Genomic DNA, 67,816 nt, shown 5'->3' with positions numbered 1-67,816 from the left:
CTCTGCCTCTCTCTGTGTGTCTCTCATGAATAAATAAATAAAATCTTTAAAAAATAATAATAAACCTGGAAAAGATGAAGAGACAGAGGGACATCTCCAAAGGCTGAGGCTGAGAAAAAGCAGAGCTGTGCCTGGAAGCTAAGGAGCTTAGCTGAGGACCCAAGGGCCCAGCCCCTGTGAGGCTGAACAGAGGGAGTGAGAGAGGACCCCACACCCTTGAGATCTGGCCCAGACATTCCCCAGAGGGAGGGGTAGGACCAGAGCAGAGCTCTGTGATGGGGACCTGTGGAGACCCAGTTGTGCTCTTCAGCCACACTCATAGACCTCCTCCCCTTCTCTCCTCAACCCTCTCCTAGGGACCCTCTCTCCAACCACCAGTTGGGGCCAGGGTTGGGGGAGAGGAGCATGCTGGAAGGTCAGACTGCAGAGGGAAGGCAAGAACTTCAGAGCAGCTGGGAAGGGCTGATCCCCCTCACCACCACCACCACCAGATGCACTACTTCTCCCTAATCCCACATCACAGAGTCCAGACTGGGAGCTTGGGGTGCTCCCGAGGAAAGGGGGACCTGGGGGTCACAGGCCTGCTTCCTCTCTCACGGGAGGAGGGCACTTGGGGAAATTTGGAGAGGGAGAGAACTCAGAGCTCAGCACTTTCCTCTTTCTGTTTTTCTTCTTGAGGAATTTTTTTTCTCCTAAGTGCTGATGACTTTACCATTACTTGGGGGTGTGTGTGGGGGGAGATTTTGGCTTTTGTTCCCCCCCAACTCCAAATGCCGGACTAAGTCTCACATTCCACAAGAAGCCAGAGCTTCAGAGTTTCCTAAAGATGAGGTGGCGTCTCCTCCCCTCGCCCAGCGCCCTCCCTCATCCCTCCCCGCCCCCCTTCCCCAAGTCTCAAGCCCAAGGAGGCCCAGCCAGGCTGGGAGGAGACCCCAAGCACATTCTTCCTCTCACTGTCATGCTGCAGAAATTAAAGACACATCTTCGGGCTGGGCGCCCGCCAAGCGTTTCAAGTCGAAAGTGGCAGAGGAGGCCCAGGGCCTCAGCTCAATGCCACGTGTAAAGAATGCTTGGAAAGCCTCTGCCCACAATTCCTGGGGCAGAGGTCTGACACTGGATGTTGGGGCACTGACTGTCACACAACACACACACACACACAAAGCCCACCCCCAGCCCCAGGGGTCCCCAGACATCCTTCAGAACCCCAGGCCCAAGATGTACAACTCCTCCTTGTCATCTGAGGCTTAATCTCTCCTTTAAGGCAGGCTTGAGACAGCCTGGACCAGGAGCACCCAGGGAGGGGATTGGAGGCTGGAGTCCTGGCTTCGAGAACTCAGCCAGGGAGGTGGGCAGGTCACACCAACTCTCATCCTGAGCCGGTGACCGCCCCAGACAGCCATGGCAGAGGAACAGAATCCTTCTCCCCTGTTGGGGAGGGGTGCTCCTTATCTCTGACCCACAAGGTGGGGGGGACAGGAACTGCCATCTCAACAGCCCAGTGCTGTTGTGCCCTGTAGTCGCTGGCACTAGGCGGGGGCAGGTCCTGGGCCGCAAGTTGCTGCCACATGGTGGGGATAATTGATGAAGGCCCATCCCTCCATTGCTGTCTGCAGCCCTGCCTCTCGGAAACTCTATATTTTCCCTTTAATTATAGCCCCTGTGCTCTCCCCCCTGCTGCCCCACCCGCACCGCTCATCCTGGCTGCCCACGGCCAACGTGGCTCCCTCCCCTTCTGTTCCCTTGGTCTTTTTTTTTTTTCCTTTGCCTTCGTTGCACAAAACCAGCTGGGGGAGGGCGTGGAGAGGGGCGGGGGGGGGGGAGGCAACGGAATTTTGGATGGTTTGGGGGAGGCGGGACTCCCCGCTTCCACGTTTGCAGCTCTGGAGTGATGGGGGTGGGGGACCCAGGCAAAGGGGATTGGAGTTGATGGGCACTGCAAAGGGACCCCAACTGCCTTCTCTTGGGCCCACAGATTTCCAGAGGGCCAAGAGTAGAGCGTTGTTGGGAGGTTAGGATGTGGGCAAGGCAGGACACTGGCCCCTGGGACATCCCCCTAAATACCATCTGTTGTTCTTGGGGTCTCTATGCCCCTTCGGGGTACAGATTATTCTCTCCCAGTTCCAGGGGCAGAGAGCAATGCCCGGGGTTTTCAGGAAAGAGGTGGGGCAGTGGGGAACATCCTCTAAAATAAGGTCACTTAACTTTCCCTGGAATTCCATCCCAAATGCCCAAAGGCAAGTTTCCCCCAGACACCCAAATTTTCCCGTTCTCAACCTTAAGTCTAGGTACAACCAGGGAAGGGCTTTCTGCAGCTCCCAGAAGGAGCACCCTTTCTCTGGTCTAATGTCTTCTACCCAAGTGCTCCCTGGTTTGACTCAGCAGGGGGTAGGTGGGTCTCTAACCAGGCCCTGGCCACCACCTGGGCTGACCCTCACCCAAGACCCTTTTCTAGGTCACTAGCAATCACAGTGCTCCTGTGCAACCTCACTGCACAGCAACTTCCCACCACCACTCTGTTGCCCTATCACTTAACCCCCAGAGCTTCCTTCTGGACAGATCACACAATCAAATTTCTCACCCAGTGTGTCAGCGTCCCTACTGCATCCCTCTCAGTCATGTCCTGGGTCTGGGGGAGAGCACTGAAGTCCACTGTGGGGCCTCAAGCATGGCAGACTTGACATCCTCATTATAAACCCCTTCTTGCCAACCACTCCCACCCAAGCATCTCATTCCTCATATATGCAAAGGAATCTCTAGCTTGTTTCTGAAATATGCCTAAGCTCCATATCCCCACTGTACAAGAAGACACCCCTAAACAGGCACATCTTTTAAATTCTCTGATTCCCCCATTTTAGAGGAGATCCCTGCCTCTTCATACCCATCCCTTAACTCTTGCCAAGGATGTCAGTAGAGTGAATGAGGCATGGCCAGGACTACCCTCTCCCGGATCACCCCCATTCCTTCTACCGCTGGAAGGTTCCCTTCCCAGCTCCCCAGTTCCAGTTCCTCCAGATGGGGGAGTCCCCGGAAGAAAGCCCCTTGCACCACCACCCACTCTGTAGCCCACACTATACGGAGGACCTAGCCGCACCTCAGCAGTAGCATCTCTGGCCCAGGCTGGGCTGGGGGGCTGGGGAGGCAGACCTGCTAAGGGGGGAGATGTGCGGTGGACTCCCTTCCCTTCCCTCCTCCTCCCCCTCTCCCTTCCAACTCCCAAATTGGGGGCCGGGCCAGGCAGCTCTGATTGGCTGGGGGACGGGCCGCCGGCTCCCCCTCTCCCCTGGGCAGAGTTCCTCCCAGCTCTCCACCAGGATGGTATAAAAGGGGCCCGGGCCAGTCGTCGGAGCAGACGGGAGTTTCTCCTCGGGGTCGGAGCAGGAGGCACGCGGAGTGTGAGGCCACGCATGAGCCGACGCTAACCCCCACCCCAGCCGCAAAGAGTCTACATGTCTAGGATCTAGACATGTTCAGCTTTGTGGACCTCCGGCTCCTGCTCCTCTTAGCGGCCACCGCCCTCCTGACGCACGGCCAAGAGGAGGGCCAAGAAGAAGACAGTAAGTCACAAACTTTTGGGGAGTCCAGGGCTACTTGATACCTTGCCCTGCGCTCAGTCCCGGGGGTCCGCGACTTAAACTGAGACTCGGGATGCTCCGGAGACTCCGGGATGGAAGGGAGATGGTGAGGGCTCTTCCTCGCGCCGCGCGGTGGGAGAGAAGGCAGTGCGCCCCGGGTGGAGGATGAACTTCAACGCCCTGGGTAGTGGGAGGGGAGGATGGAGCGCCCCAGGAGTCGGCACAGGAGGGAGTCCCGAGCGCTCAGGGTGGAGTGCTACGTGGGACATGGGGGTCTGGGCGTCGGGGGACGGGAAATTACGTCGAAGATGGGATGGGGGCGCCGTGCTGGGAGTTCGAGGTCCAAGATGTAAAAGCCATCGAGAAGGCTGGGGGATGATTCATAAGGAAAGATTGTTTGCCCTCTCTGCAGGCTAGACAGTGTTCCTGGGGCCGCGGGGGTGCGGGGCTGAGGGGGGAGGGGGCGCGGAGAGTGGGCGGATTGGAGGATGAGAAACTTTGGCGCGGGCTAGGCAGGGCGGGGTCCTTGCGCCCTCTGCTGATCCACACCGAGCCCCGCGCCTGCCCGTCCAGCGCTTCCCAGCGCAGCAGCTGCGCGGGGTGGCCCGGCGTTATTGCGGGTCGGGGACCCCATCTCTAGACCTAGAAAATAAAGCTGGGGACTGGGCAGCCTCAAGTCTCTAAAGGAACTGGTCAGTCCCAGGAAATTGCTTAGTGTTGCCCGCCACCTAGTGGCCGTCTGTGTAGACGCCCGCGCGGTGGGCGTGGTTAGCTAACTACTATTTGCGGACTTTTTGGTTCTTTGGCTAAGGAGCGACCCAGAGGTCCTGACTAGCTTTAGGAAAGAGGGGGTTGTCCCGAGAGAAGGCTTTTAAGATGTCTGGGCGCTGGAGGTTAGGGTGTATCCTATTTTGGGGGGTACGATTCAAGTCTCTGGGCGGGACCTCAGGCCAGTCGGCCCCGCCCCATCCCCCTAGCCCCGCCCACGCTATCCCACCTGCCCTGGGATGGGGCGGAATGGGGGCTGGACCTCCCTCTCTCCTCCTACCCGCCCCCCCAGCCCCCGCCCCCGCCCCCCACCCCCGTCTCCATCCAAACCACTCCCCCCGAGCCTGCCGGCCTGGTGGGGCCCCTCCTGCTCTCTCTCCACCCCACTCCCCTCTCTCCCCTCCCCCACCCAGCGGCTTTTTATTTCACTTGGCTTCAGCGCCGATGGGCTGGGGTTGGAGTTGGAAGCAACTCCGGCCTAAAGCTTTGTTTAAATTCCTGAGAACTGGAAAGAGTTATAGCCGCCCTGGCCAGGCGCCTCGGCGCTGTCACTGGCTCTGATGAGGAGCAGATGAGCTTCTAAGGATTTGGGAAAACGGGGAGGGGGGAGAAGGAGGCGGCGGGAAATGGAAAATCCGTGTCCTTACGACGGACGCGAAAGGCGGGTAGAGCTGGGGTCCCTGGAGCCCCGGGGCGGGGGGCCTCGGGCGCCGCCGACAGCCCCTCCTTTCCCCTCTCGCCCCAGTCCCACCAGTCACCTGCGTACAGAACGGCCTCAGGTACTATGACCGAGACGTATGGAAACCCGAGGCCTGCCGGATCTGTGTCTGCGACAACGGCAACGTGTTGTGCGATGACGTGATCTGCGACGAAACCAAGAACTGCCCCGGCGCCCAAGTCCCCCCGGGCGAGTGCTGCCCGGTCTGCCCCGACGGCGAGGGTACGGCTCGGGGCCTGGGGCGGGGGGGGGGGGTGCGGGGCCGCCGGGAGCGCCCAGTGCGACCCGCGGCTCACGCGCGTCTCTTCTCCCCTAGCGTCACCTACCGACCAAGAAACCACAGGAGTCGAGGTAATCTGCCCTCGACTTTTACCAACCCCCCCCCAAGGGTCCTTAAGCGTCTCCCGTCTCTAACCCGGCTTCTCTGGTTTCTTCTCCCCGCCAACCCCATAGGGACCCAAAGGAGACACTGGCCCCCGAGGTCCAAGGGTAAGCGCGGCCCGTGCTGGGTGGTCCGGGTTGGAGGTGGGCGTGGCTCAGGGCCTGCGCTCACCGCCGCCTGCCCCCTGCCCTCTCCCCTCCGCTGCAGGGACCTGCCGGCCCCCCTGGCCGAGATGGCATCCCCGGACAGCCTGGACTTCCCGGACCCCCTGGACCTCCCGGACCCCCTGGACCCCCTGGCCTCGGAGGAGTAAGTGAAGACTTAAAAAACAGTCCTGGCAGGCCCTGTGTGCTCCCCTTCAACTCCTGTTCTGGGTTTTTTGGTGTGTTTTTTGGCAGATGGCATACTTTATATTTTGAAATGATTTCAGACTTACAGAAAAGTTTCAAGACTAGTGCCAAGAACTCTCATATACACCTCAGAGTTTGTCACATTTGCTTTATCAGTCTCTGTGTATGCATATGATTGTTGCTATAATTCTTTCTGAACCATTGGTCCCAGATGAGTTGCTGTCGTTATGTCCTTTTGCTCCTAAACACTTTAGTGTGTGCTTCCTGCAAACAAGGGCTTTCTCTTACATGACCACTGCACAATGATTACATTTCAAAATTCTAACATTGATACATAACTATTATCTAATATACAGTCCCTGTCCAAATTTAAACAATATCCCAATAATGCCCTTCCTGGCATCTTTTCTCCTGATCCAGGATCATGAATTGCATTTCATTGCCAAGTGTCTTCAGTTTCCTTTACTCTGGAACATTCCTCAGACTTTTTTTTTTTTTTTTCTCACGACACTGAAATTGTTTAAAGAAGTCAGTTGCTTTGGAGAGGCCAATTGTTTTTGTACACTGTCTCTCAATTTGGGTTGGCCAGATGTGTCCCCATAATTAGAGTTGGGCCATGCATTTTTGGCAGGAATAGCTCACAAGTGATGTTGTTGTACTTCTTAGCGCATCACATCAGGAGGCATATGTCAACATCCCATTGTCGCTGGCATCTTCCACCTTTGAACTCACTGATACCTCATGCTCTCTTCTCTCTCTTGTTTTTTCTAGAACTTTGCTCCCCAAATGTCTTATGGCTATGATGAGAAATCAACTGGAGGAATCTCCGTGCCTGGCCCCATGGTGAGTCAGCAGGGGCAGAGATTACAGAAGAGCCGGCAGGGATCCAGACAGGATAGGCCAGTGATGGTGAATGGGGGTGGTTTAGATAATTCTAGAGGTCGAGATGACCTTTGGAACCTGAAATCTAGAGAGGATGCAAGGCAACTGGGTGTTCCCAATAGGAACCACTGAGAGATAGCAAGACCATACACACATTGCACTTTTCCACAGAGGTATCACTGTGGCCTCTCTCTCTCTCTCTCTCTCTTTTTTTTCCTTCTGTAGGGTCCTTCTGGTCCTCGTGGTCTCCCTGGCCCCCCTGGCGCACCTGTGAGTATCCAGGATGTCATCATGTACCACCCTGGGCTTTGGTCTTTAGGAGGGAGGATTGGGAAGAGGGCAGGGTAGGTGCTCCAAGAGAGCTCTTGGTGATCTGGGGAAAGACTGGCAAGAACCTGTCCTTATAACCAAATTCTTCTTTCCTTGTCTTCCAGGGTCCTCAAGGTTTCCAAGGCCCCCCTGGTGAACCTGGCGAGCCTGGAGCCTCAGTAAGTGCCCCCCCTCAACTTGTGTTCTATACAAATACACACCTCCTCTACATATTTGTGGATTCTCCTATTAAAGGACCTCTCCACCCCCAGCGTCTGGGGTCTTCCCTACCTCCTCCTTCCAATCCCAGCCTTCCTCTTCTTTTTTTCCCTTTATCTTGGTCTTCTAATCTTCTTTCTTCCTGTTTCTTCTAGGGTCCCATGGGTCCCCGTGGTCCCCCTGGCCCCCCTGGCAAGAACGGAGATGACGTAAGTAGCCCAGGCGGGAAGATCCCATCTAGCCCCCCCACACCTCCGTGGGCTAGGTCCCTGTAATCTCCACGCCAATGTCTCACCACCTTTGGGAGTGATGCCCAGAGAAAGAAGGCTGAGTTCTCCCTAATACATGGGACTGCCCTTGAACAATGATCTTTACCCTTTGTGGGATGTTTCCCCATCTCCCCAGTGGAAGTGATTGGCCCTCTCCTCATCCCAGCCACCTTAAAGCATTCTCCAACCACCTCCCTCGGGGTGAATGACTTCCTTAGGCTTAACGGCTCTGGGTACCTCAGATTTGCCCTTCATATACCGAAACAAACAGAAATACCTTTGGAGAGAGTCAAAAGTCACCAAACAGAGATTTCACAGTAGATTTAAGTTGAGTTCTAAATTCAAAGATAAGATTCTGAGCTCCTAAACCTGATCTTCAACAATATCAAGAAAACCCAGACAGACCTTCCACACTTTCCCAGCCAGGGGGCATGACCATGATAGCCTTTTCTCTCCCTTTCAGGGTGAAGCTGGAAAGCCTGGTCGTCCTGGTGAGCGTGGGCCTCCTGGACCTCAGGTGAGCAGGAATGCAGGGCCCGCCGGGACCTTTCCTGCAGGTGGGCTTCACTTGGGAGCTGTGTCCTCAGTTGCTTCTTCTAATGGCCCTGCTTTTCTCCTCTTTTTCTTTTCTCTCCAGGGTGCTCGGGGATTGCCTGGAACAGCTGGCCTTCCTGGAATGAAGGGACACAGAGTAAGTCCCTTCTGAGCCATCTAAGCTTCCAAAGTCCCAGTATCCTACCATTTGGGCCCCTTTCCCCAAGGGATCCTGTGTGCATTGTGGTGGGTGGCAGCTACAGAAGTCCCAAGGAATAGAGAGTAGACATCTAAAAGAACTTCCCTCCATTGGGAAAGAAATCTGAATAAAGGGATTGGGTGAGATCTTGGCCCAGTTGGGGTTTTGTCTACTTGCAGAGACAGAGGCTATCCTGACCCTCTGAGTCACCTTCTCAGGTCCGAGTGGGGACTGAGGTGGTCCATCCCTTCCGTAGGCACTCACCTTGGTCCTTCTTCCTGTCTTAGGGTTTCAGTGGTTTGGATGGTGCCAAGGGAGATGCTGGTCCTGCTGGTCCCAAGGTAAGAGGTTGTCCGAATGTCATGGGCCTTGTCCTCACGCCCTCCTAACCTCCCAAGTCCCACTACACCAATGAATTGCTACCTTTATTTTTTGTTCTCTAGGGTGAGCCCGGTAGCCCCGGTGAAAATGGAGCTCCTGGCCAGATGGTGAGTGTGTTCAGTTCTAGAAGGAAGAGGGGGGACAGGGTATAGGGGCAAGGTGAGGTTTGGGGGAAAGTATGTGTCTCCCATCTCACTTGGCTTTTTTGGCTTTTGTTGTCAGGGCCCCCGTGGTCTGCCCGGTGAAAGAGGTCGCCCTGGAGCCCCTGGCCCTGCCGTAAGTCCTCCTGGTCCCTTTTGGCGGGGGGATGCCTGGGTTCTGGAAGGGGTTTCTGGGGAGTTAACAGGGCCTGGCCAGTGCTCAGTGAATGTAACCCGGACTTGTCCTCTCTCTCTCTGAAAGGGTGCTCGTGGAAACGATGGTGCTACTGGTGCTGCTGGGCCCCCTGTGAGTACGGCCTCTCGACCTCAGTACCTGGGACTGGGGAGGGCTCTCAGTGTCAGCTCTTGGGGTGGGCCCCGTTGCTCAGAGTCCCAGGACCTCTGCTGTCCCAGGGTGTGACTTGCAGCTGCCACCTGCCTTCTTGCTTACACTTCCATGCTGTTCACAGGGTCCCACTGGCCCCGCTGGTCCTCCTGGCTTCCCCGGTGCTGTTGGTGCTAAGGTGAGCACCCTACCCACGCCTGCCCCCACCACCCTCCTCTGAGCGCAACACTCACAGGCTGAGGGAGGGGTATCTCCCTACTCTCCAAACCAGAGGGACCCAGAGAAGCCTGTTTCCCCAACACCTTCGTCCTGGAATCCCCTTCTCTGACCTGGGAGTCCTGATCCTTGGTCTCCCATCCTTGCCCTCCACACACCCCACAACCCCGACATCCAAATGTGAGATTGGGCTCCTGACATGTCTTTTTTCCCATCCAGGGTGAAGCTGGTCCCCAAGGAGCCCGTGGCTCTGAAGGTCCCCAGGGCGTGCGTGGTGAGCCCGGCCCCCCTGGCCCTGCTGGTGCTGCCGGCCCTGCCGTGAGTGTCACTTCCTCCTTCCCCCGGGGCTGCTCTCCAGTTCTTGCCTGTCCAGTTCTCTCCAGTCCTTGCCTGTCACTCATCCATCTCTCTATCTGTGCCACAGGGAAACCCCGGTGCTGATGGACAGCCTGGTGCTAAAGGTGCTAACGTAAGTACCCTGCAGGTTTCAGAGCTGCCCCCCGGAGGTCCCCTTCCACGTGCCCTCCACCCCCTGGGCTCAACTGTTCTGCCTCCCACAGGGCGCTCCTGGCATTGCTGGTGCTCCCGGCTTCCCCGGTGCCCGAGGCCCCTCTGGACCCCAGGGCCCCAGCGGTCCTCCTGGTCCCAAGGGTAACAGCGTAAGTATCACTGTATCACCTGTGCCCTGCCCCACATGCCGCTCCAGTGTGGCCCTCACCTGAGCAGCAGGAGGATCCAGACCAGCTGAGTACCCTCCAACCCACTCATCCTCTCTTGCTCCATCTTGCAGGGTGAACCTGGTGCTCCCGGAAACAAAGGAGACACTGGTGCCAAGGGAGAGCCCGTAAGTCCTCCTGCGGCTCAGCCTATCTGCCCTGGGGACCCCTTGAGGGAGATCCTGGGAGGATGGGAGCCTGGGTGCCCTGTCAGCCTCTCACTGCAGGCCGCCCCCCGGCTCTCTGCCCTCTCTAGGGCCCCACTGGTATTCAAGGTCCCCCTGGCCCTGCTGGGGAAGAAGGAAAGCGAGGAGCCCGAGGTGAACCTGGACCCACTGGCCTGCCCGGACCCCCTGGCGAGCGTGTAAGTGCCACATCTTTTTGCCCCCAGCGCCAGCCTGGTGCCCCCGTGTCAGGGCTCACTGGCCTCCTCTCCTCCTGCAGGGTGGACCTGGTAGCCGTGGTTTCCCTGGTGCAGATGGTGTCGCTGGTCCCAAGGTAACTTCTCTTCACCTGCTGGGATGCTGACCCTGTTGCTCTGCGGGCATTACCTTCCTTTCCCCACGCAGTCACCTCCCGCCTCCACCCCTAGTCATCAGCACTCCATGCTCTTCACACCGGGCTTCACCTTGACCTCCCCACTGCCACCAGTGCCCCTCAGAGCACTCCCCACCCTGCCCTCACCAGGAGGACTAAGACACTGGTCCATGGTGAAGAAGCCCAGCCTTGAGACCCTAATTGTCCCTGTGACTCCCCCAACCAGGGTCCCGCTGGTGAACGTGGTTCTCCTGGTCCTGCTGGGCCCAAAGGTTCTCCTGGTGAAGCTGGTCGCCCTGGTGAAGCTGGTCTGCCTGGTGCCAAGGTGAGCCATGGCCCCTCTCTGCTCAGCTTGTCCCCAGACCCTGCCCATCCTGTGTGGGCTCTGGAACAAGGTGCCCTGGAGCAGGACCGTAGGTCTGCCCTCCGAGGTGCCCTGTCACTTCCTATGTCTCCCCCCTTCCCCCCACCTGCCTCACGCCTCTCTGCCTCCCCCTAGGGTCTGACTGGAAGTCCTGGCAGCCCCGGTCCAGATGGCAAAACTGGCCCCCCTGTAAGTATGACTCCCTCTGGGCCCCTACCACTCTGCTGGCCAACTGCCCTCTTCTTACCTCTCACTCCCAATCTTGTGCCTTCCGTCTTTAGGGTCCCGCTGGTCAGGATGGTCGCCCCGGACCCCCAGGCCCCCCTGGTGCCCGTGGTCAAGCTGGTGTGATGGGATTCCCTGGGCCTAAAGGTGCCGCTGTGAGTATCCATTGAGGAACATTGCAGAGCCAGGGACGGGCACTCCTAGGAGAGGAGTGTCCCGGGCTCCAGCTCCAGCTTTGCCCCTGGCCTGCTGTGTGGCCTGAGGCCACTCACTGCCCCTCTCTGGGCCTTAGTCTCCCCATCCATAAAATGGGAGACTTCTCCTGGCTCTATTCCCATTGCTCTATCCTGGGATATAAGTTTTGTTGGAGCCCCACCACCACCACCACACACACACACACACACACACACACACACACACACGGGTAGACTGGGCCTTTTATACTCACCCTGAAATCTTTCTGGGTTCTTTGAGGTTGAAAAAGAGGTGTCAGAGGAGATGGAAGCCCTTTGCAGTTCAGGTCACCATAGATATATGGTGGCAAGAAGGATGGGAGAGGATAGGGGACAGCAGTCCGAAGGAGAGAGGTCTCAGGGGAGAGGGCTCAGGGAGACACCAAGGGACCAGCAATAAAAGCCAGCAAAGCACTTTCCCAGGACCAGAGCTGGGAGAAAAGAAAACCATTTAAAATTTTTTTGCTCAGGGTAAACAGGAAGAACCCAGGAGGCCTGGTTTCCCACTTAAGCCCCTTTAACTATGATTCTTCCCCCACAGGGAGAGCCTGGCAAGGCTGGAGAGCGTGGTGTCCCTGGCCCCCCTGGTGCTGTTGTAAGTATCTCCCCAGGCTCCCTGTCCCCTCACTGCCCCAGCTCATGACACAACCCCCTCCTGCAGGGAGGGGGACAGAGGCCACAGCCCCTCACCAGGTCACCTGCCCAGGCACCCCATCCACCTGTCTGCCCCTAGTGGCTGCCCTCCTCACCTCTGCTCTCTCTGCACAGGGTCCTGCTGGCAAAGATGGAGAAGCAGGAGCTCAGGGGCCCCCTGGCCCTGCTGTAAGTGTCCCCGACAGACAGCCTGGGGTGGGGGCACCGTGGAGACACCCCTCCCCCTCTGCTCCAGGGCCTTCCAGTGACCACAACGTTCTCTCTGTGACAGGGCCCCGCTGGCGAGAGAGGTGAACAAGGTCCTGCTGGCTCCCCCGGATTCCAGGTGAGGCCTCATGGGTGGCGGAGGGCAGATGGGGCAGTTAAGGTATGGGGTCCCCTTTGTCCTTTTTCTGATTCTAATCCTGCTCTCTTCCTCCCTCCCCCATTTCCCACCTACAGGGTCTCCCTGGCCCTGCTGGTCCTCCCGGCGAAGCAGGCAAACCCGGTGAACAGGTAAGAGACAGCATTGGGCCAGAGAGGTGGGGAATGCAGGGCGAGAGGCCAGCCCTCCCTAGCTAAGCAGATAACCCTTAGCTAGAGGGATCAAGGTTAGATGCCCCAAAGGACTTCCGGTCCTGAAGGGAACCACACAGAGGGAAGCATGATAGGATCTGGAAGTCTCTCTGTGGCTGCTGGTTCTGAGGATTTTTTTTTTTTTTTTAGAGTTGCGGGGATAACTGACTGTCCCTTGGCCCAGAGTTTGGAGAGGAGGCTGTCTTTGACACATCCCTAGGAGGAGGAGAGGGATAGCCCCAGTTCAGTGACGAGAAGGGGTTGATGTCTAATGACAGACCCCAAGGGCCAGCCCCCAGGAAGAGAACAAGAATGCTTTCTAGTGGAGGGGTAAGGTGGCATTGGCTCACTCTCTGTCCTTTCCTCCCCCTCAGGGTGTTCCTGGCGACCTTGGTGCCCCCGGCCCCTCTGGAGCAAGAGTAAGTAGAGCCTCTTGCTGTTCCTGCCAAGATGCCCTGCCTTTAGCCCTGTCCCTGGAACAGCCATCACCTGCTCCATCCTTCCCTTCCAGGGCGAGAGAGGCTTCCCTGGTGAACGTGGTGTGCAAGGTCCCCCCGGTCCTGCAGGTCCCCGAGGAGCCAACGGTGCCCCTGGCAATGATGGTGCTAAGGTGAGGGCAGCATGGGGACTGGGTCCAGCCCCTCTGGAGTCAGGGGTGCCTGGTTATGGCCAAAGCTGCCCAGGTGTGGCTGAGGGATGGGAGGGGGACAGGACTGGGTGGGGGCCACGTGAGTCCTCAGGTTCTGGGCTAGGAACCTTTCCTCTTAGCTGGTGCTGATCTTATCCTGGGCACCGAGACTGGGAGATACCAAGAGGGGGCTCAGGGCTGTGACCCACTACTGGGACACCAGGCCTCATGCCAATCCTCTTGGTTGTCACCTAGGGTGATGCTGGTGCCCCTGGAGCCCCAGGTAGCCAGGGCGCTCCTGGCCTTCAGGGAATGCCTGGTGAACGAGGTGCAGCTGGTCTTCCTGGCCCTAAGGGTGACAGAGTAAGTTCAACAACCCCCACCTCGAGCTGTGTAGGGTTCCCATCTCTTTCTCCCTCTGCTTTAGATGCTCCAGCCTCTCTCTTTATCCTCCCTGGGGTCTTTCCCTCTTCTCCTTAATCCTCCCTTCTTCCCTTCTGGCCTCTTTGCGGGTAAATCTGCTTCCCTCCCCATGAATTACCATGGTATCGAGAGGAAGAGTGACCTCCTAGATGAGGGATCCCTTATTCATCCCTCTACACAAGGCACGGACCTCTTAACCTAAGTTCCACCAGCCCCCAGGCAGGCACCTTTGCCTCTGGAAGGTCTTGAGTCCTGAGCACAGGTCGAGACAGGGGCAGAGCTGGAGAGGAGTCCCAGACACGAGCAGGATGCTCTGGGTCACCTCTCTGCCCCCCACTGGAAGTCTCAGGCTTTCGTGTGTCTTTAGGGTGATGCCGGTCCCAAAGGTGCTGATGGTTCTCCTGGCAAAGATGGTGTCCGTGGTCTGACTGGCCCCATTGGTCCTCCTGGCCCTGCTGGTGCCCCTGGTGACAAGGTGAGGTGGCCCCACCATCTTCCCAAACACAGCTTCCCCAGCAGGCCTGAGCATGTCTGCCATGCTCCTGGCATTCTGAGCTGGTCACCTGAAGTGGGAGGACCAGGAGGGAGGGGAGGCTGTCTGGGATCATCCGCCGGGAGTACTCAGGGTATGCCCCCGACCTGAGCCTCTTGTCCCTCCCTCTCAGGGTGAAGCTGGTCCTAGCGGCCCTGCTGGTCCCACTGGAGCTCGTGGTGCCCCCGTAAGTACAGAAGACCCACACTCTGCCCTACTTTCTGGCCCTCTGTCTAGGCCTCCTCTCCCTCCACTCTCACCTGCTCTGTGCCCTCGGGAAGGCTCCTCAGGGCCCATCTTCCCCTCCACCCTGCCCTGCCCTCCCCGACCCAGGGCCACTCTCCAACCTGCCTCCTTGTCTTCTAGGGAGACCGTGGTGAGCCTGGTCCCCCTGGTCCTGCTGGCTTCGCTGGGCCCCCCGTGAGTACCAAGACCCCTATCATTTTCCATCACCAACTGGGACCCAGGACCTTGGGTGACTGCATGAGGACAGTGGCATCGGCCGGAGTCAGGGGATGAGGGTGGAGAGGGGATTGTGTCCCACTCTAGCATCTTTCTGCCTGGTGTCATTGTCCTTCCCCAGCCCTGTGGAGGCACCTGATTCCCCACACCATGTCCCCCTCCTGCACTCACCACACTCCCCAACCCCTCAGGGTGCTGACGGCCAACCCGGTGCTAAAGGTGAACCCGGTGATGCTGGTGCTAAAGGCGACGCTGGTCCCCCTGGCCCTGCTGGACCCACTGGACCCCCCGGCCCCATTGTGAGTATCTCACCCTCCGGGTCCCGAGTGGCAGACGGGCAGGCCTGGGCTGGCCTGTTCTTCACGGCTCTGTGCTCTCCTACAGGGTAACGTTGGTGCTCCTGGACCCAAAGGTGCTCGTGGCAGCGCCGGTCCCCCTGTGAGTAACTCAGTCTGTTTTTCTACTGGGGCTCATTGCAACCTGCGTGGGGAGGTAGGGGTGGCCGGGCCAGCTGAGGGGCCTGTTCTCCTTCTGATCTCTCTGTCTCCTCCTGCCAGGGTGCTACTGGTTTCCCTGGTGCTGCTGGCCGCGTCGGTCCCCCCGGCCCCTCTGTAAGTACCTGTGGTGGGGATTCCACAGCTCTGGAGTGGGGGGGTGAGGGGCACAGGTGAGGGGAGGGTGGCGAGTCCATCTGAGTCCCTCAGTGGTACCACGGAATCCTGTGGAATCTGACAGCACCTCTTCTCCCTGTTCAGGGAAATGCTGGACCCCCTGGCCCTCCTGGCCCTGCTGGCAAAGAAGGCGGCAAAGGCCCCCGTGGTGAGACTGGCCCTGCTGGACGTCCCGGTGAAGTCGGTCCCCCTGGTCCCCCCGGCCCTGCTGGCGAGAAAGGATCCCCTGGTGCTGATGGACCCGCTGTAAGCTCGAGCTCTGGGCAGGGGGTGGGGGGTCCAGAGCGGGGGCGTGAAGGGTCCCCGGCCACTGCAAGGTGCCTCACCTTCATCTCCCTCCCACAGGGTGCTCCCGGCACTCCCGGACCTCAAGGCATTGCTGGACAGCGTGGTGTGGTCGGTCTGCCTGGTCAACGAGGAGAAAGAGGCTTCCCTGGTCTTCCCGGCCCCTCTGTGAGTGCCCCCCTCACCTTGGGGAACCCTAAGAAGAACCATCCCAGGACTTGGAGGCCACAGGATGGGGGCGTTGGGTCCAGAAAGGCCAGATATGGTAGATGAACCTGGGGCCCTAGGGCCTTCCCCCACTGCCCCCCTCTGGTCTGACTCTTTCTTCCCCCTCAGGGCGAACCTGGCAAACAAGGTCCTTCTGGAGCAAGTGGTGAACGTGGTCCCCCTGGTCCCATGGGCCCCCCTGGATTAGCTGGACCCCCTGGCGAGTCTGGACGGGAGGTGAGCAGTCGTCGGCCCCATGCCAGTGCCCTCAGCAAGGCTATTTTGGCCTTTGCCTGAGCCTCCCTCCCCCTGCCTAATACTCACCTGTTGGCCCCTCTCTGCAGGGATCTCCTGGTGCTGAAGGCTCCCCTGGACGAGATGGTTCTCCTGGCCCCAAGGTAAGATGGCAGCACCCTAGGGCTGTAGCCCCAGCTGCCACCTCCCTGCCCCCACCTGTTCCCTTTAGACCAACTCATTCTCCCCTCCTCTACCCCCCCACCCCAGGGTGACCGTGGTGAGACCGGCCCTGCTGGACCCCCTGGTGCTCCCGGTGCCCCTGGTGCTCCTGGCCCCGTCGGCCCTGCCGGCAAGAACGGTGACCGCGGTGAGACTGTAAGTAGCCGGACTCTAGCTCGAAGTCCGGGGGGGGCAGGGACTCTCCGGGCCTGCCTACTGGCCTGCAGATGGACATCTGACCTTGCCTGGGCTAGAGGAGAAAAGGGTGTCCTGCAGGATGTCTGGGCCCCTGGCCTTCCTGAAAACCTGGGCCACAGCTCAACCTTGAGGCCCCTCTCCTAGATAGGACCTCGCCTCCCCTGAGGGTTGGGGTTTGTCCCAGGTGCCCCAGCTCACATGAGGCCTGAATTCACCTGAAGGCTCATCTGGGGCTCGGGAGGGACGGACATGGTGGGAAAGGACATGAGGAAGGATGGATGTGGCCGAGGGGTGGTTTCATCCTGCAGCTCAGGCTGTACCAGAATCTAACAGGCTCTTTGCTCCCTCTCCCCTCCAGGGTCCTGCTGGTCCTGCTGGCCCGATCGGCCCTGTTGGTGCTCGTGGTCCTGCTGTAAGTACCCTGCTCGGGCCCTCATGTCCTCAGTACCTGGCCCTGGTGTGGACTGCACCCCACTCAGTGCTAATGGAACTTCCGTCTGACAGCCTGTTCTCTCTCCTCTTCTAGGGACCCCAAGGCCCCCGTGGTGACAAGGGTGAGACAGGTGAACAGGGTGACAGAGGCATAAAGGGTCACCGTGGCTTCTCTGGTCTTCAGGGTCCTCCTGGCCCTCCCGTGAGTATGCCTAGCACCTCCAGCTACCATTGAGCCCTGTTATACAATGAGGGGGGATTTTTGCCTCAGTATCCCCTCTAGACAGCCATTCTCACTCTTCCCTAGTGGGCACTGGAGTGTGAAGATTTATGGGCATTTCCAAAAGGCTTCTGGGAGGATGAGGGACACAAAGAGGGGTTGGGGTGTACCCGTTGGGACTAGATGTCCAGAATAGCAGGGCAGAGGGTAGGTTGCTGGCCACGTGCCACCCATGCGGAGTCTACACTGACTTTGCATCTGTCCTTCAGGGCTCTCCTGGTGAACAAGGTCCTTCTGGAGCTTCTGGTCCTGCTGGTCCCCGAGTAAGTCATGCCTCTATCTATCTTCTCTTGCTGGGGCCCAAGTCCATGCTCACATCAGAGCCCTCTGCCTGGGACACAGCTGTCCCCACATGTCTGTACAAGGGTCTGGGGGCAAGGGTTGGGAGAAAGGAAGAAGGCAGCTGGACAACCTTGCCTGACTGTAGGAATGAACACTCATGAGGCCATGGAGCCCAAGACAGGCAGGGAGGGTGGTGGGCCTCTCCACAGAGTTGGGCTGGTGGAAATTTGCTTTCTAGCGGGCTTTCTCTAACCATCTTCCCCTTCGGCAGGGTCCCCCTGGCTCTGCTGGTTCTCCTGGCAAAGACGGACTCAACGGTCTCCCAGGCCCCATTGGCCCCCCCGGTCCTCGTGGTCGCACTGGTGATGCCGGTCCTGTTGTACGTAGCCCCCTACCCTATCTGCCCGTGGCCCTCAGCCCCAAGGGCGCTTGGACCCTGGTAATCCCGGCTCTTCTCCCTCTCTGTGCAGGGTCCCCCCGGCCCTCCTGGACCCCCTGGTCCCCCCGGTCCTCCCAGCGGCGGTTTCGACTTCAGCTTCCTGCCCCAGCCACCTCAGGAGAAGGCTCACGATGGCGGCCGCTACTACCGGGCCGATGATGCCAACGTGGTCCGTGACCGTGACCTCGAGGTAGACACCACCCTCAAGAGCCTGAGCCAGCAGATCGAGAACATCCGGAGCCCTGAAGGAAGCCGCAAGAACCCTGCCCGCACCTGCCGAGACCTCAAGATGTGCCACTCCAACTGGAAGAGCGGTGAGGGCATGCCCCAGCAGTGCCTTTCCTCCTCCTCCTCCTCCTCCTCCTCCTCCTCCTTCTCCTCCTCCTCCTCATTCCAGGACAGCGCTGAGCCCTGAGGGGTGTGCCCCACCTCCCATAGCTCCCTTGACTCTGTCTTGCTCCGTCCCACTGCAGGAGAATACTGGATTGACCCCAACCAAGGATGCAACCTGGATGCCATCAAGGTTTTCTGCAACATGGAGACAGGTGAGACCTGCGTATACCCCACTCAGCCCCAGGTGGCCCAGAAGAACTGGTACATCAGCAAGAATCCCAAGGAGAAGAGACACGTCTGGTACGGCGAGAGCATGACCGACGGATTCCAGGTGCGTGAAGCCAGACCTACAGTCACTCTCCCAAGATAGGCTGGTGCAGAGCTCAGAAGGGGCAAGAGGGGAGGTCCTGGGTAGCGGGAGTTCTGGGTCTTTGATACTGGCTTAGACATTGGATGCCCATGGATGAGCAAGGGGTCCTCCTTCTGGATGGGAGAAGGGTTCACTGGGATGCTCTCAGAGAGGACCCCAGGGAGGGAGGCCAGCACCAGAGGCTCCAGCATAGTCACTCACTCGCTTCTCCCTCCACCCCCCTACCCCACAGTTCGAGTATGGTGGCCAGGGCTCCGATCCTGCCGATGTGGCCATCCAGCTGACCTTCCTGCGCCTGATGTCCACCGAGGCCTCCCAGAACATCACCTACCACTGCAAGAACAGCGTGGCCTACATGGACCAGCAGACCGGCAACCTCAAGAAGGCCCTGCTCCTCCAGGGTTCCAACGAGATCGAGATCCGGGCCGAGGGCAACAGCCGCTTCACCTACAGTGTCACCTACGACGGCTGCACGGTGAGTCCCGGGCCGGGCCCCAGTCTGGGCTCCGGCTCTCTCCATAGGCCATGCTTGCCCTCACCCTGCCACTCCCACCCGGTGACACCCTTCTCCGCTTGTCTCCCCTTCACCCCAGAGTCACACTGGAGCCTGGGGCAAGACAGTGATCGAATACAAAACCACCAAGACCTCCCGTTTGCCCATCATCGATGTGGCACCATTGGACGTTGGCGCCCCAGACCAGGAATTCGGCATGGATATTGGCCCTGTCTGCTTCCTGTAAACTCCCTCCCACCCAACCTGGCTCCCTCCCACCCAACCCCCTCACCCCTGACCCTGGAAACAGACAAACAACCCAAACTGAACCCCCCAAAAAGCCAAAAAATGGGAGACAATTTCACATGGACTTTGGAAAATATTTTTTTCCTTTGCATTCATCTCTCAAACTTAGTTTTTATCTTTGACCAACTGAACATGACCAAAAACCAAAAGCACATTCAACCTTACCAAAAAAAAAAAAAAAAAAAAAGAATAAATAAATAACTTTTTAAAAAAGGAAGCTTGGTCCACTTGCTTGAAGACCCATATGGGGGTAAGTCCTCTTCTGCCCGTTGGGCTTATGATGCCCCAACACTGCCCTTTCTGCTCCTTTCTCCATCCCTCCTTTGGGTCTCCCCTCCACTGCTCCCCATATTGAAGTCTCCCCAAAAGACACAGGAAACAATGCATTGTCTGCCCAGCAACCAAAGGCAATGCGAAAACACCAAAGTGACCCCTATGCTCCCAGCCCACTCCCCTCACCCAGCACCCCCAAACCCTGGGGGGACCTGAGTTTCTCCGACTGCCAAGGACACCTCACCATCTGGCATTCCCGTGGCTCCTGCAACAATCCCCTCTTCGTTTTCAAGGGGGCATGCTGGGGGGACCACTGGCCCCTCGCTGCCTGCCGGGTTTGGAGGAAAGTCAGGAGGGGCTGCGACAGCGCGCGGAAGGAAACATCGGATTCATTTGGGGACACGTGTCAATCCCCCGTGCGACAGGGCTGGGTGGGAGAGACTGCTCTGTTCCTTGTGTAATTGTGTTGCTGAAGGACTACCTCTTCTTGTCTTCATGTGTCACCGGGGCAACTGCGTGGGGGTGGGGGTGGGGGCAGGGCAGAAGGGGATCCCCATTTTATATCAAAGGTGCTACATCTCTGTGATGGGGTGGGGTGGAGAAGGAATCACTGGTGCTATAGAAGTCAAGGCGCCCCACCCCCAGGCCAGCAAATGTTCCTTTTGTTCAAAGTCTTTTTTTATTCTTTGGTTGTTGTTTTTTTTTTTTTTTTCCTTGCGGATGGGGACTCGTGAATTTTCTAAAGGTGCTACTTAACTTGGGGGGAGAGAGTGTCGCAGCTCGGTGCTCCCTTCCACCCCCTCTCCGCCCCCCTGGCCGCTTCTCTCTCCCTCTCTCTCTCTCTCTCTCTGAAACCCGCTCCTCAGCTGCACCCCATCCTCACGGCCTCTCTGTGTCCTCTCTCTGGGTTTCAGAGCACAACTTCCCAAAGCACAAAGCAGTTTTTCCCCCTAGGGGTGGGAGGAAGCAAGACTCTGTACCTATTTTGTATGTGTATAATAATTTGAGATGTTTTTAATTATTTTGATTGCTGGAATAAAGCATGTGGAAATGACCCAAACATATCTGCAGTGGCCTCCTGATTTCTCGCCTTGGAGTCTGGGGGTGGGAGTTGGGGGGGAAAGCCTGGTGAGGGCGTTTTGGTGGAGGGGGGGTGGGCTCTCCTGTTTCTTGCCCCTTCCCCCACCCACCCACTCCTCACCTAGCATCTTCCACAGTGGCTCCCCTCTTCCTCTTGCCTTTTTTTTTTTCTTAAGATTTTATTTATTTATTCATGATAGACACAGAGAGAGGCAGAGACATAAGCAGAGGGAGAAGCAGGCTCCCCACCGGGAGCCCAATACGGGACTCGATCCCAGGACCCCAGGATCACACCCTGAGCTGAAGGCAGATGCTCAACCACTGAGCCACCCAGGTGCCCCCTTTTGCCATTCTTATGCCTTGACCCTTTCCCCCTCCCTCATGCAGCCTTCCTGGTGAGTCTCCCAAATGCCTTCTTCCCTACAATGCCACACAGGCCACTCCCATGTGCAGCAACACACACCTGTGCACATGCCTCCCTTCAGATCCTTGGCTGCCCAAACCTCAGGCCTACTCTCCATTAACGTCACTGACACTGCTCTTGCTCTGTGCAGCTGTGGGTACCCTGCAGGGTTGGGGGTAGGGTGGAAAGCACCGCCCAGCGGGCACTGGGAGTCCCACGCATGGCTGACCGGGGGTGGGGGTGGGGGGGCTGGTGAGGAGTACCTGGAAGCCTCTCAGCAGGGCCTCTCCCTGGGCAAACATAGAGGGTCATCTGGCCTCTCCTCCCTCCTCAGAGCTCACTCTGAGCTCCCCCAAAAGAGCAAGAAGCAGGACAGTTCAAGAAGGGTCTCTGAGCCTGCCCTGAGGGCCTGAGAGAGGAGAGGAAGGGCTCTGGCCTTTCTGTCCCCGGGAAAGGGGGAGGCAGCAGACCTGCCCTCAGAAGAGCTTCCCCAGGGCCCTCGGAGAGCTGCAGTCAGGCACTTACAGGGTGTTGTCATGCAGGCAACAGACCCTGACCCTGACCCTGACCCTGTGGGGTATGTACCAGGTCGCTCTTGGCCTTCCAAGTCCTCATAATCCCTCCGTGCAGAGTGGCCTGGCAGGTGACTCTTCCCATTCCCTGCATCCTGCCCATTCCTTATCCCTTTAAAAAATTTTTACTTCCTCTGCCTCATTATCTCCCTCCCTTCCCTTCTGCCTCCCCTTCTGCCTGCCCTTCCCTCCTGCCTGCCTGAGAACCTGAGCACCCCCAGCTGACTGGTCAGCTCCCCAGGCTCAGGGAAGGGGGACAGCAGTGAGCAGTCACTGGGGACACAGAGGTCTCCAGAGAGTTGGAAGTCTGGAGTAGACCAGGTACCCGGAGACCTGGAGACAGGGAGAAGTTGAAGCTGTGCCACTCACCCACCCACCCAAGGTCTCGGGGCCTAAATCTCAAAGGCAGGAGGAAAGGCCCATATCCCTCCCTTGGGTCTCAGAGAAACAGAGTCAGAGAAGCCATCGTCAGCAATGCTAACACCATTGCTCTCATCAAGCAGTCATGAAGATTAATTGTGGCTTTTAATAATTCATCATTAGCACTTCTACCACAATCTGGACAGTGTAGAAAGGGAATTTGTCTCAAGTGGTTAAGAAATTATGACAAATAAATGAAGGTTTCTTCATATGCAAACTACCCGAACTGTGTGGCAACTGCTGGGTGATGCCTTGGTGATGAGGCCCATCTACCCAGGCCTCCAGCCCCCAGGGTGCGGGGGCGGGAGAGGGCTCTGCACTGACTTAGCCCATCCTCCACTGCACCCCCCCCTCCTGGGGGCAACCAAGGCTCTACCTGGCTGCTACCCACCTGTCCCTTCTCACCGTCCCCTTCCTTGCCCACACCGGTCACACCAGCCAAAAAGGTGACCACAAATCCCAGGTGTGTACTACACTTTCCACTTCCAGGCCTTTCTTGATGCCTCTTCCTCTACCTCCTCATTGGCCCGCCCACCCCAGGCCTGGTTTGTCCCCTCTGAATTTCCACAGATCTCCACATCTACAGAATTAATTTTAGTCCTAACAGTAGACACCGTTGCGCCGTTTTATGCTTTCGCAGTTCCCTGTTGTGTCCTCCAGGCCCAGCGGGGCTGACTGAGGCCAGAGACCAGTGTGCCATGCAGGGCTGAGCACTGGACCCCGCTTGGAGACTGGGGAGACGAGAGCGAGAACGTGAGGTAGGAAGGGGGGGCTTTCAGGGAGCGGTGGGTGCCTGTGTGAACCAGAGTGAGCGGGCGTGAGAGGAGGAGCAATGAAAACCAGCTCACGTGGGAGAGCAGACAGCCTGGAAGGCCCTAGGCCAGTGCTTTCTGCAACCTGGAAGTGCACTCTCCCTATGCTGTCCCATACCGTAGCCACTAGCCACACATGGGTGTGCCACTGAAGAACTCAATTTTTGATTGCATTTAACTGTAATTAATTTTCTTTAAGATTTTGTTTATTTATTCATGAGAGACACACAGAGAGAAGCAGAGACACAGGCAGAGGGAGAAGCAGGCTCCATGCAGGGAGCCTGATGTGGGACTCGATCCCAGGACCCCAGGATCACACCCTGAGCCGAAGGCAGACGCTCAACTGCTGAGCCACCCAGGGGTCCCTAACTGTAATAGTTTTAAGAACCGCAAGTGGCTAGTGGCCACCACATTGGGCAGCACGTCTCTAGACACACGAGTATGTCTCTTACTATATAGGTACAAATGTACACACAGAGACACAAGTGTATGTGTGTGCACAGTGTGTACACACACGCATATGAGGGCACATGAGGTGACGCCGTGTGTGGCAGGGGTGTGCTGGGCAGCTCTGAGCCTGTGTCATGTGGTACAAGGCCAGAATGTGGTTTCAGTGTGTGTGCAGGACAGGAGGGGAGGGGGACAAAGGGGCCATTGTACCACATTCCCAACTCAAGCCCTCCTCTCTGCTGACATCACCACTGCCCTAAATAGAGCTGCCCAGACCCGCTCCCCCAGGCCCTGGCTGCCCCCTGCATGGTGCATGGCGCCGGCTGTTCCACTGCTGCTCCCCGGGACTCACCTCTGTCTCCTTTCTGAGGAGATGGGCCACATTCCTAGGGCTGATTTCTCAGGCAACTTCAGATGGAAAATTCTAGAAAGGAAGGAGGTTTCATCTGGATTTTTTATTTTTGCCGCTTTCTCAGAATCCCGAGTCCCTTCTGTGGTATGAGTCCATTTCCTGGCAGGATTTTTTTATGACTGAAATATGGCATCCTCCTTTTTTTGGGTCAGTTCTTCACCCTCCGCTGCCCCAGAGCCTTCAAGACTTTCCTGGATGGATATGGGTGAGGTTGGGGAGGGGAGAGGTTGGGGGCAGCCGCCGAGCTGGAGTATAGGAGCCTCAGGCAACGGCGGGGGTCTGTGGGGTTGTGTGCAGAATAGGAGAGTTAGTGTGGGGCTGTGCTCAAAACCAGGACCCACAGTGGAAAGCTGCTTGGGGACTGTGAGTGTGGGAGACTGTATGAATGGGTGAGGTGGATGCCACCCAGACATCCCTGTGTGCATGAGAATGTGTCTCACTCTCTGCTGCCCCATAAACAAGTGTGTCGTGGTCAGAGGGGCCCCACACGTGTACAGGTGTGTTGGGGATGGGTGAGTGGGGGGGTCTGCATATATGAGGACCGCTTCCACACACATATAGCAGCAGAGGAGATGCTCTGTGAACTGAGAAGGTAAGGGTCTAGCAGTAGGGACGTGTGTGGGCATAGGTGTGACAGAGGACATAGGAGGGCCTGCAGATGGGTGGGGGCAGCTGAACAGGGAGGAGTTGAGGAAAAATCAGGAGTGGGTGGGTATGGGGGACCACCACCCTAAAGTGCCAGGGCCAGTGGAGCCCTCTCAAGGATGAGCACTGTCTCTGTCCTCTTCCTGGTATGTGCTCCAGAGGGTACCAAGTAGAGCAGAGAGATGTCCACGGATTGCGCGGCAAGACCCAGGAAGAAAGATGGCCCTGATCTAGCAGGGTAATCAGACCCTTCTGCACACAGAGATTTCAACGCCTTTGCAGAGCACGTGCACAGCAAGGCCCAGAGGGAGGTGAGTTTGGTGTGTGCAGGCGGGGGAGAGTGAGGTTTTCTCTGCATAAGGCAGTGGGAGGAAAAGGAGGATGGGGTGGGATGGGGACTAAAGCACATTTTAGAACCAGAAGACCACACATTCAAGTTCTAAGTGTCTTCACTGTTGTGGCACCATCTCCCACCCCCTGCAACTCCTCAAGGCTTTAGAAAACTCATGCATGCATAGAGGTCTGGTACCAGCAGGTGGTTCTGGAGAAAGTGAGGAAAGAGGCCGAGTTCTGGGTTTGGGTTGATCTGGAGTGGAGATAAAGGAAGAGCTGTGAAATGGGCGCTGCGCAGTAAAGATAGTATGTGAGCCACGGACGTGATTTTTCATTTTCTAACAGCCATATTAAGACAACAAAAAAGAAACAGGCGAGGTTAATTGTAATAACATATTTTATTTAACCCACATATCCCAAAATTTCATTTCACTGGCCAGCAGACCAGTGCCAGGAAACATGGAAATTTCAGCCTCCACCCCAAACTTACAGGGAGAGCATGAAGACTTCACAGGGCACAGAATGTAAATGGAGCTCACTTAATCTGGATCTTAGTGGGCAGGGGGACCCCATGGGCCTCTGGCTTGGGAGTGGTCACTCAAGAGTTCCTATGTAATAATGTCTCCTTTCTCAGGAGCTGCCAGATGCCAGGTACTCGTCTGGGGCTCACAAATCCTCCCAACAGCCCCCAGGCAGTTATGATTAACGTCTTATGAGTAAACGAACTGTCAGAGCCATGATTTGAGTCCTGCTCACTCTGAGCCCAAATCCCAACAAACACACCCTATAAATGCTGTGTGTGTGTGTGTGTGTGTGTGTGCGTGTGTAAAGAGCCAGGGAGACACAGGCCCCATGGGGCAGGGCCCTGTGTTCTCACTCAGGCATGGATCCTCCTCCCAGACTGAGATGTTGAGGGAACGTCTAGGGTCAGGCCACCATGGGGCTCTGTTTAGGGTGAAGGTGGGGGCCCCCTCACACTAGATTGCAGGGTAGCGCTTGCTGTGGGACTGGAGGAGCCAAGGGTGGAGCAGGGCATGTAGCTGAATCTCGGTGGGGCAGGGGACACTGTGGCTATTTTTCCTTGGCTATAGACTGTGGGGGGTGACTGCTCTGGAGCCTCATCCCTCAGCGAGAGGAGAGGTGCTGAGTCCAGCAGTGCCTTTGCCACGCTCTGCCAGGGGCGCCTGGGTGTGCGCGTGCGTGTGCCTGGGCACGGCTCAGTGTCCTCTGCAGTCACGCCATCCTCCCAGCTACTTGTCTGGGCTGCTTCCTCCCAGGCCAGCAGCCAGGCTCCCGTGTGCTCCTCGGAGCCAAGATGTCAAGGCAAAGCCAGGCAGCAGAGGGAAGCAAGGGGCTGGCTGAGGAACTCTCCCAGCCCTGGCTACCTGGGCAGGAGGGCAGAGACCAGATGAGGGCAGCCCCTGCCTCAAGGGGGCAGCGATCGGGGAAGAGCACCCCGGGAGAGCAGCCTGGCAGTCTAGAGCCTCTGGCCTGAGCACATTCTGTGCAGCTCCAAGTTTCGGCCAGATGAGGGGCCTCAAGGCAAAGGAGGAAATGAAGAGACAGAGGCACTGTCTTGTCAGAGGACACGTGTGGTTAGGGGGTGGCCACCCCAACAGGCACTCAGTCAAAAACATTTACTGAGCACCTCCCAAGTGCCTGCCTCCACAAATGCTTATGGGATAACTAACAACTAACTAACTAACTAACTAACTAACTAACTAACTAACTAACTAACAGGTGTGGGATGCCCAGCAGGCAGGGTGACAGGAACATAATGTTAAAAGTGCTAGCGATGGCCTTGGGCATCTTCTTTGCCCAGAAAGGAGGAACAACTTTCTTAAGAGCTCTGAGCACACCCAGACCGGAGTACCCCCTCCAAACATCTTTCCTGAGCACCTGCTATGTGCAGGCACCCCAGTGCCCCCATCCACAGTGGGGGCACAGAATCCTGCCCTCCTGGATTTTATATCTGGAGGTGGAGCTTATATCTAGGGTAAGAAGCCAGCCTAGAACAAGGCACAGGGAGGGTACACAGTGCTCTGGAAACAGGAGAGCTGGAGGGGGCTCTCTGAGGAGCTACCATTTGGGCAAAGACCAGGACAACTGCGATGGGGGGAGTTGTGTGGGTGGGGTGTGGAGGGGGCAGGGGGATCCCGGCAGAGAGAACAGCATGGGCAAAGGCCCCGGAAGCAGGCGCGTGTTAACGAGGCAGTGTGGCTGCAGTGGGCGTGTGAAGAGTAGGAATGAGGTCAGAGGGCTGGGCAGGGCCAGCAGGCCTGGGTCATGTGTGTGGGTCTTACTCTCAGTGTGACCAGAAGGTGTTGGAGAGTTAAAAGCTGCAGGGGTGGGGGGTGAGATGTCCTGATCTTTCTTCTCAAAGGATGGGCCTGGCTCCTGCTGGAGCTGAGACTGGAGGGGCAGGAAGGCAAGGGTGCTGTTGCAGGGGCCCAGGAGCCAGATCCTGGAGCTGCACCGGGAAGACGACAGTGGAAGCCATGAGAAGTGGATGGATTCAGGACACACGTGAAGGTGGGGATTCCGGGGAATGAAAGAAAGGGGAGGGGTCTGAGGGGACGCTCACCACCCCCTTGCCTGTACATTTCTGAACACCCGGATGTGATATTCAGAAACTTAGCCGTCCTCAAGGGTCCTTGGCCCAGGAGGCACCCCTCCTTAAGACTGGGGGCTGCCTTCTCCATCAGCCCCAAGCCTGGGCCCCTATCTCCAGGTAAGGAAAAATTCCACATGCAGCTGCCCATCTCTACCACCCCCTTGGGGGAAGGAGAGGGATAGTTGAGAGTCAGCTCCAGGACAGTGGGTGGATCCCAGGCCAGGTGGGTTGAACTCTAAAAGAGATTTCGAGATCACCATAAAGTTGTCTTGTCCTGGTTTGGATTTTCTTGGAGTTGCCCCCCAGATCCAGGGGCCTGAGACTTAGACCCTAAATCCTTGTTCCTCTGCTATGCCTCCTTTTTCTGGGTCCCTTCTTGGGCCTAAATCTGGCTTGTCCTCCCAAGGGAGTGGTCAGATGTGAGACTGGGTGTGGCTCAGAATGTCAGTGGGCAGGGGCCCAACTGGTCTGGTGCAGATATAACCACCTGGGAGAAACAAGCCAGGGCCTCTTCCTAGTCAGCGGAGCTCTCCAGGGCCAAGCTGGTGACACTCAGCTCAACAAAAGTTCCAGGTCATGCGGTGTCCTCTGACCTCTGCCCGGCCCCTGGAGAGGCCCACCAATAAGGGGTCATTGAGCCCAGGCATTCAGGGTCGCTTATCCTGACCCCTCTCTCCATGTACAGACTGGACCCCTCATAGCATGAGTTACAAAGGGGCTCCTTCCCCTCCAGGATCTAGTTAAGTAAGAGCCTGGACCTATTGCTTCCAGAATCCTTCAGCCCTCCAGAAGGCAGCATGGAGGTGGGCACACCAGGTTCTGAGCCAAACTCTGCCACTTGCTTGCTCTGTGACCTTAGCTAAGTTGCTTACTCTCCCTGGGCCTCGGTCTCCTCCTCTATAAAATGGGAATGATGACCAGTAATCCCTCACTGTCAGGTTCTGTTGGAGGAATAAGACCAGGGCCACAGATAGCAGGTCCTTCCCTCTTTCTTCCAGAGAGGTTGAGAAAACAGCAAAATGCCCAGAGTCCAAAGGGCAGGCTGGTAGCCCCTGGCTGACTCTGAGGGCTCCCAGAAGGCAGAAAGGGAACCTGAGGCAGCAAGTGCCAGTCAGAGGCTGCTGAGAAGAAGGCGCCGGTAACAACAGGTGTGCAGAGCTGCAGCTCTTTATTCCAGGGGTCTTGACCCTCAACCCCCTCACCTTCCCATGCCACCATCTCTCTGCTTGTTCCAAGCCTGGGGGCCATCAGGCCAGGAGCCAGAATCCTGAGGAAGGATGTGGCTGTGGGTGAGCTGCTCTGTGGGAGGCGGGGAGAGAGGCAGAGGAGGCTGGGGCTGGAACTGGAACAGCAGAGGGAGGGGGTGAGGGGCTGTGATGCCCAGGCCTTGGTCCTCCTGCCTCCTCCCCACCCCAGCCCTTCGACCATTTGACATGGGGGGCGGGGACATAGCCCTGGCCCTGCAGAACAACCCTCACGGCTGCCTCAGAGGAGCAGGAAGGTCTGCTGACCCCTCTCTTTGACCTCCCCTTCCCCACCATCGGCCCCAGCCCCCAGACAGGAGCCACGCTGTTCCCAGATATGAGGCTGACACCACTCTGCCAGACCCACCTGCATGTCCCCTCAGTGCTGGTCCAGGATGAGGGGCACCTGGGCGCTGTCCACTCGCGGAGGCAGCCGCTCGCCCGTGCGCACGTTGAACATAGGCAGCGTGGAGAGGGGCCGGGGCACCTCGCGGCTGGATGCCATCTGCCGCAGCTCCTCTGTGTTCCCGCGGATAGTGCAGTGGTGGACCATCTGGATGCTGGGGGCAAGGGCCGGCACAGTCGTCAGTCCCGGGAGCCAACTCCGCTGAGGCTCGGCGCGGCACTGCCTCTGAGCCACCCTGCAGTCCCTCCCCACCTGGTATGTAGGGGAAACTCACACACATGACGGATGAGGGGAAGACAAACAAGGAAGGTCTTTGGTGCCAGCTCAGTGTCCAGTGAGGAGGCATAGGCTGTGGGCACAGCCAGCCTGGATTCCAAGCTGTGTGTCCCTGGCAAGTTGCTGAACCACTCTGTGCCTCAGTGTCCTCAACTGTAAGATGGACATAATGCTAGAATCTGCCTCCTAGCACTGTGGTGGGAATTAAATGAGAAAAATGTTTAGAGAAGTGCCTGATGCCTGCTAAGAACTCCTGAGGTGCCAGCCATGAATAGGTACCCGCAGTGGATTGGTATTTCCAGAGGCCGGCGTTTGCTGGGGTTTATATTCCGATCACCTTCCCCGGTCCCTTCCAGCATTCAGCTCCCTCCCCAAATACTCGCTCCTACCATTGACCATCCAGTCTTCCCTGCCTCATCCCTCTTAGTCTGGCAAACTTCCCCCTCCATCTCTTCCCACCTCCTCCTCTGGCTCTGGGGTTGTTTCCTGCCAGGCTTCCATGGTCTCATCTTCTGGCTCCTCCCATCTAGCCTCCCTGGCCTTTGTACCCGGACCTCTCCCACCCCTCCCCAGCCTGCCCCCCACCACTGACTAGCTCTGGACACCAAGTCTTTGCTCTCTGGCTTTATTCCAGATCAAAACTCCATGAGGCCGACCCCAACATCTGCCCTCAGTGGGCCTGAAATCCCTGTGGCCGTCAGAAAGCCCTTTCTGAGCTCTCATGTCAGAAAGGAGACTTGCTTCTGTCTTCTCAGAAAGCTCAGCCTCATTCTCATTTGAGATCCTGACTAGCTTGCCTTCTGCTGCCTGGGGCAAGCTTCTGTTCATTCTGAGAAGTAGGGTAGCACGGTGTAACCCAACATCAGGACTTGCTTTGAATATAAATGTGAGTCCTGCTACTTACTGGCTGTGTGATCTTATGCAAGTCACTTAACTTCTCTGTGCCACTATTTCCTCCATCGTAATGCAGTTTTTGTACATATTAAATGAGTTAATACAGGAAAAAACACTCCTGGTCAGCATCATAGCAAGTGGTAGCTAATATTATAGGAAGGCCAACGTTGCTATAATCATCATCAGCGTTATTTTATTATAGTAGGCCCACTGATGTGCTTGACCTCTAGTAAAGGGATGTTTCCAAGCCCCTTTACATGAATCCACCCACATTTGTGGGTCCAGCCTGGAGATATTTTCCTAGATTACCTGGTTGCCAGGTGAGAGATAGCAGGGACTCTTCATTACAAACAATAAGAATTAGTTTTCCTTGGGGCACCTGGGTGGTTCAGTCAGTAGAGCATCCCAATCTTGATTTTGGGTCAGATCATTATCTCAGGGTCTTGAGATTGAGCCCAAGTCAGGCTCCTGCTCGGCCAGGAGTCTGCTTCTCTCCCTCTTCTTTCCCTCTGCCCGCCCAACTCTCAAAACAAATAAAATCTTAAAAAAAAAAAAAAAAAAAAGAGGGATGCCTAGATGGCTCAATCAGTTAAGTGTCTGCCTTTGGTTTAGATCATGATCTCAGGGTCCTGGGATGGAGCCCCAGAGCCCCATATCATTGGGCTCCCTGCTCCGTGGGGAGCCTGCTTATCCCTCTCCCTCCGCCCCTCCCCCTGCTTGTGCTCTTTCCTGCATATATATATATATAAATTAGTTTCCTTAAAGGGGCCCCAGGCAGGGTGGAAGCTACCCCACTTGCCTCTGGGTTACTGATCAAATGGGGAAGGGGCCATGATCCCCACCCCAGTCCAAGTCTCTGTAGACACCAATAGCAGCTAGAGCCCAAGAGATTAGACTACAGGTCAGACTGGCTAGCTTCATGCTGAATGGGCCACATTCCTCCTGGGGGGAGTAGGACCAAGTCCTGTCTGGTTGGCGGGAGGAGGTGGAGTCACCCTCTAAGGCCAGGGGAGGATCAAGATGAGCTCTTGAGTCTGGAATTTGGCAAGCACAGTTGTCCAAAACACAATTTTCCATTCCCAGGCAAGGGGAGGCTGAGAGAGAAAGGAAGCAAGCAGCATATGGATGCTTAGGACTAGAGGCAGCCAGACAGGTAATGCCCTGGCAGGGGAAGGGCCTTAGTTAATGCCCCCCCTCACCACCACCCCTTGCCCCCAGCCCTGCATCTGGATCTCATTACTCTGGCAACACACACAGGTGGAAAATGTTCCCGGGACATTTTTCCAGAACAGGAGCAGAAGCCAGACCCACTGTTGCCTTCCACATCAGCACTTGGGCAGCTGAGAATGAATAGGCAGGCATTCCTATACACACACACACACACACACACACACACACATGCATGCACGCACACTCTCCCCACCACCAACACACACCCGTCGAGCCCTGTCTCTGACACATAGACCACAGAAGAGGGTCAGGCTGGAGGACTTTCTGACCAGCACGCTCTGATACAGGCAATAGAATCACAATTTGTGGATAATTTGGAAAACAGCAGACACTGAACAAGGAAAAAAAAAATTGAATTTGTAGAAATAAATCAACACAAAATCCAAACCATCAAGGGCTAATGTGGCACATGGTAAACCTGGTTATTGGTTCAACATTGACGGAGGAAGCAGATTTTCCTGATAGCTTCAGAGCTGCCAAACCAAGCCAGGAAAGCTGGCCATGATGGAAATAACTGCTCAGAAGAGAATTTCCACAATGGCAGAAGATGTAATTGATCAAATTTGGCATAGACCAAAAAAATTGAGGAATAAAATGTTCCTTGAAAAACTTACATGGAAAATCACTCATCCCAATGGGAAAAAGTTCTATCAAATAAAAATGAAAAACAAACAAACAAACAAAAAACAACCGGGATCCCTGGGTGGTGCAGTGGTTTGGCGCCTGCCTTTGGCCCAGGGCGCGATCCTGGAGACCCGGGATCGAATCCCACGTCGGGCTCCCGGTGCATGGAGCCTGCTTCTCCCTCTGCCTGTGTCTCTGCCTCTCTCTCTCTCTCTCTCTCTCTCTCTCTCTGTGACTACATTAATTAAAAAAAAAAAAAAAAACCAAAGCAGAGCCTTTCCACTGCTTTGTGATCAAAAGTGACCAAGGAATCAAATTGACCTAGGGAGATCAAGGAATTACATTTTTGTTCACTCTGGAAAATGTTATCCCTGTAAAAAATTCATAAATGTTGGTATAAATCTGATTCTACAAATGTTTGTATTCTTCAACCCAGTGGGTTGAGATGGCAGGTTTAAAATGGAGGGTCTCAGGAGGGTGGCTGGGGGCTCAGTCAGTTAAGTGCTCGACTCTTGATTTCAGCTCAGGTCATGATCTCGGGGTCCTGAGATGGAGCCCTGTGTCAGGCTCTGCGCTCAGTGCAGAGTCAGCTTGTCTGCTCCCCCACCCAGCTCTCTATCTCTCTCTCAAATAAATAAATCAATAAAATCTAAAAAAAACAAAAAACCACAACCAACCCTGGGGTCTCAGAATACCCTGAAATCAGCCAATGAATACATTTCTAAACACACATGCGCCTGCATCAACACGCCATGTGGGGTCCACCCATCCACCCACACAGCCTCAGCCCTTCTTCCTGGGGCACCTGACTTGTCAGATGCCCACACTATCTGGCAACTCCCGTGCACACCTCCCAGATGGGAACAATGGGACCACTGTGACCCTCGCAGGATTCTAGTGGCCTCACAATGTCCCCCTGAGGTCACTGCAGAGATAATCTTGCCACCCCCTGCACCTGAGACACAAGTCTGCTGAGGCCAGCTGAGGGTAATCATCCCTGGTCCTCCTCTGGCCACCCAGGGGAAGGCTCCGAGGGAACCAGGAACAGAGACTTGCCTCATCCACGAAGAGCCACCCAGTAGAGACTTCCAGCCGCCACCCTGGAGGTCCCTGCGCCTAGTTCCCTCCACCCGCCCCAGGGAGAGATGCAGAAAGACACTTTGGTACCACCCCCATCTGCACCTGTGGTCTCCAACACTGTGCAGGGTGCGAGCCGGCAGGCCAGCGTATCTGGGACCCCCAGCAAGAGCGAGAATGGGCACTGCACCAGCCCCAAAGCCCACCGGAAGCCCAGCATATCCAAGGTGATCCTGGGGGTCGTGGAGGACAAGGGGATGCACAATCCTGTGACTCTAGCCACCCTGAAGAAGGCGGTCGCCACCACGGGCTACAACATGACCCGGAATGCTTGGCGCTTCAAGCGAGTGCTCAAGGGGCTAGTGGACAAGGGCATTCTCAAGCAGGTGACTGGCAAGGGGGCCTCGGGCTCCTTCCGCATGAGCAAGAAGTTTGCCTCCAAGTTCAAGTTCAGGACCCAGAGACAGCACCGGTCTGAGCAGCGCCGGTCTGGGCAGCGCTGGCCTGGGCAGCACCGGCCTGGGCATCGCCGGCCTGGGCAGCGCAGGTTGCTAGCAGGCTCCCAAAGGGGGCACAAGCGACTACACAAGAGGGTTCGCAGGGTGGCCAAATGCCGCCGCAATTAACAGGGCAGGCCAGGCAAGGAGGAGGCAGGGTGCCAGGCCCGCCACAGGCTCAGTGCAGTGAGAATAAAAGGAGCCTAACTTATCTCATACCTGCCTCCTGGAATCTTTGGGGTTCAAGGGAAGGGGAGTGGAAGGAGGCTTGGGACAGGGGAAAGGTAAAGCCGGGTTGGTGGGGAGGGTGTGGAAACCTGAGCAAAAGAGTAAGATGAATTTGGCCAGGGCTGGAGGAATTGAAAGCATATGACATCACATGGAGAAACCAGGGCCAGAGAGCGTCCCACTGATTGTGTGGCATAACCCAGCCTGGAACCATACATAGTGTCTTACTCAGTGACGTGTATGTGTGTGCGTGTGTGCACATGTTGTGCATGTGTGTGGGCATGCAGCCTCAAGTTGCTTCTTAAACCCTCTCCCCCTTAGGGTGGCAGCAGACCCCTACACCCGGCTGGGTCCTTTCCCATGCCCCATCCCAGATTAGGGTCCTCTAAGACCAGAAAATGAGAAGGCCAGGCCAGGATAGGTCAGGCGCCGCAATCAGCCAGCCCAGAGCTGGAGCTCAGAGGCCAGGCATGGCTCCCATCATCCCAGAGTAATCTGTGCTTGTCTGCACTGCTCATGGAGTCTAGGGGTGCTCCCACCCAGCCCCCAGCTTTCCCCTACTCACTCAGAGGTGGCCAGGTCTCTCTTCAGCCTGTGGAAAAGTGAGGGAGGGTAATAGTTATTATCCGCAACCCCCTCCTGGTTCCAGGCCAGACAAGAGGTCCCCATTTCTTTCCTGGCCAAGGACTCCGCTCCCTGAGGGGGTCTGTGTCCCCAGGGAGCACAAGTGCCACAAGGAGTCCCATGGATGTGAGCACCAGCCACAGTACCCTCCCCACCCTCTGTCCCCCATACTCACTGTCCCTCTCGCCGGCAGCACATGATGTAGGCCAGCAGCAGAGTGAGAAGCAGAGCCACCAGCAGTGGCACCAGGAGGGTGACCAGTGCATCAGTGAGGAAGTCTCGGGCTGTGGCCTCAGTAGGTGGGCAGAAGAACGGGTCAATCTCCAGGATCCCATCGCCTAGGGTAGGCATCTCATCCGCAGGCTCTGGCACTGACTTATCCACCTGCTCAGAGAGCCCAGGGCTAACCTAGGAGCAGTTGGCTGGACACAGAGACCCCCGGGGGACAGGGCAGGGGTGCCCCATACAACCACAGGGTTTCCTTCTGCCTGCCTCCCCCAGCTTGAGCGAGTTAGGAGGACAAGCACTGGACTAGGACCCCAGAGAGAAGGTCGAGGAGAGGCAGGTCTGTACAATGGTTAGAGCACACCTCTAAGGCCCTACTGTGTAAGTTTGAATCCTGATTCAGGCAGGTGCTGTGCTGGATGACTTACCTCCAGGTGACTCCTCTCCCTCACCTGTAAAGTCAATGGTAATAGTGGTACCTGTCTCTGGAGCAGTGGTGAGGGTAAAACATGTTGATTGGATAGTGCCTCGCCCACGGCAAGTGCTCAAAGATGTTGTTGATTGAGTTGAACAGAGGACTCTAGGGGTTCCCAGACTGGGGAGTCAGGGTCTCTAAGGACCCCAGATCCTCAGATAATTGTGCTCAATATCCCAAAAAGCAGTAGTGAGCATCTCTGGTTTATAACTTGGGAGTGAGAGCTATCTTTTCCTTGTCGCAGGCAGATTTGCTAGGTGACACCTTAGAAGGAAGCAGACAGAACTGCCCCAGAGTGTCCCGTGGTGGGAAAAGGATTTTTGGAACTGCCCTATGGAAGTGATGGTTCTAGCTGCTGGGTTGGGCCCACCTGCCACTTCTGGACCTGGAGAGCCCTTTTCTGGATTATGGACTCTGTCGCCCCCTTATGGGATGAGATGGAAATTCAGTGTGCGTGCTTGTGTGTGTGTGTGTGTGTGTGTGTGTGTGTGCGCGTGTGTGTGTGTGTGTGTGTAATCAGAAAGAAACAGGAATAGAGATGGAGTGGGAAGAGGGGTACGGAGGAGATTGCGATGCCCTCTCCCCACCCCCGGAACCAGGATCCCTCCTCACCAGGGTCACATTGCACCAGTCAACACGGAAGTAAGGTGCCAAGGTGTCATAGCAGGACAGAAGTGGAGGCTGACCCTGGGCACAGCGAGCGTGGCTGTCAGGAGATGCCACCATCTTCAAGCAGGTGGAGAAGGGTGAAGCAGATCCCACCTTGATGTAAACCCTGGGCCCAGATAGAAGCCACAGTTAGCATACTGGGAGGGGGGTGCCATTGGGCACTGGAGATTTGGGGTTACAGGGCCACTTCTGAGACCTGGGTTATGATGAGAGTACACAGAGCACCCCAGTCTTCTAGGAGGCCTAACACTCCCAGGAATGTCTTTTGATGGCTGGATCTTTTATGTCCTCATGGGATATCAGGGAGTATAGAGTTTAGGGTAATTACGGTTTGGGCCCAGGAAGGGCAAAAAGATGAAGGGGTGGCTGGAGGAAAGTGGACAGTGATGTGACACTGGGAGATACATTTGGGTGTGAAGGTGCACGAAGGTGCTCCATGCCCCACCACCTGGAAGGCCAGCTGCCACCACCTCCTCCAGAAAGCCCTCCTGGTCACACACTTACCCTTCCTTGCGACCCTCAATGGGAAGGGGGACGCGGCCGCCACGGTCCAAGGCAGAGGTAATGTTGAGTAGCTGGAGCTCCCCTGGCTCCCAGAGCCCTCCCAAGGATGTGAGGAAGCGACTGGCAGGCACTGAGGGCAGCACCTCCTCCACATCATGGCTGCACACCAGGAACTCAGCTTGGTATGGCAGCAGGGGGCCTGGAAATGCCAGGCTGGCACTTGAGGCTGCACGGAGTACTGCACGGATCCTTCCCAAGACTCGCCCCATTTGAACTCCTCCCTACGCCCCATCAGACTCTTTCCTTCCTCCCTAACTTCCCATCCCTCACAGGCCCCAAGTGCCCTGCCCACAGCCTCAACCACTTCCCAAGGCCCCACAGACTGTCAGCACGACAGCCAAGAATACAGCTCAAGCCTTTCCAGGATGCCTTGCTCCCGCTATTCCCACTTGCGAGTGTCCCCTTCACACACACCCCTTCCCTCCTTCCAAGGGAAATCCCCCAGGAAGGGCATTGAGGGGGTAGAGGTGGGGCGGTGGTGCGGTGGGGCTAGTAGTACCTTCTGGGTCCCCAATCAACAGCACCAGCCTCTGCCGGGTGGTGTCAAAGCTGTTCCGATTGTAAGCTGTGACCTGATGGGGTAGAGGGAAGAGGGTGGAGGGATGGGTTGAGGGGAGAAACAAAGAGGGGACTGAGATACCCACAAATTAGAGGCATCTAAATTATGTAAATAGACAGGCGCAGATGCCCACATGGGACAGAGCCACTGGGGTCCCTGCTGGTACCTCAATGACCTGGCGCCCACGATCTTCTGGAGTGGGGGTGCCATAGAGGAAGCCAGGCTGGTGGGAGCTGCGCTGGGTGTAGCGGAGCCACCGAGGCAGGTCTGGGTATCCTTGGAGGTGGGCGTGGTAGGTGATTGGGACAGTGGAGGGGACATCTGGTAGAAGGAAAGAGGGTTGGAGAAGTGAGAGGAGGCTTCATTAGCCCCCGGCCAGGTACCATCAGCCCACTCGATGCCCTTCAGACCCCTCTCACCAACATGCTCAGGAAGATGCAGGAAGGTTTCCCGGTCCAAGGTGTGCACAAAGACACGGCCCACAAGAGGCTGCAGGGTGGTCTGCTGGGCCTCGGTGTCCCCTCGCCCTGCCAAGAGACCTGTGGGGACCCCACAACCCCCAAACCCACGCATCAGCCTTAGTCCTGGGCAGGGAAGGGATAAGTTCCTGGTGCCCCTAAGAGACAGGAGAAGTGGTGGGAGGCCTCCAGGAAAGGACAGGGGGTGCCCTGGCTGTGCCACCCACTTGGATCAGTGACAGGACTTGACCTTTTTTGGTTTGAATTCATGGGAGCCGCCTCCCTCAGTCCTCATTTTAAGCTCCCTTTAAGGGGTCACACCAGGCAGGGACTGCTATCTGGCTAGGGGGTGTGTGGGGTGTGGGGGTGTGTATGCATGTTAAGGGTACTTGCAAAAAATCCCTAAAGAATACTGTGTCAGGGGTGCCTGGGTGGCTCAGGGGGTGAGGCATCCGACTCTTGATTTCAGTTCAGGTCATGGTCTGATGAGGGTCTCAAGATGAAGTCCCATGATGGGCTCTGTCACTCTAGGCTAGAGGCTGCTTAAGATTCTCTCTCCATCTCCCTCTACCCCTCCCACCACCTTCCCTCCCTGTGCATGCTTGGTCACCCTCTCTCTCTCAAAAAAAAATAATAAATACAAATTTTAAAAAAGAATGCTGAGTGTCTGGGAGGCTGGAGGGGAGGGGGGCACGGAACAAACTTTTGAGGAAGGTGGGTAGCCATTCGAGGACCCCTTCCAATTCCCCTAATACACAGCAGGAAAGGGGCCCACAAGAGAAGCCAATAAAAGCTAAGCAAATGGGATCCTAAGCCCCAGGAGAAGGACCTGCCCCAACGGGCCCCCACACCCTCCCAAGGCCAAATTTAGCCTGAGCCTAGAAAGGAGGCAGACCAGCCAGCCCATTAAAGGGCCAACGACACTCCGGGCCTGTGCCATCAGGCCCACCTTGGCCTCAGACACCCCATCAGTCAGAGCTCCCAGGCCCCCACATACCAGAGCCCCACGTCCAGCCTCATTTCCCTGGGCCTCCCGCTGGACACAGCATGAACACCCCAAAGTCCTCTGGCCCCTGCCCCAGACCCCTCCCCTGAGGGGCCTCTGTATTTCCACCTCTTCACCCCTAAATCCCATCCCTTTGTCCTGGGCCTATCCCAGAAGAAGGCCCCAACTTGCCCACAAGGAGAAGAATCCAGATTAGTGCTGCTGCCATGGCTGCCCCAGCCTGCCCAGGCCCTGAGAGTGACAGAGACAGGAGCAGGGGGGGAGGAGGGAGGGAGGCAGAGTGGGAGGGGACGAGGGAGGGGACAAGGGAGGGACGAGGAGAGGGAGGTGTCCCAGAGCAGCTGGCCCCAGCTTCTGCCAGTGGGTCCCTCCCCTTCCCCCCCAGAGCAGGCACTGAATCTGGAGTGGACACTCCCCTCACATGACAGGGTCCCTCCAATGATCCCCCCTTCACTGCAGTGGCCAGAGAACATTTTCTAAACCACCAACCTGACTCCCCAAGTCAGCCCTGAAAACATTAAGGGCTCCTATTGCCCTAAGTCCCCAGCTGTTGGTGGCTTTCAGACCCTGCCCGTACCTGGCCATCCTGTCCAGCCTCCCCTCCTGTCACCCTTGCCAACCAACCAACCACACACACACACACACACACACACACACACACACCCCATCCCAGGCTCCTGCCCAGCCTCTCTCTGCAGCCCCCTAGCTGCCATGCTCTCAGTCTTTTGCACAAGCCCTTCCCTCTGCTTGGAGTTCCCTTCCTGCCCTCGTGGGACCAGCAAACCGCCACTTGCCTAGCAAGCCTGAAGAGAGGCCTCCTCTCCTCTCTGAAGCCTTTTTGCTCTGGCTTCCTCCACTAGGCTGAGCTGGGCTCCCCCCGGGTCCCACAGTGCACAGCACTGTGGGGTGGACTGGAACCTTATTATCCTTGCATCCCGGACCTGGCACCGGTCCTGGCAACTAGCAGGTGTAGGGGGGACTAAGTGACAGCCTCCTTAACTGCACACAGAACAGCTGGCTGCCCACCTCCCCAGCTGTCATCCCCAGACCAATCACACTCGGCATGTACACCAGGTCTGGGAAGAGAGACAGCCCTGGACAGGATGAGCCAGGCAGACAGGGGAGCAAAAGAGGTGGCACAGGCTTGGAGGCCTGCCAGCTTGGATGCAATTCCCACCTTGACCCCTCCCTGGAGACGTTGGCCTTGAAGAGCTCAGCTGTCCTCTCTAGGCTCTGTTCCTACAACTACAACGTGGCAGAGATAGTGCTCACCTCTCATGTCCTTGTGAGTCCTTGTGACGAAGCCACAACATCATGAACTCTGCGCATATTTACAGAGCCTGCGCAGTGTGGGGCAGGAGGCAGGGAGGGGCAGAAAGCTGGGCCTGTGGAGCCTGCACACTGGTAGGTAGGGACAGCTGACCCCAAAGGGGAGGGATGCACTTCTCTTTGGGGGCTTCTCACTCAGAGCAGGCAGAGAGGACTCTCCCTAGACGTCCTGAGAAGGAGGCTGGGACTCAAGGGTGCCAGGGTTCCAAAATTCCTGGTGTGTGCGTGAGCCTCCCTCCTGGGCCTTACTACTTCCCCACCATGCTCAGCACCCCAAGCAAGGACCCCCGGGAACAGCTGTGGTGGAGCCTGAGGGGCAGGCTGTTGGCCTGTCAGCCAGAATGACCCGTGGGCAGGTTACTGAGTCCTCATCTTTCTTTCTCTCTCCCACCACCTGACCATCCCATCCATCCCTGGAGAGCCACCAAATTCCAGAGTCAGCGTCCACTTAGGCTCTCAGGCTCGTCCCAGAGTCACCTTGGCGTCTCTCTGCCTTCTCAGAAATGGAGGGTATGAGGAAGAAAGGTTCTGGAGGCAGAAGGAGAGTCAGAGGGCTCTGGGGGAGCAAGCAGAGCTGACAGTCTGGCCAGTTGCCCAGGCCTCAGCACCTCAGTAGCTTCATGTGACTCCGTGTGACTGCCCTGCTATTTTATTTGAGCCACCTACTCATATCCTCAGCTGTCTTGAGGTAGCAGTATCCAGTGCCACAGGGCCTATAGACACATTTCCTTACAGATCCTTCTCCTCCCCCAAACCAAGGGAACCAGGGACTGTGCCAAGAGCCAGTTGGAAGTCCCCTGGAAGTCCCCTATGGCCCACGAGAGGATCTCTGCACCTCAGAGCTATCTGGACTGCAAGCTGCTGCTAGACTGCTCAGTATCTCTGTTTGTTGGGGCCTGACAGGTAGAGAGTGGGGTCACAGGGCCCTTGAACTTCTTAGTTTGCAAAGTATTTTATTTTATTATTTTTTAAAAACTCACAACCCTGAGATCAAGACTGGAGCTGAGATCCAGAGTTAGCCACTTAACTGGCTGAACCACCCAGGTGCCCCTTAGTTTGCAAATTTTAAACAAAAGTCTGCAGAATAAAAGAATGAACCCCTATATATCCATCACCCAACTTCAACAGTCAGCAACTCGTGGCAAATCTCCTTCACCTGTACCCACCCAAGTTTCCCTCCTATATAATTTCTTCTGTCAATATTTTAGCATGTAACTTTGAAAGACGATGACTCTTCTAATTTACTATTTTTTAATAGAATGACTCATTTTTAAACAATCACAGTTATTACAACCAGTACATTAGCAGACCTTAAAGTTAATAATTCCTTAATATCAGACCTATAGTGTTCAGATTTCCAATTTCTTATAAATGTGTTTGGTTTTTTTGTTTTTTGTTTTTTACAATATATTTGTTTGAATCAGGATCCAAATAAGGTGCACACCCTGCAACTGATGGATATGTCTCCTTTAAATCTCTTTAAATCCATAGATTCCCCCATTAAAACCTCTCTCTTTCTCTCTGTCTCTTTCCTTGAGAGAAGCAGGCTATTTGGTGTGCAGTCTTCCAGTCTGGGTTTCGCTGATTGCATGTCTAGGGTGTTCTTTAACAAGTCTCTCTGACCCTCTGTACTTCCTGTAAATTGTATTTCCTGTACATTGTTATTTCCTGTAAATGCTAGTTGGATTGAAAGTCCTAATCAGGTGTAGGTTCTATTTTCTTTGGCAAGACCACTTCACAGATGGTGGTACTGCTTCTTCCATCCAGAAGCATAGCAACCATGGATGCTTCGTGCCTCATCCACCAGTCTCCCTCCCTCCCCGCCCCCAATGGTGATACCCACATTCAATCACTCCTTCCTTTATTAGCTGGAATAATTCTCGACACAGAAACTGCCCCTCATTTACTATTTGGTTACTGAGTGTGGTGGCTCATATAGCAAAGATGGGATAAATACTCAATTCTGTTCCTGCATTTGCGAATTTTGAAATAATGAGTTGATTCTCTAGCACCTTTCAAACTTGGGCCAGTTAGTTTTTTAAAAACAGTAGCATAATTAAGAATTGATGGCTTTAAACATATTCGATTGCTTCAGTCCATTGTGACTAGTGTCCCTTCTGGCCCTCGAGTAGTCCCTTCTTGAGCTCCCATGTGGCTCTCACCAGCTGGAGCATCCCTCTGGGGGGATAGGTGGCTCAGGCCTCTGCATCTCCACACTCGTCGAAATATGAGGATATTTCTGCCGGATCTCCCCCTATCAGTGTCTCCATTTAATTCCTCTGTCCTTTGTCTCTGGCTGTCCCCATTTCAGTGAATATTTGCTGAATGAATGAATGATTGATTGAATGAATGAATGCATCATCTCCCCAACTCGTTCCTTCCACTTCTGTCTATATGAGCCTCCTGATTTCTGAGGGCCATATTTTCTTCATCTGCACCTACAACGGGGGGATTATATGTTGTCATGAGGGACAAAGGAAAGGGATTCTCATCATTGTGATCTGATTGTCGCATCTGCCTCCCAGACTCCACCCACATCTTCCCCCCTCCTCTCTGCCGCCCCCAGCACCACAACAAAGGATGCGATCTGTCAGTCCGCCACGAGAGGGCGCGTTCGCGGCAGCCTCCTGGACCTGCGCCTGCGCAGTACTGGGGCAGAGCGAGGACAGGGCCGGGGGTGGGAGGGGTCGGGTGCAGGGGAGGGAGCGCTCCGCCCCGGTTGGGGATGCGCGTCAGAAGTGTTTGCTGAGCTCTGCAGCTAGAGGGGGCGACGCAGGAGGAGGCCCACGGCCTCAAGCCTTACCTCGTCCTCCCCTTCCGGGTCCAGAGGATGTTCTTTCAGGCGGGGAGGAGAATGCGCCTGCAGGCGGGGGGCTGGACACAATGCCCTCTTCCCCACGGTCCCCATCATTTGTATCAACCCTCCGACTTGCAAGGGCACGTCCATATTTCCCCACTCCCCTAGATGTTTGGGGGCGCCAGTGGAGGTGCTGAGGACCTAAGTGTACCAGAATCCTCCACCCCCTTTTATTATTTTTATCGTTGGTCTTCAAAGAGCTTCCTTGAGCCTTGTGACCGCCCAGAGCAATCATCAATCATGGATCTGAGAATACCAGAGACCCAGCCCTGGCCAAACTTTTTAGCTTACAGGCGAAACAGAGAAGGGGAGGGACTGTCAGAGGTCTCACAGCCCAGTATTCGGGGCCCAGCCAAGTCTCCGGACTGGGAGCCACATGCTCCCTCTGGGTAACGCGGGGAGTAATCAGGATCAATGAGACAATGAAAGCGAAAGTGCTTTGTAAACTGTAAAGCTCTGGAGAAAGTCAGGGGTCTTTTATTTATTTATAGCTGAAGGGGCAAGACTATAGCCGCCCAGGGCCAGCCCACTGGCACTGCCTGAGAGCTGAGAGAAGTTGGATTTAGAAGCTACCGCTCAGTGATAGAAGGATTAGGAAAATAAAAGAAACAAAATCTCTGACATTTTTTGCAGATGGTATGATTATTTACAGAGAAAATCCAAGAGATTCTGCAGGCATGTTATTAGGGTTATTTAGATCAGCAAGGTTGCTGGACAAAAATTAATATCCAATACAAATAAAATAGGAAATCCAATAGTGTTTCTATACACCAACAATAAGTTATTAGAAACTGTAATATATTTTTAAAAATAAATCATTAAAAATAAAATTAAAATTGTACTGAACCTTGAAAAAATTCACAGATATTTATGAAGAAAAACAATAGGCTGTAAAACTATAAAAACTATAGGCTATAAAAGGAATAAGTGGGGAGATGTTTTATTTTTTTTATTTTTATTTTTTGGAGAGATGTTTTAAATTTAGAGATGAGAAGCCTCAATGTCATGAAGACAATTCTCTCCATATTAATCTTCTGATTCAACGAGAGTCCAATAAATATCCCAATAGGATTTTTCAGTTAGGCAAGCCGATTCTAAAATTCATACAGAAAAGCCAAGGACCAAGAAGAGCCTAGACAATTTGGAAAAAGAATAAGCTCCTAACAGATACCAAGACTTATTTGAAAGGGATAGTAATTAAAACAATGTGGTATTGGTGCTGGGCTAGACAAAGAGATCAATAGAATAGAGTGCCCAGAAACAGACCCAAGCATATGTGGGAATGTGATTTATGATGTCAGTGGCATTGCGACTCAGTGAGAGGGAACAGACTAATAAAAAGTGTTGTGACAATTGGCTTTTCGAATGAAAAATCTTCACACCATCCATAAATATTAATTCCAGATGGACTGAAGACCTAAAAATGAAAAAAGCAAAACTTTATAATACTTAGAAGAAAATGTAGATCTCAGGATAGGAAAAGATTTCTCAGACAAGAGATGCAACTCACAAAAGACTGATCAATTTTACTACATTACAAAAAAGAAAAAAAAAAGAGAAAAGGCTTTCTGCTATGATGTAGACAGAGTTAAAAGGCAAGCAACAACCTGGGTGACAACCTAGGCAGCATGTGAAACAGATAAAAGGACCTGAAAACAATGTAACATGCGTCAACTGTACTGAAAATGTTTTTTATTTGAATTAAAAATAAACAACTAAAAGATTAGTATCCAAGATATATAAAGAACTCCTACAAGTCAATAAGGAAAGCATAGACCTTTTGGATACCACCCCAAATGGCATTCCTTCCCTTCTTCCCTGCCTACTGGAACCCTGGTATGATTCAGGAATCCAGAGTCTAGGTTTTTGGGGAGGCTGGGCCTTCTCCAGATGCACCAGGTGAATGGTGATACAGTTTCTCTGGCCAGTGGTTGGCTTAGGTGTGGACATGTATGCAATTCTGGCCACCAAGCCCAGAAGGGAAATCTCCTGTGGGGCCTCTGGGAAAATGACACTGAGAAGAAACGTCCACTTCTGCCTCTGGACGTTTGTCTGCACAAGACACCCGGAGTTGAGGCCACCCCTGTGGACCATGAAGGGGCCAGTCTAAGAGGCAAGCCAACATGATGAGGAGGATTTTGTAGAAAGATGGGAAGAACCTGGTTCTTGGTTGTCACAGCTGAGATTCTGAATTTAACCAACCCTAAGGCTTCTTGTTATGTGAGATCATAAAATTCCTTTTTTGCTTAAACCACGTCTAGTTGGGCTTTCTATAACTCGTATCAAAAGGTGCACCAGAAAAAAAATGGTGCAACAGATAGCAAAGTATATGGACATAAGCAATTTGCCCAGAGGAATCCCAGATGGTCAATGAGCATGATAGGATGTGTGACCTCATAGGCAGGGAATGCAGATTCAAATGAGGTATCACTTCACACCCATCAGACTGGCAAAAATAAAAAGTCTCACAAGAGCAGATGTTGGCAAGGATGTGGTCAGACAGGACATGTTGTACAAATGCTGGTGGCGAGAGCATAAAGCGGAGCCGTCACTGGAGAGTGGTCAGGCAGTACTAGACAAGTAGAAAGTGTGCCTGCCCACGACTCTGGCTCTCTGCTCAGAGGTATATGCTCTTGGGATGCGTTCACAGAAGTACAAGGGTGTTTATTGCAGCCCTGTTTATAATAGCAAAACACAGAAACACCTCAAATGCCCTTCAGTAGAGGAACTGATAAATAAATTGTGGATTATTCCCATGATGAAATAACAAACAGAAGTTAAAGTGAAGGAATCAGAGCCACACGTATCAGTGTGGCTCTGTTGTGAAAAACATGCCAAATTGAAAGAAAAAAAAAAGACGCAAAATGATCCACACAATAGGATGGTTGTTTTATACATATTGACAATACAGAAAGCATTACTGTCTGCTATTTTATGAATACTTCAGTGGGTAGGGAAAATATCAAAGTATGGGCTAGAGGTATAAAGGAAGGGAATTCGGATTCTACAACACGGGTCAACCTTGAGATATTATGCTAAGTGAAGTCAGCCAGGCACAAAAGCACACATGTTCTATGATTCCCCTTGCATGAGGTATCAAGAGCTGTCACATTCATAGACAGGAAGTAGGATGCCAGGTGCTGGGGGGGGAAGACATGGGGAGTTAGTGTTTAATGGGGACAGAGTTTCAGTTGAGAAGATGAGAAAGTTCTGGAGATGGGTGGTGGTGATGTTTGCACAACAGTGTGAAGGTACTTAATGCTACCGAACTGAATGCTTAAAAGAGTTAAAGTAGCAAATTTTATGTTATTTCATGTATTTTACAATTAATAATAATAGGGGTGCCTGGGTGGCTCAGTTGGTTAAGAATCTGACTTTAGTTCAGGTCCGGATCAAGCCCCTCACTTTGCGGGGCTCCCCTCTCAGCGGGAATCATGCTTGTCCCTCTGCCCCTCCCCCTCTCGTGCACTCGTGCTCTCTCTCATAAATAATAAAATCTTATAAAAATAATAATAATAAATTGTGGACTATAAAGGGTGCATGCATCCCAGATTCGCGACGGTGGGTATGGTGGACAATGGGACCGGGCAAAGAGAAAGCACCAACTTTCATGTCCTTTCCTGTGAAAGAATATAAAGCAAAAATGACACAATGCTAGAGCACTTATAAATTCTGCTCATTACATCGGAACTTTTCTTATTTTTTAAGAAACTTTTCAAACTAAAATTACATATATAGCATACATATATATATTCATCCTTTTTCTTTCTTTCTTTTTTTAAGAAGAAGAGTTTTCTCAAAGAGAACTGCTCTGAAGTGGCAGGATTTGTCCCCTCAAGGTCACCTCAAATGCAAGGGGTTGAGTGTGGGAGACGGGAGAGCTGGCCTACAGAGGCTGTACGTGTGCCAGGTGCCCCGCCAGGCTGAGCCTGGCAGAGCTAGTCGGGAAGGGAGCTGGCATGGGCAAGATGCTCTTTTCCCTGACCCACAGCAGGTGAGACAAAGGCTGGTGGCGGAAGGTAACTCTGAGAGCCAGTCTCCTCCTCAGGCACCCACTATGGAAGATCCAGAGAGCAGATGAAAAATAGAAACCACCATCAAAACACAGGAATGTATATTATTAGCAGTTGGAGCAGGCAGTAGAAAGAGTCCTTCGAATCTGCTGATGACAAACTACATTGCCCAATCTTTCCGGGTGATTTTTTCTTTGACCTCCCTGCATATCTCTGGAGCTCCCACAGCTATGGCTGTCTGTATTGCAAAATACATATTTACAGGCCCTCTAAGCCTAGCTAAATATAGGCTTTCTTGTAAGGCAACTGATGAGTTGGAGAAATCTTTCCTCTGTCCCACCCTTTCCCCATTCCCCAACACACACACACACACACACACACACACACACACCCTGACTCCTCCTTCTGTAGGTGGATACCAAGGGACCCTTGTTCCTGTGCAGGCAGTGGGGGGAATTGAGGAATCAAGGGGCAGAAATAAAAACCCTTTGGCAAATAGAGAAGGGAGGTCACCTTCACTCCAGGAATGACCCCAGAAGATCCGGAGGGGCTGCAGGGAGGGGGTGCTTATGTTTCAGGTTTCCATATAATAGACCTTAGAGGGAAACGAGGCAAAAGGCTAGAGGCAGAGGCAAGAGGAGAGGCTCCAAGTCCCATGAAGACCCACATAGAGATGCAAACGCTGATGCCCATTTTGGCCACACCCGCTCGCACATGTGCACACACTACCATACATGTTCAGATACACATGCAATCCGTAACCGTAGACTCACTGAGCTCCTGCTTTGTGCCAAGAGCTGTTCTGAATGCATAAGGCCCTCATAGAACTCATTTGATCATCAACACTCTGAGGCTATGTTGTCCCTACAGATGAAAAAATTTGTTGAAGTCCCTTAACCGGGAAATGGCAGGTTAGGAAGAAAGACAGTCTGGCTTCAGAGCTTCTATTCTGTTCTGTTCCACATGGAGTGGGGGAGACCAAGGGTCTTCACACTCAGGAGACACACTCAGACATTCAAATTGAGCTTTTTGAGGAAATGGGGCTGAGGGAGGGGAAATGACTAGTCCCAGGTAACCCAGCAACTGGGTGAAGCTATGATTCAGTTCAGACCTTGTGAACCACAGCCTGGTCTTTCCTCTAAAACTGGATAAGTCACTTCCCTCCGGCAAGTCTCAGCCCTCCCCATTCCCCCTGGGAACAGGTCAACCAAGGGCCTTCAAAGGACCCTCCAGCACCGACATCCCGGATTTGAGTTTTCCTCTATGCAGTCATGTAACAACACACATGCCTTTCCAGCATCTTATCTGTCCAAGTCCCTGGCAGAGGAGGACAGATGAAGGGGAATGATTGGGGCAGGGAGCACTGGCTCCCCACAAAATGGTCGAAGGGCAGTGTCTAGGCCAGCCTCTGCTCAGATGACTGTGGCCACAGAAAGACAACATTCAGAGGCCAAGTCTCAAGGCCCCAGGGCTGGGAAGAGAAGCCAGCCTGGCGCCCAGCCCAGGCCCCAGCCCAGGGTGCTGAAGGCTCAGGACTTATCACAGATCTCTCTGCCTTCATCACCCGTTACACCCGGTGTTTAAAACTACTAAGCCTCGAGGAGGGCCCTCATCAGATTTGGGGGTGGGGGAAAACCAGTGGCTCTATCAGGAGAAGGGTGGAGGGCAGATTCTCTCTCCCCATGAAAGCCTCCAGCCCTTTTAGCAAGGACTAGAAAAGGCATCTCCATCCCCATTCCCTCTACCTTCTGTGTTCCAGCCACTTTCCTCAGTTTATCCTCTGGGACAGAGACACTAAGTTCCTTTTCCAAGGTCACACAGCAAGCAAGTGATAGAGCCAAGATCTGAACTCTGGCAACCTAGCTCGTGGGTCAACTTTGGGAACCACCTCACCCTCTCTCCCGGAGCGAGGTGAGGAAGGACCGCCATTTAAAGACCATCAGGCACTGTTGACCCCCAAGGCCTACGCCACAAAGGACAATAGGAAAGATGGCTAGGTCACCGTGGGTTGCTGAACCAAAGGAGAGGTGAGGATCATAGCCAGGGGAATGAAAATTAGGTTTAAACCTTTCCAGGTGGATGATAATCCTCCCAACCTGCTCTCCCCACCTTCCTTGCGGGGGGGGGGGGGGGGGGGGGGATTCCTGTTCCAGGCAAGCAGGGAGGGGACAGTGGAAAGAATACCCCATTCCCCACCCTAGTCTGGCAGGCCAACCAGCTTGGTGCCTGACCCCAGGGAAGGAGTGATGGTAAAGCACTTATTGCTCCATAAAAGCTTCTTCGGGAATTCTGGCTGAGGGTGTCGCTGAGCTAACCAGGAGCCCATGAAATAATAATCCCAGTCATTATTAGCCTCAGCCATCCATGCTCTGGGCCGACTCCACCCTCATGCATCCCAAAGCACTTAAAAGGGTTTCTTCCTTGGAAGTCTCAGGACAAGCAAGACCCAAGCCTCCCAGCAATTCCAGTTCACCCCAAGCTGCTGCTGGAGGTGTTAGGGGTGGGGTGTCCCAGGGTCACTAGGCCTGACTGCTAGTTCTCAGCTCCTCCTCCTCCCCTTAGGAGCTGGCTTCCCCACCTGGCCAGAAGCGTGGGCCCAGACCCCTTGGGCTGGGACCAGTTAAGATGACTCACTAAAGGGTGTGGGAGATTCTGGGCAGAACACCCAGGGGCCTTCCTCCAGTCCACACAAGAACTTCTGGGGACAATGCCCAAACTCCCATCCCTCAACTAGGTGAGGTTTCCGTCTCCCCCAACTTCCACAGTGGGGTTAGGGGGTCTGCGGGGGGGGGGGGAGGCAGGTTTCAAGTCCCAGACTTTGAACTTGGAACCCCAAGTCCCAAAGCTTGTTCCTGAAAGGTTTTCTAGAAAGGGCGGAGAGGTGGAGGATGGCTTCTTCAGTCTGTCCCATCCCAAAGTATAAAATCAGGGAGGGGTAACTGTCCTGGGCAACTGGGCATAGAGGCGGGTGGCACTGGAAAGCCTGAGGTTTGGGTCCATTTCCGGTCCCTGCTCAGAGCCCAAATCTCCCCTGGCCCCCTAGCCTCGGGATCCAGTCCCGTGGTTCCTGGCCCCTCCCTGTCCCAATATTCAGGATTCCCAGGCAGCTTCCCACACCCCATCCCCCACGCTCTTCTGCACGTGCTAACCGGCTTACATCCCGCAAAACCCACAGACACCCCTACAGTGGAGGAGTGGGAGGATTCCCTACAACAGCCCTTCTAGGCAAGCTGGGGAGAGAGTGGGAGATTGGGAAGAAGAGGAAGAGGATGGAAGAGAAGAGGGCGGGGGAGGAGGCAGAGACCGCAGGAAGGCCTGAGATGCAGGAAGCAGCTGGGAGTGGGGGGGAGGCTTTGTGCCCGAGTTGTTCTCTGGGTCCTAGGGTCCACACTGTTCATCATTTTCTGGGATCTGTGGCGTGAAGTAGCGCATCTGGACCTGTCACAGCCTAGGGAGTGGACCTTAACTCCCAGCCCTGGCAGTGGGGGACGGGTAGGGGGCAACCCCAGGCTCCTTGCTGTGTATATGGGGGTTGGGGAGAGCATCACAGTAGCTTCCTGGGTTGTCAGGACCGGGGATGGGTAGTCTCTACTATCTTTCCCCCTGCCTCCTTAGCTAACACACACTTGCACACAGTGGCCAGGATCCTTTCCAGTCGGACACCTGAGCCAGAGCTCTCACTGGTGAAACTCTGGCCCCAGGCCTCCAGAATTCCTCCTTCCTGTTTGAGAGGCGAGTGCCCCCGTAGGGGTGGAAGACAAGGATTCCACCCACCCCTTCCCTTGCAGCCTGGGTGCAGAGTGGGCTGGCGACTGACCGGACAACCCATTACAGGGTTCCAAAGGGCAAAGGCCAGCTTTGGGCCGCCACCTGGGGGGTATGAGGACCATTTCCTTTCTCCATTCTCCTTCCTCCTCCACCACAAGGCCAGCAACACTGGGCGGAGCTTTCACACCTTAGAAGGTTGCAGAAGGCTCTCCCTAAGAAATTGTTAAAATGCAGGTTCCTGGGCCGGCCTCTGAGATTCTGCTTCACAAAGTTTGGAGGAGGGCCCAGAAATCTGAATTTAAAAAATGTTTAAAGTGCCCAGCGATTTTGATGCCGAGGGTCTTGAACCACACTAGAGAACTACAAGGACCATGAAGGAAACAATCCTGTGCCCCGCCCCCACGACTCTCCCTTCACGTTTGGGGTGAAGAGCCCCCCCCCCGTGAGACCACTGCGGCTGGACCGCTTCCCCCAGTATTTGGTGGGGGCCTACTTTGGTGGGTCTGGGTAAGCCGCAGTCAGAGGTTGGGATGGAAGGGCTGAAGAGGACGGGCCGGGAGCGGGGGGTCAGCGTCAGGCTGTCGGAGCGGGAGGGGCAGGGGAGGGGATACAGTCGGGAGGAGGGGAAGGGGAGGGCTCACAGCCTCCAGCCCCGGAAATCCGATCCCTTTAGGACCCAGAGGTGCCAGTCCCCCAGCGGCGGCGGCGAGAAGGGCAGCCGCTCGGTGTCGGGCAGCCGCCGCTCGGGCAGAGCCAGAGAAAGACCGAGGCTCGGGGCGCGGGGGGGAGGGAGGGAGGGAGGGTGGCGCGGCGGCGGCGGAGCGGCCCGGGCCGGCCGAGCAGCCATGGGCGCCGGGGTGCCGGGCCCCCCGAGAGCCAAGGCCCCCGGCCGGGGTGGGGGACTCCCGGGCTGCCAGCCCCGCTGACACCGCCTCGGACGATGTGAGCCGGCGCCTCCGCCGCTGCTTCCCGGGCAGGGCGCGCGGTCCCACCGGCCCCGGCCGCCGCTTCTCTCATTTGGGTGGGGGCGACCGCAGCAGGCCGCTCGGGCTCTGAAAGAGGGGCCGGTGGCTGTGGCAGCTGGATTGGGGGAGGCGACCCACACAGGGCGCTCGGAGATTTTTTTTCCCCCTTTTTTTTTTTTTTTTTTTAAGCGGGGTTAACTGTTTTTGGCAGCCTGGTTGGGGGGAGCCTACAAAAGGCCTTCCGGGGTTTCTTTTCTCGGGGGGAGGGGGCGGTGGTCCCGACTTGGCCAGCCGCCTGTCGGAGGGGGGGAGCGGGAAGCGAGGGGATGCGCCCCCGCCTCCCCCCACCATGATGAAGACGGAGCCGCGGGGGCCCGGGGGTCCCCTCCGGAGCGCCTCCCCGCACCGCAGCGCCTACGAGGCGGGCATCCAGGCGCTGAAGCCGCCCGACGCGCCCGGGCCCGACGAGGCGCCCAAGGCGGCCCACCACAAGAAATATGGCTCCAACGTCCACCGCATCAAAAGTATGTTCCTGCAGATGGGCACGACGGCGGGGCCGCCGGGCGAGGCGGGCGGCGGCGCGGGCCCCAGCGAGGCCCCGCGGGCGCCCGAGCGCGGCGTGCGCCTGTCGCTGCCGCGGGCCAGCAGCCTCAACGAGAACGTGGACCACAGCGCCCTGCTCAAGCTGGGCACCAGCGTGTCGGAGCGCGTGAGCCGCTTCGACTCCAAGCCCGCGCCCTCGGCGCAGCCCGCGCCGCCGCCGCACCCGCCGTCCCGGCTGCAGGAGACGCGGAAGCTGTTCGAGCGGAGCGCCCCGGCGGCCTCGGGCGGCGACAAGGAGGCCGCGGCGCGGCGGCTGCTGCGGCAGGAGCGCGCCGGCCTGCAGGACCGGAAGCTGGACGTCGTGGTGCGCTTCAACGGCAGCACCGAGGCGCTGGACAAGCTGGACGCCGACGCCGTGTCGCCGACGGTCAGCCAGCTCAGCGCCGTCTTCGAGAAGGCCGACTCGAGGACCGGCCTGCACCGCGGCCCGGGGCTGCCCAGGGCCGCGGCCGCCGGGGCGCCGCAGGTCAACTCGAAGCTGGTCAGCAAGCGGTCCCGGGTGTTCCAGCCGCCGCCGCCGCCGCCGCCGCCCGCCCCGTCGGGGGATGCGCCGGCCGAGAAGGAACGCGGCCCCGCAGGGCAGCAGCCTCCGCAGCACCGGGTGGCCCCTGCCCGGCCGCCCCCCAAGCCCCGGGAGGTGCGCAAGATCAAGCCCGTGGAGGTGGAGGAGAGCGGGGAGTCGGAGGCCGAGGCGGCGCCCGGGGAGGTGATTCAGGCGGAGGTGACGGTCCACGCGGCCCTAGAGAATGGCAGCGCCTTGGCAACCACCGCCAGCCCCGCGCCCGAGGAGCCGCAGAAGGCCCAGGCGGCCCCCGAGGAGGCCGCGGCCCCCGTGGCGGCGCCTGAAAGAGGGGTGGGCGACGGCCGGGCCCCGGACGTGGCCCCCGAGGAGGCGGATGAGTCCAAGAAGGAGGACTTTTCGGAGGCGGACTTGGTGGACGTGAGCGCCTACAGTGGGCTGGGGGAGGACTCTGGGGGCAGTGCCCTGGAGGAGGACGACGAGGAGGACGAGGAGGACGGCGAGCCCCCCTATGAGCCCGAGTCGGGGTGCGTGGAGATCCCGGGGCTCTCGGAAGAAGAGGACCCGGCCCCGAGCCGGAAGATCCATTTCAGCACGGCGCCCATCCAAGTGAGTGAGCCCCCCTGCCCGCCCCCGCGCCGCCCCTGCCACGTGCACGCCGTCGCCCCCGCCTCGCCAGCCAGCCCGCCCGCCCGCCAGCCAGCCGGGTTTGGCAGGCTGAGTCAGCCCCTGCCACCCAGCCCCCTTCCCAGAAGTTACCACCCGGAGAGGGGCGTGGGGGAGTTCCAGCTGTTTGTCAGAGGGGGACCATTTGTTTGTCAGAGCGCGGCCTGCCCCGACCTGCCCTCAGGTTCCTCTGCCTGCAGCCTCGCCCTGGCCGCCCTGGCCGCCCTGGCCGCCCTGGCCGCCCTGGCCGCCCTGGCTCGGCCGCACCTGCATCCTGGGACACCTGCTTCCCCTTCCTCTCCCAGGCACTCTTCCTCCCAGAGGCTGCCCGAGGCTCTTGGGGGCTTGGGTGGTGGGAAGCGTGTGTCTGTGTGTGTGTCCTCAGGAGACCCTCCCCACTTTGCTCCTGACCCCACTGGGCGGGAGAGGACGAAGAGCTTAGAGACACCCCCCTGCACTCCCCCTATAGAGGAGGGAGGAGCCAAGAACTTCCTAAAAGAAGGTGTAGGGGACCACAGTCCTCCTGCATCCTGTCTGTAGCCCCCACCCCAAGTTTGCAGAAGTGAAAGAGGGAAGCAGGTCTTTGAGGGTGAGCTGGGCTGGGGCCATGTGACTCAGGGTGGGGGGAAAGGCCTAGTCTGGCGCTGGGGCCCTGTTCCCTGGGGTCTGTGCTGGGCCAGCTGGGGAGGTGGAGGTGTTGGGCAGGGAGCAGGTGCCTAGCCTGGCCCATGAGGGGGCTGGGCCTTGGGCGGGACACCAAAGAGAGGGGGTGGGAGCTGGGAAAGCCCCCAGGGCGCCTGGCAGCTGCCCACACGTCTTTGCTCTTGGCTGCTCGGTAGGGCACACTCCCATGGCCTTGGCAAACTCCAAGCCCTCTTGCCACATTCTCCGGGTGCCCTGAAAGAGGGATGGGAGCTGCCCTTCAGCACCCCCATCCCTGCCACCACGCTTGTGATTGGTTTGTGGCTGGTGCCAGTGCCCTGAGATCCTCAGAACAGTGCCAGCGGGAGTGGTGGGGACATCCCCGGGAAGAATTAAGAGCCCTGGGTCACCTCCTCCCTTCCTGCCACTCCAGTCTTGGCTGGCACATGCAGCCTAGCTGGCCCTATTCTCAGGCTCAGCTGTGCCCAGCACTAGATCCACTGCAGGGGGCTGTCCAGGCCTCGGACTCTCCCGGGCCTGGACCCTGTCTTTACCCCTCCAGAGCCAAGCCCTCATCTCTTTGCTCAAAGTTTCTGTAACTGGTCCTGGACTCTGAGGCTGCCCATGTTTCCTCCCAGCCCTCCTAGAATATCAGTGGCCCCTCTCCCACCTCTCACCCCAGCTGAGGCCTGAAAGGTGCTACTCCCAGGCCAGCCCTCCCCCTTCTGAGGCTGCGACCTTACAAGTCTTTCCTCCGCCCTCCCTGTCCTGAGAGCTATGGGATCCTGGATAGAGGATGAGGGTGTTTCTTGGGACCTGGGGAGGAGGTGGGGACCACTGAGGGAGTCAGGACCCCCACCCCCCCTTCATCAGTTCTCTGAGCAGCCTGATCCCCTCAGAGATGGAGTTTGGTCTTTCAGTCCTAGGCCTCTGACTGTCTATATTTGACACCTTACCCTGATTTTTGGGTAAAAAATAGCGCATGATTTGGAGCAGTGCTCCCCGACTCCCTGGTGACTGTTGCTCACAGGACTGTGGGAGCCAGTGGTATGTGGTGCCTCCTTGGTGTGTCTGACTTTTGACCTTACTGGGGATTTCCTCCCGCCCCCCCCCACCCCAGGACCTCAGGTCCTTGTTGTTCCCCCTCCCTGCCCCCACCCTGCATTGACACTGACTCCCGGGTCTTGTGTGGATGACCCAGTTGTTGCCTTTATGAAGGCTTCTGCTGAGGATAGAGAGCTCAATGCCACATTGTCACTTGGGGCAGGGGACTGGGCCCAACCCTCTAATGGGCTGGGCACATTCTGGTGGGCAATGTTAGGGGCGGTCTGGGCCTCTGAGCCTGAGGCCTGGGTTTCCTGCAGGGGGCAGGATTTGAAGGGCTAAAAAGAGAGGAGAGGCAAAGCCCAGGACAGGCTGGGAGAGTGTTTTGGAGGTCACAGTGTATTGGCTTGCTCATGCACACGCATCGCATCGGGGAGGGCTTGCTTTGGTTGATCCAGACCACCACCAGACTGAGGGTTGCAGGGACCCGGTCTGCTGGAGCAGAGGGTGAGGGTCAGGGGACTCAGATGCAAAAGTGGGCCAGAGCCGATTTGCCAGGCCCCAGGCATGAGTGCAATGGGGACAGTCACAGGTGACCCATTCCCCAGGGCCCAGCTGGGTGCAGTCTCATCCTGCCCTGACCTTGGCAGCAGACGTCGCATCTTATCCTATGTACAGACTGAGTGGCCCATCCCTCCAGGGGGCTTGAGGGCCAATGGCCAGATGTCAGAAGGGCAGTCTGACCGCTGCAGGACTAACGATGAGCTTTAAGGGCCAGAGCTTGGATTTCTCTGATGTAGTGACATTGAGGGACCTCCCAGCTGCACTTCTCATCCTATGAAATCCCACCTTGGGAGTGAGGCTCTGGTGGGGAGTGACACTGAGTGAGCCCAAACAAAGGATGGGACGAAAGTCTGCTGCCTGCCAGGGTGCCCCCATGGACCTGCTCCTGGAAGAGAGGGGGCCCTGGCAGGGGCCTCAGGGGACACGGTGCTCCACTCCAGCTGCACAGGCCTCCGGCCCAGAGCTGCTCCCACCCTTCCCCGCCCCTGCTTGGCTCCAAGTGGTGCCAACCTGTCGCTGCAGGCAATGAAGCATGAACGTGTCATGGTACCCCAAATGGTGCTCATTAACCTCCCACTGGGGGTACCCCCGCCTGGACCCAGAATGAGGCCCTCCCACAGAGCCCCTGTCCTACCTTCTCTGTTCTCTGGAGGGTTGGAATTCCCCTTCTCACTGGGAGACATAGGAAGGAAACAGCAGAGAGGCACAGGGGACAACAGGTAGGCCTTGGGGCCCCATGTAGGCTGGGTTCACTGGGGACAGTGTTGAGACTGCCGCTCCTTGAGCTCCTTGCTCTTATCAGGGCCTTCTAGTGCATTGGGGACAAGGGGCACACCTCAGCACTGCTTCTCTGGAGGGAAACTGAGGCCTGGGCACACAGGCGAAGCCACAGGGGCCTGGCGTTCCCCTCCACCCACCTCCTGCCACCTGAGGGGCACCTCGAGTGGGGGGCTGCCCTTTCTCCATGGGGGCGGAGCAGATCCTTCCTGCTTCCCTCCCCCACCCTGGCCTCAACTTTAGGTTCAGGTCATCTGGGTCCTGGGTGCCCCTCTGTCTTCCTCTGTTCCTCCCTCTCCTCCTCCCTCCCCTGTCCCTGTGTCTCACACCCGGTCCCCCCTCTCTCCCCATCTGGCATCCTCCAGGATCTTCTCCATTCTTCCTTCCCTCCTCCTCCCTCCTCCTTTGCGCCTCTGCTCCTGCTCAGCCTGTTCTTTCCACTCTTCTGCCGTCTGTGTCCGCCCCGTCTGGCTCTCTGGGTCCTCATGTTTCTCTGTGTCCCAGTCTGTTGGTCTGTCTCCGACCTAGAGACCCGGCTTCCTGAGTCTGCTGCTTTCTGGAGGATTGCCCATCTTTCCTTCCTCCAGCAGCCACGCTCAAGCCAGTAGGGGCTGCGGAAGAAAGTAATGGTGTGGTTGGGGCAACCGCATCCCTTTCTCTGTTGCCCCATGCGCTGGAGCCCCAGAAGGGCCTGCCATTCCAGCTGGGGTCATGCTGGGGCTGGGGGAGGCCCAAGCAGGAGAGGATCGCCAGTGGGCACCTGCCTGCCTCAGTGGCCTCTGGGCACCAGCTCCACCCTTGCCCTCTGACTAGCGGCCCCTCTGCAGGTGTTCAGTACCTACTCCAATGAAGACTACGACCGGCGCAACGAGGACGTGGACCCCATGGCTGCCTCGGCTGAGTATGAGCTGGAGAAACGGGTGGAGAGGCTGGAGCTGTTCCCTGTAGAGCTGGAGAAGGGTGAGAGGCCCAGGGCCAGGCCACAGAGCATGGGGGAATCTCCTCTCTGGCGCCAGCTCCACCCTGGGCCCCTGAGGCCACTGCCCCCAGCCACAGGGACTCCAGCAGCCAGAGCTCCTCCCACCGCCCCCCGCCGGCCCACACTCTGTGCCTTTAGGTGCCCAGTCCCCAGGGCCCCGTGGGCAGGGTCCCGGGCTCTGTTGGGGCCTGGTGGTGACAGAGCAGTCACCAATGCCCGCTAACTGTGTCCTTACATGCTATAGTAGGTGCTGGGCAGGGACGGGAGAGGCCGCCACAACATGCAGACTCAGGTCAGTGAGGTCCCCAAGGAAATAACGCTTGCACTTGCGTTCAGCTCTAAAGATGGGAATTTTGGGGAGTATGTGGGAAAGAGAGAGGAGGCTTGGCTAGATTTTGATCACGAGGACAAGATGAGTATGCAGGGCCTTGTAGACTATGTGGAGGACACTGCCTTTTTTCTAAGATGGACGGGAAACTGGTAAGGCGTGGGAAACATTCTAGAAAGACCACATCAGGCTGTGCTGTGGGGAGAAGGGTCCTAAGTGGATGGCGAGAGACCACAGTGGTGTGGACAAGATGATGGCTATGGGGGAAGTGGGTATACCTGAGAGGTCCTTGGAGGTAGAATCTGCAGGATCTGGTGGTTATTTGGCTCTGGCTGAGACCATGAGGGGGAGGGAGGAATCCAGGTGACTTCCAGGCCCCATGAGGGAGTGGCAGACGGGAAGAGCCTGTTTGTGGGGGAAGATAAGAGTTTGGATGTCAGAGGTTCGTGAGACAGGAGGGGACAGCTGTGGAGAGAAGAGCAGGAGGTCTTCGGTCATTGAGGCCGTGAGTATGGATGAGCGTGCGTAGAGAAGAGCAACCCCATCATGGCTACCCCCACACCGTCCCATCCCTCTGCACCCCTCATCTGCGTGTAGGCAGTCTCTGGCCCACCCACCTGCCTGGTTCCACCTTCAGTGTGTCCTGCTGCTCATTGGTTCTTGGGGGGAGCCAAGGGCAGGGGGTGACCCAAGAGCTTCCTAATTGGCTTGGCAAAGAGGGGGTGGATAGGATGGTGTCCCTTCCCCAGTTGTGGACATCCCCTAAGCATGGGGACTGCTGTTTGAGGTCGGGTGGGCCCTGGGGTGAGGTAGGGGGTCAGGGGGTGTCTCTTACTCTGTCCCCCACAAGCCCTGGCCAGAACACCTCACCTCTACCTCCCAACACCAGCCTCTCATGACTTTCTGCTCCACAGACTCCGAAGGCCTGGGCATCAGCATCATTGGCATGGGGGCTGGAGCCGACATGGGCCTCGAGAAGCTGGGCATCTTTGTGAAGACGGTGACCGAGGGTGGTGCAGCCCACCGGGATGGCAGGTACCTACTCCCCTTCCCCACCGCAGCCAGCTGCCAGCCGGGCCACTGAGCCAGGCCAGGCCGCTGTGCAGGGCTCAGGTGTTCATGGAGGTGCCAGTCCAGGGAGGACAGCAGTAAACAAACCGAGTGAGCCCCCTGTCCTCATGGCACTTACATCCTTTGCAGGGCGAGGAGGGGGGCTGTGTGGAGGCATCGTAAGTCCTGGTTTCAAGTGTGTGTTAGGCTGTGGTGGGGAGAGCACAGACATGGAGTCTCAGTTCCTGGTGGATACATCTGAGCTTTTTGTTTTTCTCACTCAGCAAATATCGAATCCCTGGCTCTGTGGTGGGGCTGGAGCCAGGCCCTGGGGAGTCAGTGAGGACTTCCCTTGCCCTTGGGAAGCACAGGCTGTGGTGAGGCAGGCAGACATCCAAGTGGACACACAAAAAATGTGGGAAAAAAAAATGTGGGAAAAGTACAGGGTGCCGTGAAGGCATCAGAAGCAGGACTTGCTCTTTCTGGATAGCAGGGAGGGCTTCCTGGAGGAAGTGACAGTGGAACTAAGACCTGAGGATGAGCAGTAAGTAGTCAGGCTGAGGGAGTAGGATGTGCAAAAGGTTCCAGGAAGAGGACGGAAAGCAGGCAGGTGTGGCTGGAGCATAGAGAGCAAGGGGGACCCAGGTGTGTGGTGTGCCTGGGGAGGGGGCTGCTACTTGTGTGTGTGCACGTGTGAGCATGTGTACCTATGTTTGGCACCTGAGGCTGAAGGGGTCAGAAGGGTTGGGAGGGCCTCCTGGAGCCCCGGAGAGCCTGATGACCCCTATGTGGACTGCTCCACTGTGTCTATCACAGAGGGGAAGTGGGAAAGGGCTTCGGGCAGCCCCAGGGTTGTTTGAAGTGGTATCAGGGGTGCCTTGTGGTGGCACCTTCAAACCCAGACTCCCTCCATGTGACTGAGATGAGTTGGTGTCCCTGTAGGGGCTTGGTGACTTTGGGGTCATGCTTCTAGAGCTTGGGTTGCCTCACTCAGGGTGCTTTTGCCTGCTGTGGCCCCGGTGGCATGTGAGATGGACAAAAGGAAGGTGACACCCCTGCTCTTTCACTTACTGCCCCTCCCCAGGTTTGGACTTCCAGAGCTGTTCCTGTGGTCACCCGGTGGCAGCATGGGGGGGTGTGTGCCCACGTGAGAGAGTAGCCGCATGCGGGGCATGTGGGGGGGGGGCGGGTGAGCTGTTCACAATAGGCTATTTCCTCCATTTCCGCAGAGGAGCCCTAAGAGAAGGCCTGGAGCTTGCGGGGAAGTGGCAGTGGAGGAAGGAGGTGGCCATGGGTCCTGTCGGCAGGCCAGGCTAACCCACCCCCATCTATCTCCTTCTACTGTGGAGAGCCAGGGCTTTTGGTGCCTCATCTAGATGTGGTAGGGGCTGTGCACCCATATCGGGTTGCAGTGGGCACAGGAGTATGCTATGTGGGTCTCGGCATTTGGGAGAAAATCTGCAGACCTGGGTCTGTAGAAATGGACACGTAAGAGGACTGTGTGTTACCTATGCTTTGGGCCTTTGCTGGAGTGCATGGTGGTAATGAACTCTGTGGATATCACACCGCGCTGTCGATGGAGGAGGGGACAAGGGTGTGATTAGCACAGGAAGTGTGCTCACTACCCCTCTTGGTCCTTCCTGTGTCTGCTTTGTTTGGCCGGGTCTCACTGCCCGGTGTGGGTCCTGCCGATCCCTGACCCTCTGGCCTCCTGCATTTTATACAAGTAGACAAAGTACCAGGACTCAGCAGGGACCGAGCCCCAAGTTTCTGATTGGGGGATACCACCACTACCTCTGCTCCAGTTCCCCTGGGACAGCCCCCCCTAACCAATGTGGCCTCTCCCAGGATCCAAGTGAATGATCTCCTGGTCGAGGTGGATGGCACGAGTCTGGTTGGAGTCACCCAGAGCTTCGCAGCCTCCGTGCTCCGGAACACCAAGGGTCGCGTGCGGTAAGCACTGGCCAGGCAGGGCTGGGTGGGGAGGCGGAGCAGACAGGAGATTTGGCCTCATCCCGCCACTCTGCCTGCCTGCCCACACCCACATAAGGTTCTGAGTGGCTCACCTCATAAAGGAGCTTCCTTGGCCTCCCTGCTGGAAGGAATTGCTGTGCTCATAGCCCTGCCCAGCGCCCTCCATTCCCCTCCCAAACCCCTGAATGCTGCTGGCCACCAGCACTCAGGCTTTGAGGCCCAAGGTCTGCTGCGCCACCAAACTGGCCTCTTGGATTTATTCTCCTTCCCCTGCCTGTCTGTGACTCACTCACTGAAGAGCCAAGATGTGCAAGGAGAATGCCAAATTGGGGTCCCCCCACCAGGCACTTCATCCTTCCCTCCTCACCAGCTCTGTAATCCTGGGAGGACTCTCAGGCCCTGGGAGGGCCTGTCAATTAAGGGAACTGGATTAGAAGCTCCTTATGTGTCTCTCTGGCACAATATTCAGGGACCACTCCCTGACCTCTCCAAAAGGGGGCACTGCCCCCAGGAAAGGGTGGTGGAGAGAAACAGGATGTGGGTGGCCACAGAGAGGAGGGGCTAGTGCCTGGAAGTTCCACTATTTCCTCTCCATCCTAATCTCCACTCACCATCATCCCGCCCCTTCCTGAAGCCTGGGGGCTTGGAGTTTAGCTAGATACCCCTGCACAGCCCCAGGGCAGGGGAATGGCGAAGCCGACTGCTGGCATGGGTCAGCTTCGCCATTCCCCAGCCTGGCTTTCTGTCCCCTGATGGGGGAAGAGCCCCCTGCCCTGGCAGCTCCTGAACTGCTGTCCCCTGCAGCCCAGCAGGGGGTTTGGCTGACGTCACCCCTCCCCCACAACTGGCTTCGAGGGTTAGCAGGCCTTCTGGCTGTCCCAGGAAAGAAACCCAGTAAGGGCCCCCAGTTCCCCCATTCATTATTAACACCCCACAGCCTCTGGACTCAGCCATCTCATTTCACCTCCCTTGGGAGGGTCTGGGTGTGGAGACGGGAGCACCAGCCTAGAGGATGATGCTATCACCCAGTTGAAGACAGAGGCAGGGTGGATGACGCTATTGCTCCTGCAGGTTTATGATTGGCCGGGAGCGGCCAGGCGAGCAGAGCGAGGTGGCCCAGCTAATTCAGCAGACCCTGGAACAGGAGCGATGGCAGCGGGAGATGATGGAGCAGAGATACGCCCAATACGGGGAAGATGATGAGGAGGTAGGGACACCGGGCCTGGCCGGCCGCATCATCGCCCCCTGGTGGCTGGACGGAGCATTACACCCATCCTGTGCCTCTGCTGTTTTCCCAGGTCTCCTGAGGGAGGCCAGGGCACCATTCCCTAGCCTGGGGGAGCCCCAGAGTGATGGAGGAGATACAGACCCTTCCTTCAAAGAACCCTTAGTCTGATGGAGGAGTAACACTCTGTCTTCACAGAGCCTTCCTGCTCACCTTCAGTTGGCTCAGAGTCCCCACTCTGAGGGGAAGACATAGTTCTACCCCCAGGGGGCCTAATCTGAGGAATGAGCCTGCTCCAGACCTCAAGGGACCTGTGGTGTGAGGGGAAAAGCATAGGCTGTTTCTTCAGGGGTCTCAGTCTCCAGGAGGAACTACCTATGCCTTCTGGGGACTCCCCAGGCTGTTTGTTGGGGGAAGATGCAGACTATGCCATAGTGTGACCCCAGCCTGATGGGGGAGGCGTGACCCACAGCTCTGGGTAGCTCCCAGACGGACAGGGACAGACAGTTGCCAGTCCAAGTCCCGCTCATCAGAGCCCAGGGAGGCTGAGGTGGGCAGGGTGCTCAGCTTCCTTGCTCTTTTCACAGACGGGAGAATATGCCACTGACGAGGATGAGGAGCTGAGCCCCACGTTCCCGGGTGGCGAGATGGCCATCGAGGTGTTTGAGCTGGCAGAAAACGAGGATGCCTTGTCCCCTGTGGACATGGAGCCGGAGAAGCTGGTGCACAAGTTCAAGGAGGTGGGAAGAGGGGGTCCCTAAAGTGGTGGAGGGCAGAGGCAGGCCATTATCCTGCCCTGAAGCACTGCCTCCTCCAGCTGGAGCTGAGCGCCTGCCTCTCTGCTCCCCCAGCTCCAGATCAAGCATGCTGTGACTGAGGCAGAGATCCAGCAGCTAAAAAGAAAGGTAAGAATGTGGCAGAGGGAGGGGGCGACCAGAGGGCTGGGGGGATGACCCCTCCACCCTCACAACTGCTTACACTGACACTCGTAGGTCACCCACAGGCAGATACAGAACAAGCTGCTCTGAGGCAAGGGAGAGGAGTGTTTAAAGCTTGAGCTCTGGATCCCTGTGTGCCACCATCCACTGCTCTGTGCCTCAGTCTCCTCCCCTATATAATGGGATGATAATAGTGCCAATGCTGTATGTTCCATTGTGAGGATTAAATGAGAGAAGGCATATAAAATCCTTAGCACAGCGCCTGGCTCATAAAAAGTGCGGAGTAAAAAGTCATTAGCTACTATACTGACACACCAAGTCACTCTAGAGGTCTTCACATTTCTTCTGTCTCATACCTATCCTCTACAAACAGGCCCAGCAATAAATGCAAACTACTCAGAGATACACACACTGACTCATGCCAGCCTGCACCTGAGGCACGTACCACCCCCAGGCCTGCTCACCAAGATCTCTGGAGATGCCCACTCTATGTGGACCTCAAGACACAGGACTCAGTCTTCACCTGACATTATACCCAGGTGCTTCAGCCTGGATATGTAGACTCTACATTTGTCTGCTGCAATATAGACAGGCACAGCCATCTCTCAGGAGGAGTGTCACAGGACATGTGCATTCTCACTGAGGGGCTGATGCTGGCGCTCCCAGATGGTGACACACATGACATACACAAACACACATATGTACTACGCACTGACACCTACTCAAAGCACATTGGGTGCCAACTTACTCAGCCTGCACAGACTTCATATTAAAAGTCTGCATTGGGCCCCCAGCTGAGCCTGGACATTAGGAGTCCCAATTCCCATGGGGCTTCCAATGTGGTAGGGAGAGAGGGGCGCATGGGGGTCATGCAGCCATGGTACATCCACCATACATGAAGAAAGGAGAGGTCACAGCTGAGCCTTGTGGGGCAGGCAGGGTTTGGTGACTGAGGCAAAGGAAGGGCACCACCCGGGGAAGAGAGGCTGAGCTCGGAGGAGGCCCACTGACTGTGGCAGCCATTCCTATGGGGACGAGGTGGGAGGCTGAGCTGGCCTTTTGGTGAGGGCTGAGGCTGGCAGGGGAACCAACCCACTAAAGACTCTGGCCTTGGTCCTGTGGCCACATGGGGCTCACCAGGGGGCAAAGGTTGCTGCCTACGAGTTGGGAGGACATGAGGGTGGGCAGGATTTGGAGGCTCTAGTGGTGTCCTGGAGGGAATGGTGGCCAGGGCTGCCCACATTGCAAGCAGAGGGTATGGATTGGAAGGGTGGGTTGGAGCTGCATTTCTGTGGTCGAGATGATCCTGGGTGGATGCAGAGCAGGAAGGAGGGGCGAGTCAAAGCTCTGTTCATGCTTTCAACTGTAAACACCTATAGGGTACTTTCTAAGTGCCCCACTCTGTTCCAATCCCTGCGGGAGACAGCAGCAGATTTGACTGCTGCCCTTGTGCAGCTTAGTGTGCACACTGATGTCCATCCATACTGTTACCAACCGACATGGTGCTCTGCAGGAGAGTGCAGGCTTGCTGAGCTCCCAGAGTGGTGCAGCAGGGAGTCTGATCCGGCCAGGGTGTGTGTGTGCTCGAGGGGATGCTGCTGGAGGGAATCACAGGAGACTTCTCTGGGGAAGTGATACACTGAGCAGAGAGCTGAAGGGTGAGCTAGTGGGAAATAATGGGCAAGGTGGGGAGGAGGTAGGGACATTCCAGGCAGAGGGAAGTGCATGGGCAAAGGCCCTGTGGCAAGTCTGAGGATCTGCGGGCAGGCCTCTGTGCCGGAAGACAGATAGCAAGTGGTGTTGCAGACAACAAGGTTGGTTGGTGGGGCAGGCAGGGGCTTGAAGTTGAGCTCTGGTGCAGCAGTGAAGTCACAGCAGTGAGGTCCTGAAAAAGAGGCATAGGTCTGTGTGGGTGGGGTTGGGTTTGGGGCGGGGTGCCTGTGGGGAGCTGGGAGACAAGGTGAGAGAGGAGCCAGGATTGCTTAGGCCACAGAACCAGGGCTTGGTCAGCAGGCCCAGAGGCACAGCAGGGCCAGAGGGCGATGGTGACCATCACCTGGCCCACTCTTTCACACCTGCCATCTTACTGTAGTCCCGTAAGCCTGCCAGGGGTCAGTCTCATTTCACAGATGTGAGGGCTGAGGCTTAAGACGGAAGTCACCTTGCCTGGGGTCACAGAGTTAGTCAGTGACTGACCTGGTCTCTTGCCTGATGCGAGCGCAATACAGTGGCAGGGGGGTGGGGGGGCTGGCTGAGGGCTCTGAGGCTGAGCCCCCACTTCTTCCCTCTCCAGCTTTGAGTTCTCAGGCTCAGCCAAGGAGAGTGAGTAGTTGGCGGGCCATGGGCTCCACAGTGTAGCAGCCATCCAGACACTGGCTCTGGTGCCAGGATGGGGGTGCTTCTCAGCTCCCTGCGGCCCCCTGCAATCCCAGCTGACCCTTCCTCCCTCAGCTGCAGAGCCTAGAGCAGGAGAAGGGGCGGTGGCGGGTGGAGAAGGCCCAGCTGGAGCAGAGCGTGGAGGAGAACAAGGAGCGCATGGAGAAACTGGAGGGCTACTGGGGCGAGGCCCAGAGCCTGTGCCAGGCTGTGGATGAGCACCTGCGGGAGACCCAGGCCCAGTACCAGGCTCTGGAGCGCAAGTACAGCAAGGCCAAACGCCTCATCAAGGACTACCAGCAGAAGTACGTGGCCAGGGGCTTGGGAGCCAGGGGGCCTGGCCCAGGGAGGACCGGCTGAGAGGCCATTAGAGGGGCAGCCTCTCCCCACCGCTGCTGAGTTGGGAGGCAGGGAGCACAAAAGTCGGGAGGGCCCCACGATGGGGGTACTGGGCCCAGAATGACTGGGCTGTAGAGCCAGCAGTCAGGCCCCAGAAGCCTTGGGGCCTCCAGGCCTAAGGGAGAGGAACAGAGCTGCCCAGGTGGGGCTAAGGACAGGGCTGAGGACCCGAGACCCCTTAGATGAGAATCAGACTACACACCCTTATCCACGGTCTTTTCTGTCCCCTGCCAATCCCTAGGGAGATCGAGTTCCTGAAAAAGGAGACAGCACAGCGCCGGGTTCTGGAAGAGTCGGAGCTGGCTAGGAAGGAGGAGATGGATAAGCTCCTGGACAAGGTAGGACCGGGGTGTACGGAGGGGGCAGCAGGTGATCCCCCTCTCTAGCACCCCTCTGTGGATTCTGGAGGGAGAGAAGGAGAGTCATGCTGTTGGCTCAGGGTCATGTCCCCACTAGGGGATCAGAAGGGGCAGGGCCCATCCTGGTCTCCAGGCCTGACCCCCTCTCCCTTTTGTTTGCCAGATCTCAGAACTGGAAGGAAACCTGCAAACACTGAGGAATTCCAATTCTACCTAACAGGAATCATTCCTTGACCGGACAATAATTAATCCCCTCCCATTGTCCTCCCTCCCCTGTCCTCAATACTTCCCCCCCCGCCCCCTACTAGCCTGGGGACAGGTGCCCCGACTCCCCCACCCTCCGCCCCACCTCCCCCAGCTTCAGGGACCAGAGGGCCTGGGCAGACAGAGGTGGCTGGAAGGATGGCCTCCTTCTTGCCCAATGGGGCTAAGGCACAAAGGCCAAGGGATGCCGAGGGTTGGCCTGGGTGGTAGATGGACACAAGGACCTGCAGACCATACTGCCAGACTTTACAATCAACCTCCAGCCTTTGTCTCTGGACTGGAATGGGGCTGGGGGCTCTCCCAGCATCTCACCACCTGGAGGCTGCTCCCTGCCCATGGGGCTCCTAGGTGGGCCCTGGGCCTCTTGACTTGAGATTCTCTACCTTCTTGGCCCTTTCCCTGTCCCCCATCATTGTGCTGTCTCTGTTGCATTCTGACCCTCCTGCTGGGAGGGGTTGCCTCCACACCTCCACCCATCCCGGTCCCCCCACCCAGGAGGGACAGAGTTTACCCCTGAGCCTGGAGGCTGGGCCTGGCCCTGCACTGATTTCTCATGCATCCTTCGGGAGAAGGGGAGAGTCCAGGACACCTGGTCCCCAGCTCCCCCTTTCCTAGGGCAGCAGCCCTCAATTTTTCCTTGTGCTTCCCCCCCTCCCCCCCCAGGTGCCAAATAGCCATATCCTCCTCCTGGAACCGTTCTGTGGCTTCTCAGGGCTCCAGGTTTCCTGGCCAAGCCTGGGAATGCCAGGGAGGAGAGGTCAGCTTTGGGGGCCTGGCTGCAGAGCCCCTGGTCTTAGGCAAGGGGAACATTTCCCACCAGAGAGCCAGGCCCTGCCCTGCCCAGGGCCACACCTGGAAGCCTTGTACTAACATCGCAAATTCAGCCTCACTCCGCCCACACCCACAGTTTTCCAAGGTTTTGACTGGAGGGCAAAATTTTACTACTACTCATCTTTTTGGAGACCAGGGCTGCCCTGCTGGCAGCCTGCTTCCTAAGTGAAATCTGCTCCGTTTCCCCACTTTAACCCCAAATTGGGGCTTGGACCAAGGGAGGTGAGACCCCCCCCCCAGGTCCCCTCCCCTTTCAGGATCCATCTCTCATTTTGCCTCTTCCTCCTGCCCCAGACTGGATTTTTGTTCAGTTTTTAAAAACAGACAACCCCCATCACATCTGTTTGGGCTTCTCGTCCCCTGTAAATAGACCACGCCATAGATCAGTATTTCTCGGGCGCCCCCCTCCCACCCGCAGACGTGCCCCTACCCCTCAAAGAGCTGGCTGTCTCAGTGCCCGGGCCCACGCGCTTCACCCCCGTCGCCGCGGCAGATGGAGGGGGCGGGGCCAGGTGGGCGGGGGTTCGGAGCGCTTCCGGTTTCTCGGCCGGCACCGCCCCTCCCCGCCCCCCGCAGGACTGCGTCTCTGTATATAATATATATATGTATGTATTGTTCCCGGTTTTGTACGGACCATGCCCTCTGTCAGGTCGTCCCCATAAAAGCAGCCCCCAGAGCCTCTCTGCCTGGTTTCTTGATTCGTGGGGGAGGGGCAGGGTCGTCGGTCGGTGCCCCGTGGTCCCCTCCTCCCCGTGCTGCCTTTACTGGGAAGACCCTTCATGATTATGAAGACCCCATATCCCCGCTTCCAGCAAACGCCCTTTTTGCCACCATCTCCCCCATCAGCACCCATGCTTCTCTATCCATTCCTCTTGGGCAGGGCTGGGGGTTCTAGAGAGTTCCTTAGCC

The 67,816-nt window shown here is 56.5% G+C and overlaps 3 protein-coding genes across 4 annotated transcripts; 2 read left to right on the top strand and 1 right to left on the bottom strand.

The window, feature by feature from the left end:
- Positions 1 to 3,337: 3,337 nt before the first annotated feature.
- Positions 3,338 to 20,699, top strand: COL1A1 (collagen type I alpha 1 chain). The gene is made up of 51 exons (XM_055322255.1): positions 3,338 to 3,554; positions 5,086 to 5,280; positions 5,375 to 5,409; positions 5,512 to 5,547; positions 5,648 to 5,749; positions 6,562 to 6,633; positions 6,898 to 6,942; positions 7,107 to 7,160; positions 7,356 to 7,409; positions 7,933 to 7,986; positions 8,107 to 8,160; positions 8,490 to 8,543; positions 8,646 to 8,690; positions 8,806 to 8,859; positions 8,986 to 9,030; positions 9,194 to 9,247; positions 9,505 to 9,603; positions 9,710 to 9,754; positions 9,846 to 9,944; positions 10,076 to 10,129; positions 10,258 to 10,365; positions 10,446 to 10,499; positions 10,765 to 10,863; positions 11,038 to 11,091; positions 11,184 to 11,282; positions 11,902 to 11,955; positions 12,129 to 12,182; positions 12,286 to 12,339; positions 12,456 to 12,509; positions 12,944 to 12,988; positions 13,081 to 13,179; positions 13,453 to 13,560; positions 13,988 to 14,095; positions 14,286 to 14,339; positions 14,519 to 14,572; positions 14,806 to 14,913; positions 14,999 to 15,052; positions 15,172 to 15,225; positions 15,370 to 15,531; positions 15,631 to 15,738; positions 15,907 to 16,014; positions 16,122 to 16,175; positions 16,282 to 16,389; positions 16,790 to 16,843; positions 16,958 to 17,065; positions 17,353 to 17,406; positions 17,697 to 17,804; positions 17,896 to 18,178; positions 18,338 to 18,528; positions 18,800 to 19,042; positions 19,161 to 20,699. The coding sequence occupies exons 1-51, from the start codon at positions 3,464 to 3,466 to the stop codon at positions 19,305 to 19,307; spliced, it is 4,383 nt and encodes a 1,460-aa protein (XP_055178230.1). The 5' UTR covers positions 3,338 to 3,463; the 3' UTR covers positions 19,308 to 20,699.
- Positions 20,700 to 28,531: 7,832 nt separating this feature from the next.
- Positions 28,532 to 38,678, bottom strand: SGCA (sarcoglycan alpha). Of its 2 annotated transcripts, none has more exons than XM_055336092.1 (10): positions 38,608 to 38,678; positions 37,392 to 37,511; positions 37,139 to 37,293; positions 36,913 to 36,985; positions 36,354 to 36,552; positions 35,793 to 35,955; positions 34,656 to 34,867; positions 34,422 to 34,448; positions 28,992 to 29,184; positions 28,532 to 28,722 (listed from the first exon to the last, which is right to left on the bottom strand). In XM_055336092.1, exons 1-9 carry the CDS (start codon positions 38,642 to 38,644, stop codon positions 29,004 to 29,006), a joined length of 1,167 nt encoding a protein of 388 aa, XP_055192067.1. In that variant the 5' UTR covers positions 38,645 to 38,678; the 3' UTR covers positions 28,532 to 28,722; positions 28,992 to 29,003. The 2 variants fall into 2 exon arrangements, with proteins under 2 accessions (XP_055192067.1, XP_055192070.1); XM_055336095.1 differs by having other exon boundaries at positions 34,656 to 34,864.
- Positions 38,679 to 51,210: 12,532 nt separating this feature from the next.
- On the top strand, positions 51,211 to 67,583 carry PPP1R9B (protein phosphatase 1 regulatory subunit 9B). The gene is made up of 10 exons (XM_055319817.1): positions 51,211 to 53,100; positions 57,012 to 57,144; positions 58,406 to 58,526; positions 60,390 to 60,494; positions 61,587 to 61,722; positions 62,328 to 62,480; positions 62,592 to 62,645; positions 65,130 to 65,359; positions 65,695 to 65,791; positions 65,976 to 67,583. Exons 1-10 carry the CDS (start codon positions 51,718 to 51,720, stop codon positions 66,027 to 66,029), a joined length of 2,466 nt encoding a protein of 821 aa, XP_055175792.1. The 5' UTR covers positions 51,211 to 51,717; the 3' UTR covers positions 66,030 to 67,583.
- The last annotated feature ends 233 nt before the right edge of the window (positions 67,584 to 67,816 follow it).

Source organism: Nyctereutes procyonoides, unplaced genomic scaffold, assembly GCF_905146905.1.
Source record: "Nyctereutes procyonoides isolate TBG_1078 unplaced genomic scaffold, NYPRO_anot_genome, whole genome shotgun sequence".
Classification (NCBI taxonomy): Eukaryota; Metazoa; Chordata; class Mammalia; order Carnivora; family Canidae; genus Nyctereutes; species Nyctereutes procyonoides.
This window is presented reverse-complemented; position numbering and strand designations above follow the sequence as displayed.

Coding starts and splice junctions, on each gene's coding strand:
- SGCA (XM_055336092.1), bottom strand. CDS start 38,644: ATGGCAGCAGCACTAATCTGGATTCTTCTCCTTGTGG. Junction 36,986..37,138: donor GTGGGCGCCAGGTCATTGAG/GTACCAGCAGGG, acceptor CTACCCCATCAG/GTCACAGCTTACAATCGGAA. Junction 29,185..34,421: donor AGAGACCTGGCCACCTCTGA/GTGAGTAGGGGA, acceptor CCTTGCCCCCAG/CATCCAGATGGTCCACCACT.
- PPP1R9B (XM_055319817.1), top strand. CDS start 51,718: ATGATGAAGACGGAGCCGCGGGGGCCCGGGGGTCCCCTCCGGAGCGCC. Junction 53,101..57,011: donor TCAGCACGGCGCCCATCCAA/GTGAGTGAGCCC, acceptor GCCCCTCTGCAG/GTGTTCAGTACCTACTCCAA. Junction 57,145..58,405: donor CCCTGTAGAGCTGGAGAAGG/GTGAGAGGCCCA, acceptor TCTGCTCCACAG/ACTCCGAAGGCCTGGGCATC.
- COL1A1 (XM_055322255.1), top strand. CDS start 3,464: ATGTTCAGCTTTGTGGACCTCCGGCTCCTGCTCCTCTTAGCGGCCACC. Junction 7,410..7,932: donor CTGGCAAGAACGGAGATGAC/GTAAGTAGCCCA, acceptor TCTCCCTTTCAG/GGTGAAGCTGGAAAGCCTGG. Junction 12,183..12,285: donor AGGGGCCCCCTGGCCCTGCT/GTAAGTGTCCCC, acceptor TCTCTGTGACAG/GGCCCCGCTGGCGAGAGAGG.